This window comes from Brachycentrus maculatus, unplaced genomic scaffold, assembly GCF_059751285.1.
Source record: "Brachycentrus maculatus isolate JH-2025_06_01 unplaced genomic scaffold, ASM5975128v1 h1tg000081l, whole genome shotgun sequence".
In the NCBI taxonomy this organism is placed as follows: domain Eukaryota; kingdom Metazoa; phylum Arthropoda; class Insecta; order Trichoptera; family Brachycentridae; genus Brachycentrus; species Brachycentrus maculatus.
In genome coordinates, this window is record NW_028280835.1 from 5240353 (window position 1) to 5312441 (window position 72089).

The following is a 72089-nucleotide window of genomic DNA, read 5'->3' on the forward strand; positions in this document are numbered from 1 at the left end:
AACTTTTGATATTTACTAATAAATATCAAATAAAAAGAGAATACAATTTTTTTGGGTATAAAAAGTTTTGGTACATGATTTATAAATGAATTTTAATACTGAAATAAAAAAAATAAAATCTAAAACTAAATTAGTTGAAATTAGTCTAAAAAATTGATACAATAATTGAAAACTGATTTGGTCATTTGTCGTCTGCAAGAGATTTTTTGATGTACAATAAAAAAAACAGCAATCATTTTCTAGTTTGACAAATAAATTGTAAGTAACGTTGTCGTGACTCAATTGCGGAATATTTCAAAATGTTTTTTTTTTCATAAACAGAGGTTTTCGAATACTACCGTGAGACTGACACCACTAGGAAACTCCAATACAGAAAGGCTCTGGAAACCGAAATTTTTCCCATCTACCTGACCCGTATGGAGAAAATGGTGGAGTCTAACAGTGGATATTTCTTTGGAAAGGTAAGAGCAAATTAAGATATTTAATTCAATTACACCACTTAAGTTAGAGTGTCCTTCGCTTTCCTGAAGGCCCTGATCTCCCGCAGTAGACGATTGCACATTTTTGAGACGAGAGATTGCATATTTTAAGTCCATCAGAATATCATCCATTTAATTGAGATATTCCCATTCTTTCTCTCTTTTTGTTTGCGTTGTAATACGGGTTTATCATCCCTAATGAATATTCAGACTGATTTAATGAGACAGTTTTCTATGTCTGTTGTTTTTTACAATATTTAACCTTTGTTACATTTTAATGCTCGTGTATTATTTTTCGAACGCCCTAAAGTCTTTTCTGGTTCGAACGACCAACATGAGTTTGTGAATTTAAAACTAAAATCTTACAATCCGTTTCTACTTAGGGTGAATGTTTCCTTCGTTGCACTCCACTCCTTACGGTTTTGGCCTTACTTCAGTCACTCCCTTCCAGTAATATTAGCCATAGCATATCATTTACCAATTGTTTTTTTTAGCGATTTACGTTTCTGTATCAAGTTCTAGTTTTTTCTAATGTTTCTAAAATAAAATATTTTATGCTATGAGTTCTTTGTTTTGCTAGTACAAAACACTAGCATTTCTATTTTTAGGCAGTCTTATTATATACACAAATTCGTTTTTTTTGCTAAACCGTTACCTATTTTGTGTAAAATAATTAAAATATACTTCAAACTTCACTTCATCTTCTTTGGGTGCCATTCCATCAAATTCTTCAGTCAAGGGGTTTATTTTACTGAAGATCTTTGAACTCTTTAGATCATTTCCTGTATTCTTGATTGTACTTTCAACTGCATATGATATGGATGAAACATAAGTGTGTCAAAAAGCTAAGGAGCTTTACTGTCTTTTTTTGACATCGTGGAATCTAAAACTTTCCTTTTCTTCCAGCTTACCTGGATTGACTTCTTTTTCGTTGGCATCGTCGAATCCACCATCGCCATGTGGGGAGTCGACTTCCTCCAGGGCAAGTACGTCCACTTGTACCAGCTCATGCAGAAGATTCAGAGCCTTCCAGCCATCAAGGCCTACATCACCAAGAGGCCAGACTACGACCATTAATTGCTGACGACGAGATTATACAAGGCTTAAAAGACACCGCTTGCCGCCTAAATAAGAACCCAACATAACGACCGACTATCAAATATTAACTTGATCAAATAGACACAAATACGTCAGAACTAAATGTACACAATGTAAAGAACTGTATATATATATATATATATATATATATATATATATATATATATATATATATATATATATATATATATATATATATATATATATATATATATATATATATATATATATATATATATATATATATATATATATATATATATATATATATATATATATATATATATATATATATATATATATATATATATATAGACATAGACGGTTACAAACTCAGTTTTTGTCCAATATTTATATATACTTATGTATATTTTCATATATTTACGTATACCATCAATTATAATACATTTTCTTGTTTATTACATTTGGAGGTTCAAAACATGCATATATACGAATTATTGTGGTTTATATTTCTGAAATGTAAAATACGTCTGCTAGTTTACACAGGAGAGAGAAAAAACTGTTGCCCACGAAAACAAATAATGTATAACATAATTTTACATCACACGTTGTCTCTGATTTTGGTAAAAAGACAGTCTTTTGGTCATGATACAGGTTTCATTTGTTGTTCAATTTCAAATTAGACAAAAAAAATTCGTAATAAATTTCTGGAATTCATTTTTGTGTTTAATTTTTTCAATTATGTTTTTTGTTTGTTTTATCGACATGATTGAAAAGAAAGTCAATCCAACTCATAAACTATTAGCGTCACCTTCAACCGAGAAACGACTGGTCATATGACGTCCATATACCTTTTTCAATAGACTTCTTCAACTTTTTGTTGAGACAATGCTTCAGCCCATTCAGGTTTCGGAACTCCTGAGTTTTTTGGCCAAACGCTCAATCACTGTTCTTCGCCACCCACCCTACTCACCTGATCTCGCTCCTTCTGACTTCTCCTTGTTCTCCAAACTCAAAAAACCTTTGAAAGGAAAAAGATTTGAGACGAGATTAAGGGAAAAGCGTTCCAGGACTGTTTCCAAAAGTGGAAACACTGTTGGGATAACTGTGTGCGCCAGGAAGGTGACCACTTTGAAGTATACCCAGACATGTAATTTCTAAATTAAGTTCATTCTATTTTATGATGTCAGTCTACGTATTAATTGAACAGCCCTCTTACATATTAATATAAAAAAAATAAGGAATACCATTCCAACCGAAGAAGTAACAGTTAGTTAGCTATCAGTCACATAAGTACAAAAAGATTATTAACCTTTCCCTTCCGGTGCAAATAAAACGCAAGTGCCGGTGTTGGGTAGTCACCTCACAACAAAAATTAGTCATTTTAAATCGGAAAAATACGGACATTCATAGCTAATCCCCTTAATTAATTATAAATGAAGTCAAAAATTATAATAATCTAGATTTATTTGCTGAAAACATTAAAAAACCATCTGGCAACGCTCAAAGAACAAGCATAGGTCCACTCTTGTCGAAAGCTCAAGAGCTACTGCCCGCTAAATCGCTAGCTAACCAGAGCCAGAGAACATTGAGCTTTGAGCTCCTCACGCTTGCACAGTGTAAGTATGAAAGAGTGAGATGCGAATATAGTTGCGTTTCCCGTGCACTCTAGTTCCAAATTTGATTTTTCTCAAATTTGTTTCCGACATTCACAAAATACCTACGATGTACCCGATTAATTCTGATTTTTATTAATATTATTTTTTAAATCAATGCGTAAATATGTAATGGAGGAATACCTAAAATCTTAGCCTTGTATTTGCTATGTTTATAAAGTTATTATGGTTATTAGAAGCAATGTGTACCAGCTACACAACACCGGGAAGGGAAGGTTAAATGAAAAAAAAAAGTAACTCTGTATTCATCTAATGAGGCATCCACATTGGACCACTAGCCATAGAGCCAATTATGTGAATTTTTTGGCTGGATGATAAATTCGAAATTCTCACATGGAAAATATGAGCCCTCATAGTATTTCTAATGTCCCCATCACTTCAGCTGTCTCTTAATACAAAGAGCACCCTCCGTTCATCCCTCCGTCCCTGACTGTGCGTCGATTTGTCAACATGGCTGATAACTCGTCCGTCGGTGGAAAGTTGCCACACTCTCCGTGTGATGACTTGATGAGAATGTGTGACGTAACACTTATCTTTCTACAATCTTCCGGGGCCCTTTAACCAGGGCCCGATCTAGTTAATTAAAAAAAAACATATTAAATATTTAATAACATTTTTACTTCGCAAATACCATTATTTCTTAATAATGGTATTTAATAATAAAAATAAATAATAAAACCCTTATTCGAACCCCAATGGTGCATAAGGCACTTCGTCATATAAACGCAGTGTTATCTTGGCCGTTAAACATGAAGGAAAGGTGATCAGCCTTCCGCTTCAGGTACCAGTCCAGGGTAATATTGAATAAATATTTCAGTGAAAAAAATCACTTTTATTTATTTAACCCCCACCCTGGGAATCGAACCCAGGACCTCCAGAACGGTAGCCGAGCGTGCTGACCATTACACTACGGAGGTGGTATTTACTAAGTAAAACTTAAATTAAAAATGTATATATTCAACCACAAAGTTACTGCCGAATCAATTTATGGAACTATATGAGTTTTTTAATTGTTAATATTTATAATTAAAATGTAACTTTGTTTTAAAATCACTATAAATATTTTATTATAACTTAATTTTGATGTCTACCGGTTTCGAAGCTAACCGCTTCTTTATCAAGACTGATTAATACTTAAGTAATTATAAAATATTTATAGTCATTTTAAAACAAAGTTATCTTATAATTGTATTATTTAAATATTAAATTTTGTATATTAAAAGCATTGATAATTTTTTGGTATGGTAATAAAACACTCTCCTTATCATCCATTGTTTACTGTAATGTTATACCACGGTAATCATGAATACGTGTTTATAAAAGTGGTATTACACAAAGTGAACAATGAATGATAAGGAGAGCGTTTTATTTAAATATTTGATTAAATGTAATAGAATTTCTGAAAAGGGACCTGCAGCACAATTTTTTTTTAAATCCAACTTTGCCCTCCCAGATCGGGCCTGTCTTCTCCTGTCTAAAAACGAAAACAAACGAGGGGACGGGTTTCATTTGTTTTCTTTTGGATCTTGGAGGAGATATCAGCAATGAAATATGACGTTTTAAAGGGACCCAACTCAGAAAGTCACGTGGGGCCGTAATGCTATCGGGAGATCTGTCAGGCGAACAGGGGAGACGGGAGAGTGAAGAATAGCCGCAGTTTAGTGGTTAGTTCGGCGTCAGAGACGAACTATTGAGACGGAAAATGAGGATGAAAAACTCGAAGTAACGCCATTTTGAAATAGGCTTGAACACTTTTTGCTTTTATAGAATAAAATAACAACTATGTAATTTTTTCCACATTAATTTTATTTGAGCAGCAACTGGATTTCGTCGTAACCAACTTTCATCATCAACTTTTTTTTTCGTATTTTCAACACCCTCTAAAAAATGTTTTGGGGTTGTTCCTCGTATTATGGACCAGGGCTGCTTCTTTCAGTGACTGAGATGATGAATAGCGAGAAGTATCACCCAATTCTACTGGAAAAGATACTATCAGAGATAAAAAAATGAAAGCCAAATGGTAATGGAATATTTCAGCACGATTTAACCACCCTGCCACAAATCAAAAAAATGAATGAATATTTCACACAAAAACAATGAACTGTGTTGGACTGGTCAAGAATTTTGCCAGTAAACCTAATTGAAAATCTATCAGCAATCTGTATGAATCGACACACCAAAATTGATTGCACTACGGTGGAAAATCTCATTGTGTCCATAATTCAGATATGGTTTCAAGACGAAAAAATGGCATCCACGTGTAAAACCTTATATAATAGATGCCAAAAAGAGTAAAATCTTTTAATCATGTTAAATATTGATCTGTGATATATAACTAAACACGAAAGATTTTACAAAACTTTTTACTAAAATACAACAAAAAAAAGTTTTGTTTAAATTAATCTGTTCGATACTGTACAATATTTTTTGAATTTTTAGTAATATTATTATTTATTTTCCAATAAGTAGTTCATATAAAAACTTTATAAAATAATTATCGTGTTATTGACAATAATATTGGTAGATAAATATAAATGTAGCATTTGACTCTTTGATATTTTTAATCACTAAATACGTGGAAATAACACATTGGTACAATTTAAAAAAAATCAATAACTTGATATGATTCAATATTTTTTCCATAGTTGTCAAGTGAACTACTAACGAAAACAGATTAATTTTGCTATCAATATTTTATTTATTAAACGCAAAGTAAGTTTAAAACCAAAGTTAAATATATTCATGAATCATTGGTTTTTTATCTGACTGAAATGTGCTTATAGTGAAACCTCTCATTACGTTTTCCCATTTAAAGTTGTTTCGATATAAGGAAACTATTGAAGGCTCATACCACAGTTAACATACTTTGTGGTAACGTAGTATAGAATTAAAAGTTCCAAAACGGAAAAACACATCAAACTTAAAATGAAATAAATTCATGAATCATTGAATTTTAATCTGACTGAAGTGTACTTACAGTAAAACCTCTCATTACATTATCCATTAAAAGTTTTTTCGTATAAGGAAAATTTTCTGAATCTTATACTACAATTTATACACTTTGTGGTAACGTACATAAAACTGTAAGATCCAAGACACACTTCAAACACATACCCCATTTGTTCAAAAGAACTTTGATTGTTATGCAATAAAGTTGTACAAACGCTTCAATTACCTATAAAGTCATTAAAACTCTAAACTAGATATAAAAAGAGACAGTCATAAATCGATAATGAAAGTGGGTAGGTCTGAAAAAGATAGCATTATTCGGTATTAATAATTAAAGAAAACACTTTGTTTTTTACCACTTGAGTTTTTATTAAAGACTACATGTTTCAGAAGTTGAACTTCCATCATTCAGGTCTGTATAATAACAGTTATTATACAGACCTGAATGATGGAAGTTTAACTTCTGAAACATGTAGTCTTTAATAAAAACTCAAGTGGTAAAAAACAAAGTGTTTTCTTTAATTATTATAACATGTCTTACCACAAAGTTAATGCCGAAACAATAAATAAAATATTATTCGGTATTGTCGCATGTGATTTCATGTCATAATCAATTTCCTATTATTTTTAAATTTTATTTAGTAAATACAATTTTAAATACGAATTTGAAAGTTTAACTTAGTAATTTCTTAAATATTTTGTCAAATATTTTTTCGTAAATAATGATACTAATCTTCTCTTAAGGGCGTACTCGCAAACATACGCGACCGGCTGTGTGAAGAGCCAGGGGCTTGTCCGCGCACATTTTTTAATAATATAATACCATAAATCTAGGAGTGTATTTGAATTTAGTTATTACAATATGTAGAGAAAACATTTTAATAATTTTTATAACTCCTTACCTTTCAATAACTCTTTTCTTTCAAAACCATATATTTATTTCGAAGAAAAACTTTTTTTTTCAATACAATTTTTTTTTTAAAGCAAAAAATGTAATAACGTTAAATGTTACCTGGGTTTAAAGAAAATTAAGATGGGGCTATCGATTATCCCGCCTTAAAGAAACAATTAATATATTTTGTGTCGTACAATTTTCATACTCATCTTTTTTAAAAATTTTGTTTATTTAAGATGGGAATTGCATTTATTATTAACTTTGCTTATTATGTTCAAGGTTTATATATCATTAAGTAGATTTTTGTTTCTTTTAACCAAAACATTTTTTTTATTGTAATCTGTGTTGGGAACAGGAGGAATAATCTAGTGTGGGCCAATCAGGAACTTTTAAGAATTTGCTCATTCCTAGGAGCAAACCACGTAAAACTTCTCAGGAGAAGGCGGACTGTTGACTATCATCAGCAGACCTTCCGTTCCACTAGAAGAGGGTTCGGCATTTTGTCTCTTAGCTTGGTTTATAGTACCAAAATTCTTGACTATTTTTATCATGTATGATACCATCATGCTCAGATTGCAATCGTCAGAGAATTAAGGAGATTAAACACTACAAATTTATAAGAAAATAAATGACACATATGAGTTTAGATTTGCCATATTTCTTCTTTTAGAAATACGAGCTTATTTGAAATACTTAGGTAGTAGTTTTTAACCTAGTTTTTCTCTATGCTGCTGAAACATGGACTATAAAAGCAGCAGAAAGGAGAAAAATTGATGCCTTCGAAATGTGGTGTTGGAGGCGCATGCTCCGAATTCCATGGACAGCTAGACGCACCAATGAGTCCATTCGCCAGGAACTACGCTTGGATGGCTTGTCTCTGGCCAATATCTGTACCCGACGGATTCTCCAGTTCTTTGGACACGTTGCGCGTGGCAACGAGGATAGCCTGGAACGCCTAGTTGTGATCGGTAGCCTGGAGGGAAAGAGAGGGAGAGGAAGATCCCCCACACGATGGACCGATCAAATTAAGGCAGCAGCAGGCACCTCAGTGGTTGGAGCGCTACGTGCAGCGCAGTCAAGGGATAACTGGAGAAGAGTCATTGCTTCTGCAAGGGTCACAACCCTCAGCAATGAGGATTAAGACGGAGAAGAGAGTTTTTAACCGGAGCTTCGCGAGCTTGTTGCAAGTGTGCAAAACCAAAATTTCATGTTGGCTCATTTACTGTGGGGTTTGAGTTGCAAATATGAAGAAGAACAATTAATTAGTCCATCAACAGGTCGTACTATTAAAATATAATTCTCAGAAATATCCCTAGATGAATTTTGGATTTTTTTCAAGACGAATACCTAGCTCTCTCCACAAGGGCACTGAAAATTTTACTACAGTTTTCAGCCTCATATTTGTGTGACTAGGTTTCTCGACATTAATCAATATTAAAACGAAGAAACGCGAAAGGCTTAGCAATTAAGATGATGAAATGAGAGTAGCTATATAAATACTATACCTAATATCGCTGAAATTTGTAAAAGCTGACAAGCTCAGGTATCACATTAAATAATTTACGACCCAAAAAGTTTCATTGAAGTTTTTATGTATTTTTTTAATGAATGTGATTTTTAACTTGTCTGGTTATCTTTGGATGTTTTTTTGAATCTTTATTATTAATCTTTATTGTTGTACCGCAAATTTTCCTTATGGTCAAAAGTGCTCCCGGACTCTGAAAAGGTTCAGAACTAGTGGTGTAAGGTAATGAATGTGGAATTGTTTAATTGGAGTTTTTTTTATAACGTAACTATTTTTTGTTAATGTAATGTGATGTTTATTATTGTTAATGTAACTATTGTTTATTATATCATTTTTTATAAGTAAGCTGTACACTTCCCGAATAAGTAAAAAAAATATTCCGCAATCAATTACCGGCTACACTCTTATCTTATCAATGTCAACAGAGCTCACCTAAAGTTCTGGTATATTTATTTTACTAAGCAAATATATATGATTAACACGGTAAACCGACAAATAAAGTTTAGTAAAAAATCGACCGTAACGAGGATATCCTTATCGCGATAATCTTGGAAAGATAATTTACATTAAAAGCTTAAATTTACTAAAATAAATATGAATTTTTGTAAAATCCGTTGATTTATACTAATCTTATCACAAAATCTTAATCTCTTTTTATACTTGAAAATTATTTTAACCTCTTTCATTTTCCAATCACGTTATTTTTCAAATGGATCGATATCTTTATTTCAAGTATGTTTACTTTTATGTTTCAATACCAGCCTTCAAAGGGAATTGGGAGTGCGTTTAGGACTCGCAGGGTCCGCATTCGACAGTATGAAGGCTGTCTGGAGATCGGATTTACACTCGTTGAAGACCAAATGTCACCTATACAATGCCTGCATTACACCTATTCTCTTATACGGCTGTATAGGATTTTAGGCGTGCGGTGGGGACTTTATTTGACTTTGTAAGGAATGAAAAGATAAGACGTAGGACGCAGCAAATCTTGGTTACAACTGTCGTCAAGAGAAGGTGATTCAGATGGCTAGGTAGAATTGCATTTGTTATTGGTAGAATTCCACTTTGAATTGTTGGGTAATATATCCAAAAATTAAACACGGTTTTATGATTGAATTCTACTTTTATTTACATATACTTTTATGATAATATGTGCGTTTCGTCTTATTATGACATTATAAAACACTATCAAACACATCATATCTTAATAAGACGAAACGCGTCACATATGAAAATATAAACACGTTTATTGGATTGAATTCTACTTTTATATATATATATATATATATATATATATATATATATATATATATATATATATATATACATATATATATATATATATATATATATATATATATATATATATACACATATATATCTATAAAAATTATGTAAATAAAGTAGAATTCAATCCAATAAACGTGTTTAATTTTAGATATTACCCAACAATGTATAGATAATTTCTGGCACGAACGCACCCTAAAAAAATTGTTTGGATTTCGTAAAAAAATGGAAATAAATTTAACATCATACTTGGTATCTTATCTTCGTAAAAAATATATATATATCTCCTTTATCTATACAAACCTGCCAACTAAATTTATTAGTAAGTCTAGTCTGATCTAGAATTTCGTCCGCCACGGTAGTTCTACCTCCCTAAAGTGTCACCATGCCTACCTACAAGCTCAAGTACTTCAACGTCAAGGGACTCTCCGAGCCCATAAGGTACATTTTCGCATTCGCCGGCGTGGAGTTTGAAGACATCAGGATTTCCAAGGAAGAATGGATGTCGCAGAAGAATGGTAAGCGATTTTATGCCTTATAAAAAAAATTGTGCTAAACATTTGGAAATACCCCGTTTTACGTTACCTCTCGATACGTCGTTTTGCGATGACATTAACTCGGCTGTCCAAACTCAAAACACAGTAAGGGACATTTTTTGTGGTATGTTTTTTTTGTATTTTTGTACTAAGTAGAATCTACTTAATTGAATAATATTTGAATAAACTAACTAAATAACTATCGCGCCGCTTCCGCAGGAGTAGACAGAGAGAATATAAGACCACACCAATCTTTACAAAGTTGAACAATATTTTTTTAGTAAAAAATACGCTATGGATAACTTAACAACGTATGGAAGAATAATAAAATAAAAACTTAATAATGAAGACAGGTAATTTAAGATAAATAAATAAACTTTTAGTAAACCAAGAAGAAGAAAATAAGAGTACGTCAATAAAATTAAAATAATATAAGTTGCTAACGACTAGTAAGGCGTAAGGGCGTTTGTCCACTACACGGAATTAAACGGAATGTTACCATCCAGCTCGTCAGTTAGCGTTTTTAAATGATGATTGGCTTGGATTGGCTTGTGCTTTTGCCCACTTTTCTTCGGATCGGAGCTCTTGATCGGTGCGTGAACACGTTGCGCGTAAATTCCATCACGCTTAACTGCCGTAGTCGTTTTTATTTAAGTAAGTATTTCATAAAAAATATGCCCCTTTTGCTGGGATATAGTACATTTTCTAGGCATTCCGAAAACATGCACAACTGAAAATTGACGATTTTTGATTTATGACGTTCTTGAAAGGAGTGTGCGATTTCTCCATAGATAATTCTGTTAATCCTCTCTTAAAATTGTCATTTTATTTGATACTTAATTTACAAAATAAAAGCATTTTTTCTTAAGAAATGAATTTATAAACACGAATTATTGCTAATCTTAACTTTCACACACTCAACATCAGACTCACCTCTTCAAACATTTGACTTTTTTGTAAGCCCTGGCAGTCTGATAATGTCACTGGAACGACGAAACCGGTGATATGTCAGAAAAAACAAGTGGATTAAAGTATCAATAAGTTTAACTTGTTGTATATACTTGATTTGATAAGATACCAATTTTTGGGACGTAAATAAAAATTGTTGCTAGGGTACTTAAAAATATTAATAAATGTTTTTATCAGTTACCAAGTCTCGTATCATTTGTTTAAATAAGTAATCCACCAGTTTCAAGCACACTTTATCATATGTTGCGAGCAGTGGCGTGCACTGAGTTTTTAATCAGGGTAGGGGGGGTTTTTTCCATGTAAGGGCGTTTGTGCACTATACGGAATTTTCCGTCCGGCACTTCAGTTTGCGTGATAAAACGATGATAAGCTTGGATCGGCTTGTGCTTTTGTCCATCTTTCTTCGGTTCGGTGCTCTTGATCGGTGCGTGAACACGTCGTAGTCTTTTAACGTAACTGACGCTTTTATTTTTCAAAACCGGACTGCCAGACGGTGAAATTCCGTGTAGTGCACAAGCGGCTTTAGAGCGCTCCATATTGTATAAAACATAAAAAATGCAAATATTGATTTTATTAATTTTTTTTATTTTATTCATTAAATTTTAATAATAAGTACTCTATGTATTAATTTTAAATCAAACACAGATTTTTTGAGTCTACTAAGTAGTATTTTATTAACAAAAAACACATAAAAAATTATATTGTGACAATTGTTTCGCCTTGTTAGGGCATTATCAAACGAATGTTTGATTTAAAATGAATACATAAATTAAAATGGAGTTCTACAAATTAAACGCCAAGTCAATAAATAAGTACTCTAGACTGGTACCTGAAACGTAGGACTGATCACCTTGTCTTCGTGAAGTTAAGGATAAAATTAACATTGGGTCGACCTTATGCAGTACCCTATGCACCATTCAGTGGAAATAAGGGTCAGAATTGAAAATCATCAGAAAAAAAAATCAATAAACGTTACATCATAATTTATTACGTAAAACCTTATTTTTGTAAGTAATCAAATAACCATTAGGTGGAATAGGATGATAATAGAATGAAGGACATTTATGTATGTACTCGTGTACACACTACACACGTGAACTCAAGTTTTGTATGTAAAAAATGGATTACCATAGCTACAAAATCGTACACACAACCAAATACCTTGACATTTTTAAGTAATGTCGAATATGACGTGTTACATAGTTACAGTATGATATACATATCGCTCACTCCTTTCAAGAACGTCATAAATAAAAAAACTTGATTTTTCAGGAAAACGTTTTTAAAGTTTAAAAATATAATACAATGCATTAAAAATAAATATCAAGCCACTTATTGAGCTTTTTACTGTGCAACAGATCTTTTTAGGTAAAACCTGAAGGTTTTTTCTCCATTTGAAAAATATATAGTACATTTAAAAAAACAATTAAACAATACCTTTTCTTCAAAATGCAAGAACAACACTTTCTGCCCTGTAGCGGGTAAATATTAAGTTAAAAATATGCCTCTTTTGCTGGGATATAGTACATTTTCTGGGCATTCCGAAAACATGCACAACTGAAAATTGACGAATTTTGATTTATGACGTTCTTGAAAAGGGTGAGCGATATGTAATTTTGAAATCAATCAAAGCAATTTGAGTGAAGAATAACAAATTGCGATAGAAATAACTCATTAAATCGAAATTGGAGCGACCAAATGTCGAAAAATAATTTGATATTTTTTTTTACCAGTTTTTCATCATATTAACTGATGTTTTGTAGGTGATGTTTTCAAAGTAATTTATATATTTTGTTAACAACATGAAAAAGCAGTGACGAGAATGTTTTTGCCAAAATTTTTTACTCATCAATTACAAGAAATTAAAGATTCCTTCAATATAAAGAGTAAATCCACTCACGAGTATAGGCTTTAAAACTTAAGTTGAAGCCTAAGTAGGGCCATGATGAGCAATATTGCATAAGCCGTAGCTAGATTTCAGTCACTTGGACGTTAGGTAATTCAAAAACAGACAAAGCAGTGAATATTTTTTTTTTACCTAGTGCCAAATGCTCATTTGATTTACTAAACATTTTAGATAAAACGGGGGTCTAATATATGTTTTATAATGGAATTTTGTAGTGTGAATTATTATTTATTATTTGAGAAATTACACTATATAATGTCTAGCCAAACTCAACATCGGAGTTGGCGTCAATACGATACCGAGTCACATTTGATATAAGAGTGATAAGTAATTTTTCTATATTTTGTATGAAATATTTCAAGAATAACCAGCAGTATATCTGTGTACTGTTTTTATATCTTTTTTTTTTTAAATTTTATCATTAATATATGTATTAACATTTTTTTTGGTAAAATTTAAGTAATGGTGGCTGTTAGAGGATTGGTTGGAAGATATTGCTTCACAGCAACAACTCTGCCAATGTATGTACATTCTGGAGAAAAGTTTAATAAATAAAAAAATGTATTTGCAAGATTACATTCATACCTTAAGAGTATTTAAAGATAATAAAAATGCCAAAGAGGTCAATAAATACACGGTATTCATAGAACAGGTGGTTTACGGTAATTTAGATTCCATACACAATACAAGCAACTGTTATGGGTCTAGCTGACGTATGTTTGCATCTACAAGACGTTCACTAAAAGATGCATACTTGTTTTGCATCTTGAGTCTTGAGATAAGCATAATTGCGATCAGGTGTTCACATGAGATGCGTCATCATGCAGCGTCAAACATCTGTCGTACAACATTCGTTCTCTTGAGTTACGGAGTTATGGTAAGGAATATAGTCTATTGAATAATTAAAGAGACATAAAAACATGAATAACAAATACCTCAATTGGGAATAAAGTAATTTATTTAGCTTAAAATATTACATACATAAACAGGGTGTCAATTACAAACGCTCAAGTATGTAGTTTATTTGATTTTCGCTTTTATTTTGTACAAAAAGAACATACTTGTGAATCTTCGTTTGATGCCAAAGTCATTTAAAAAATCAGAAATGAAGGTGATCTTACTAACATTAAGTAGTTGACGCATTTGCAATATTACCCTGATAACTGTAAAAATAAATCTCTGCTTTGTGTGTACATAAAAATAAATATTTAATTTATAAGATAATAAAGCAAGAAAATTATAAATATCATGAGTGCAAAGAAAATGCCCGTTTACTTAGTATTTTAGTATTCTCAATTCCATTTGATTACCAGGCACTTTTTTACAAGCAAATTGATATTCCAATTCATCTGACTAAAAGCTGGTCTGAAGACATCTCCAAACGGGTGAAAGTGTCATCTGCCCAGACAAGTACATAAAACTATAGAATTTTTTCATAGTAGCTAGTACGATAGATAGTGCTAAGATTCATCATACAAGCCGTTCCAATATCTCAGATAACTTAGTTCTGATAAAATACAACTTGTTAATGTATTACTGAACTGTATAGATCACCAAAGACAATTATTCTAAAATTGTCAGATATACAATAGTATTTCAGCAGTATGCCTGTTAAAAATTTAACTTTGTAACGAAAGATCCTGAAATCTAGCCTAGATCTTTACCTGCTTAATCCTACCCTAATACATTTAAACTTATCATTTGAGTTAAAAATTCTCATCTTGAGGGCCTTGTTTGTTTATTCATATTAGTACTAATTTATATTTAGGATGAATTATCGAAATATGTAAATTTGATCCATAGATGTGTTTTGTGACATGAGTATAATAATCCTTAATGATAATAAGCGCAGATGATGCAATTAGTTTCCTGGCATCACCGTTTCCGGTCGCTTTTCCAAGTAACTCTTCACGCTGTCTTTACTCTTCACTTTATTGACAAGAGACGTCAGATTGGGGAACGGTTTCAGGAATTCCCCGATAAACGATTCTACCGTGTCGTAAAATCCGGCAAAGTAAACGTCCACCCAGGTTGGCTGAGGAAGAAATATATCAAATTAAAAACGAGGGAAAATACAAAAACACATATTTGTGGGGAGATTTTTAGGACTCCGTAAGTGCTGTACTGATCACCTTGCCTTCATTAACTCATTGCACCACTAATAAAGATGACATAATTTGTTCATACAACACACTATGTATTTAATTTTGACACATGTTTAAATTACCATAAGATTAAGACTAAATTACACACAAATAAAAAATGGTAAAATATAAAAGCATGATTTTGTTGATGTTCGCAAGCTAGATCATTATGGCTCATCCCCAAGTAGTTTTGGAAGAGTGTGTTCAGTTCAGAGTTGTGAAAGTTATTGTCAATCAGTTTTAATTTAAAGAAATTACTTCAAAGACAAAGCCGGCGAATCGCTGGCTTTGTGAGTCAGTGACAATTTGACCTTGGCCAGCGATTCACCGGCTTTGTGTTGCAATGGGTTAATTAATATTAATACGGTGCAATGCCCTTTGTACTATTTGGAGCAGCAAAGGTTAGATTGCAAATAAGATTTTTATTTACACATGAATTAATTAGATTCAATAAGTAGTGTAAAAATTACTAATTTCTTATGGAATGCAAGAGCCAATACAATGCATTCCAAGCAATGCATGCGGCACAACAAAGGATCAACGTAATGTTATGAATTATATCAAGGCAAGGTGAATAGTATGTGCTCCAGATTTTTGGAGAGAAATGGCATATTTTATGGGATACAGAAGATCATTACCCCTTTAAGGACACAATACAGGTGCGTAATTCACACAAAATTGTATGAGTACGGGTATGCAACCTGAAGTATCCTAGCCTATTATCCTAGTACTATTCTCTTTTCCCCACCTACTCTCTTTCCTGCATTAACCTTTTCGTTATAACAGTTATAGTCTTCACCTTATTCTTTACTTACAATTCAATTAAATTAAATTCAAACCCTTATCCGCACTCCAATGGTGCATAGGGCAATGCATTATATAAACACAGTGTTATCTTGATCGTTAACACATGAAGGAAAGGTGATCAGCCCTCCGCTTCAGGTACCAGTCCAGGGTAAATATTACAGTGAAAAAATCACTTTTATTTATTTGACCCCCCCTGGGAATCGAACCCGGGACCTCCAGAATGGTAGCCGAGCGTGCTGACCATTACACTAGGGAGGCGGATTCTTTACTTACATCATCTATATACTATCAAATGTGCATTTTAATCCAAGTGTAAATATTGAGTATATTCAGTACATTTTATAATTGTTTTAAATTTTGGAATCCAAAAATGGGAAAACATCAAATATAAATTGACAATTTTTTATTCAATGACCACCATTCACAAAAAAATTACATGCTTCATTCATACAAATGTGTGAAAAGCAGGTGCAAGTCATAGATCCGTTGTGTAAATATGTAATATATGCCAGTATTTTAAATCTGCGTACAAAATTCAAGTAACAATATGAAAAATATAAATTTCATAATTACATATGGTAAAGTAAACAACCCGCCTCCGTAGTGTAATGGTCAGCACGTTCGGCTACCGTTCTGGAGGTCCCGGGTTCGATTCCCAAGGGGGGTAAAATAAATATAAGTGATTTTTTCACTCTAATATTTATTCAATATTACCATGGACTGGTACGTGAAGCGGAGGGCTGATCACCTTTCCTTCATGTGTAAACGATCAAGATAACACTGCGTTTATATGACACAGTGCCCTATGCACCATTGGGGTACGGATAAGGGTTTTATAATATATATAAAGTAAACAACACCATCAGTCACGAGAATTTGTTAGTTCATATCAACAAAAAAAACAGAGTATATACTCAGTTTCAGAGTATAGTCTCATATGAGAAGGCCTCAATTATACGTTTTTTTTTTTTTTACATATTTTACATTCATTAACTTACTGTGGATCCATAGAAATATCCTTCAGAAGCAACAGGCTCAATTCTATTCAAAAAGAAATCCAGTGCTTCGTCACAGTCTTTCTTAGCCTCTGCAGTCTTCAATTGCATCAAATCACGGAATTCTGAAAACATAGTAATTAGATTATGCTAAATATTGGAATTTGATAGAGTATTCACATTGATATTTATTTATAACTTTTGATTATTTTTTGATGAATGTCTCACTAAGCAATATTTGTGACGAGATATTTATTTACATTGCAAAAAATATTTGTATTTATTTTTTATACACATAATTACAAACTACAATTACATGAATGTGCCCACACTGGGTTTTACTGTGTCGAGGGTACATTTTAAAATACTTATTTATAAAATTTCATGTAAAGAAAATTGTTAATGATATGAAATCAAATACAACACGGGCGAATGATGTGATCTATTTCAGATCTACCCACCTCCATTATCCATTTATGAATATCTCTTTTATACTTAATTTTGTTATTCAATGACTATGGATAATGGAAGTTGTACAGCTTTATCGCATAATAATCAAAAGTTCTTTTGACCAAAAGAAGTACTGTAGAACGGGGCTGCTTGAACTTTGATGTGTTACTTGAGCCCAGTAAGCGCCACCTGTCAGGGAAACAATGAATCATGTCGATACGTTCATTATTGTAGACCAAATACAGATTTTTTTTTTGTACTGGGCTCAAGTAACACATCAAAGTTCAAGTGGCCCCGTAATACGGTACCTACATATGTGTTAGGTTTTGTTTGATGTGTTTCTGCGTTTTGGATTTTGTAGTTCTATATACGTTTCCATAAGGTGTATTAGTATATTTCTCGGAATTACAAATAATACAACATAAATTAAAGTACATAAATGAAACAAGGTGTGTGTATGACGTTTTGAAAAAAAACTTTCATTTCATTTAACTAATTCTTCTGATAAAAAAGGAAATCCGTCACACAATAATTCAACATCAATAATTTTTTATCGATGCTTTGCGTCAAATATCTTTGATCCAAGAATACATACTTCCTTGAAGGTCCCTAAGATTATCAATCAGGGCTTCGAGAAGAGCTTCCTTGAATGGGTCTTCCGTAACCAGCTTGAACTTCTTTCCAAGATATCTGGCAATGGCTACCGACTGGTTGAGGACCTTCCCATCCACTTCCAAAACTGGCAGCTTGTGGAATGGATATGCTGGAAAATTTTTACCCAGTTAAAACTGTCAAATATGTAAAATTTAAAGTATGCTTAGATTATCCCAGGCTATAGTGACAACGTTTAACAGGCGCTATACTAATGTGTAAAGGCAACTAGCTGTAACTAAAGAGGCGGCTGTTTGGCTTAACACGGCCAAAGCATTCTTATAATTGGCCTCTATCATATACAATCACAGATTTTTCTCTATCTCTTTCCTTTAACGAGATATTCATTATCCAAATAGCCGCAAAATTGTATTAATTTGATACATGTTTTGGCAAAAAGCATCATTTTAAGTTGATTATAAACTCGTTTATCTTAAAACGACTGTTTTTAACTTGCGGCTATTTGTCTTTGCACATTAGAGTAGCCGGGTTGGGTAGACGCTTGACAATTGTAAAATGAATTCGAGATTTTTTTGTAAACATCTACATGTTTATGATGTACTTTTTAAATCTATCTTCCCTATCCTTATTATGTCCCCCTCCGTATAGCGATGGTCAGCACGCTTGGCTACCGTACTGGAGGTCTCGGGTTCGATTCCCGGGGGAGGGGGGTCAAATAAATATAAGTGATTTTTTCACTTTAATATTTATTCAATATTACCCTGGACTGGTACCTGAAGCAGAGGGCTGATCACCTTTCCTTAAAAATCAAGATAACACAGCGTATATATGATGCAGTGCCCTATGCACCATCGGGTGTGGATGAGGGATTGAAGATAAGATTGTTATTACCCTACTAGCAGACAGTCTTCTAAAATAGGGCTTTGTGGGTTAATCCTTTAAAAAAGTGTTATTTAAAAAGCCATTGCAATAAATTAATTTTAAAATTCTATTTTTAAATATGTGAAAAAATGTCAATCTACTGATTACCGACACTTGATACACCTACAATAATGGCCAGTTTCCAACAGCGCCATACCTAAGATTCAAACCTCTATTTTTCTGTACCGAGTTTTGATTTTCTAATGATTTTTTGCTAAAAATTGGTTTATCTTCATTCTTTACACTACGACATCAAGAAAATATCTTTTTAAAAAGTTGATGACAAAATAAGATCTTGGTGATCGGGTTAGTTAGACAAATATACCTGCATCTCGCTCAAGCCATGTATCGCCATATGACTTGAGTACTTGTAGGTATCCGAGAGTGAAAGAGACGCACAGTAAAAATGTTTGTTCAATCTTTTTAAAGGTTAAACATATAATGTTTTATGATAATAGTTTGTAATTTAATTACATATTGGTAATTATAATAAATAAAGTCAGTGACAATATTAAAAAATATATTTTTTGTTAATGATTTGTGGCTCATTTTATAAACTTTTATCAAAAGTGGTAAGTTTGTAAAATAATGATTAAAACCTAAAATTTTAAAAATATCGCAACTGATTGGGTTTTTGATGTATTAACAAAAATATTTACTTTATTTAAAAAAATCTTACCAGATTAAAATATACTTTATTTTACTCCTTATTAGTTAGTAGAATAATTCATCTATATTTACTACTAAAAAAAGTACATTCTAAAATATGTATACCTGGCAGTTGTCATAAAAATAAACAAATTATGAAAAATAGCAAACCATGTTTTGAATATTACATTACTAATAATTCGGAACTAATGATGTATTTGGTAATGTGTATTTGGTATCGACTCATTTCATTTTTAAAAACTTTATAAAATAATACTACTTTGTTTTTAACCACTTTTTATTGGTACTTTTCTCCAACCGGTTTCTACAAGTACCTTGTTATCACCAGGGTTAAACAGGAGTACATGTTTGATCCTGATGATGATAAAGTGGTTGGAGAATAGTACCAATAAAAAGTGGTTAAAAACTAAATAGTTTATTTTATTAAGTTTATAAAATGTGCCAAAAAGTATCTGCGAAAAACATTCAGGGAATCATTTTATTTTGATTTATTCTTTTTGTTAGTTTTGACAATACGGTCATAACACATTTATATTTTTTTAACAAATATTTTACTAATAATTTGATGTGCAATGCTTACATTCTTTCAAAGATGGCCAATCAGCTTTTGTAATCCGATTATCTTCGAATTCAACATCTGCGTAGGCAAATATGAACCTAATGGATTCTGCTAGCCCTTTTACGTTGAAATATGTCAGTTTCATTTTGGAGTCGGCCATTTTGAAATGTATCTATAATGCAATATAAATCATAAATTCACACAATGCCTTCACCATTTTATATACAGTAGAACGGGTGTATTTGGTCTTCAATAATGAATGTATCGTGACAAGTCGCTCACTCCTTTCAAGAACGTCATAAATCAAAAATCGTGAATTTTGAGTTGTGCGTGTTTTCGGAATGCCCAGAAAATGTACTATATACCAGAAAAAGCGGCATATTTTTAACTTAATATTTACCCGCTACAGGGCGGAAAATGTTGTTTTTGCATTTTGATGAAAAGGTATTGTTTAATTATTTTTTTAAATATACTAAATATTTTTCAAATGGAGAAAAAACCTTCAGGTTTTACCTAAAAAGATCTGTTGCACAGTAAAAAGTTCAATAAGTGGCTTGATGTTTATTTTTAATACATTGTGATTTCTTTTTAAACTTTAAAAACGTTCTCTTGAAAAATCAAGTTTTTTGATTTATGACGTTCTTGAAAGGAGTGCGCGAAGTGTCACCTGTCAGGGAAACAATGAATCATGTCGATACGTTCATTATTGTAGACCAAATACAGATTTAAATCTCTTTTTTGTACTGGGCTGAAGTAACACATCAAAGTTCAAGCCCCGTTCTATAGTATTGATTTTGATACTTCTAAATTCATGCAACTATTGACTTGCCCCTTATTTAAGAATCTAATAAACCTTGTCACTTAAATTGATGAATATATCTAACTTTTACAAAACACAATGTAAATAGAAGTATGTTTCAAGAAAAATATATTAAAAAGGATGGTTAAACCGGTGTTAATTGCACTTTCAAGTGTATGACAGGAAATACAGAATTAATTCTTAATTATTATTATACTACATACATATATACGATAACACAGCATACAATACTCATTTACAAAATATAACAAGAATAAATCGATATTCTTTTAATAAATATTAGATTAAATCAAAGATGAAGTTTAAAAAAATCATGTAAAAAGAGAATAAGGCTTTTTTTTTAAGTGCTATGTGTTGTTGAGTAGGTAGGTAATTACTTATTTTTATTTTATTTTTTAAAGCAATAATAAAATGAAATGGTTCACATGTTATTTTGGTGCATAATTTTGTCGTAAAAACACCGGTCACAAATTCAAAGTTGGGCAATAAAATAATTCCGACTCCGAGGATGAACCGGTCATTCTTTTTATAGCGTCTGAACATTCCATAATCCATAATCCACCGGATAAACATCCGAATAAGTAAACAAGCTTCGTCGTGTAATCACCTCATACTACCGTGCGAGCCGGCGACGCTCTCATAGTTTATTTGACAAGAAATTAGCGCGAATATGTTAAATTTTCATTCTAATTCTAACATTTATTGATATTCTGATTGTATCCAAATTCTCCGTATCGAATGAGGAAATTCAACTTACCTTATTTTTACTTGTAAAAAACTTCTAGTTTACCCGCCCGAAACAGAAAAATTACGGAACGTCACTCGTAACTAGCAACCAACTTCACGTCAATAGTGTAACTACGGATTGGAGTTATAGAGTATTATGTCCATTATCTATCACTCGGAAATATTTGAAAGGAATAAATATAGATGTACAAATAGATTTTAGTTACGATGTTGGTTTATTGGCAAATAAATTAACATGAAAAATCACAAGACTATCGATAACATTCTTATTAAAATCTGTAGAGAAGAAGAGGCACAAACAGATCCCTAGGATCTACAAAAAGAAGAAGAAGAAGAAGATATTTGAATAAAATAAAAAAGGTGCGTTCGCATACATCATCAAATTTCCGTCATCGAACGTTTTATGACGTCATATGGTTTATTGTCTATGGTTTATAGAACTGTAAAGTAGTAGTGTGGATTGTTCGTTTACCACTACACTACCATTTGTGTTATACAAATATGAGGAAAGGGGGAGGCTGGGTGGGTTTTCCATAGATATCAACAAATAGAGCTGCCAATAATTTAGCAATGTTACCAATATTACAATAAGTCCATCGTTTCTGCGACGTCATTCATTACCAACGTACGAAAACAACGTATTTACGAGGGCAAATTTTCCACAAAAAAAATTGATTATATCGACTGTTATAAACATAAAACGAGTATAATACAATTCTTTATGGGTTGAGTGTGTTAAATTAGATATTCATCACGACTGTTAATGATCCATTATCCTCGTATTTAGAAAACCGTTAACTAATACTTATAACAAGAAGAGGAAAAATGCAATAGTTTTATTTTTTACTTTTCAAAATTTACTTACCTAATTAAAATTCCCAACTTAGACTGCCTACTTACGAGTAAATGTAGTTTTGTGATGAGGGTGCTACCGTTCTGAAGGTCCTGAGATCGATTATTAGGGTGAAAAAAATGTCAAAGCTGGTTTCTTCCCTCAAACATTAAATTAATATCCGTTCTGTAGGTCTCAAGATCGATTCTTAAGGTGAAAAATAGTTATAACGGACTTATTCTCTGAAACATTAATTTAGTATCCTCAACTGGTACCCACTCGAAGCGCAGAGCTGATGACTACGCCTTTATGAGATTAATGATTAAATCAACACCGCATTGATTCGATGTAGCATCTTATGCACTATAAGGTGTGGATTAGTTAGTGTCAGAAGAAAGAATATTTTCAACTTACCTTTATCATGAAGGCGTTTCGATGAACTAATTCCCAAATAAAAGCATGACTTTGTAACGAAAATCCCAAACAAAAATGGATATACGGAACGTTACCGCTAATTTGTACCACAACAAATCAATTCAGACGCAATCCGATCGGTTTGGTTTATAATTGATAAATAAATCAATGATTATTAATGCAAATATTACAAATAATTTTGCAAGTTGTTCTTCTATCTCTGGAATGTGTGAACACTTTAATAATTATACTTGTTAGGAATGAGTTCTGACAACGAATTGTGGACATAGGTTATTATAGTTTTAATGCGATGATAATTAAAATGAGTCATCGCCGACTTAAAAAAATATTTTGTACAGATTGCGAGCTGTTGCTAATGAATTAACCATACAGACGAAAACATGACGATGTAGGCACCTAATTATTTTTTAAAAATATATATCTACCGCCTACTTAGGTATATACTAAATAGGTACCTACTTGTATTTTGTTAACTGATTTATGTGGCAGCGGATTTTAAGTAGGTACTTTTAAGAACCTATTTTCACACTTAGCTGCATATCTTGTGTTGGATTTTTCGCTACAGGTAAAATTTTAACAGAATTAGAGGATAGGTACGTCTAATAAACGGTAAATTAAAATGGGAAATTAGGATGGATTCGGTTGAACCCACATATATTTTTTATTTAACGGTGTGACCATCAAATGATGTCTGCGTCGATATTAAAGTAAATAACTAGGTACCTTTATTATAAACTGTATTTAAAAAAAAACAATCACATCCAAAGCTATTTTAGACATTTATTTAAATGTTTCGATTTAGAAAAATCAACAGGTTACATTCACACGGTTTGTTGATAAATCAATATTTTATTTCTTTGTTTCAAATCATTTAAAATACATCTTCTGGGCGGCTCTCTATCCACTTCTTGACATTGTCGTTGTTCTTAATTCTGTCGACGAGAGAGGTGAGATGAGGATATGGGAGAAGAAACTCTCCAATTTTACTTTCCATGTATTCGGCGGTTCCCAAGAAGATTAGATCCACCCAAGTGATCTGGAAAGAAACAAAAATATGCAGTGATTTGAAAATGGGCTGTCTTGTCTCTCTGGTCCATTTGAAGCATCAACGAGCTGGCAAAGGGAATTTGAAGAAATTCAGATTCTTATGAAGGGTATAACACAAATCACGATAGTATCGATATCGGTACAGCAACGTTAACTTGATGAAAAGAAGTATGGATAATCGATTTTAAATCCCTCAGTAGTTGAAATAAAGTGAGCTTACCAACACGATTTCGATAGTTTTTTTGTCCTTGAAAAATATTGTATATCAAGGAGGATTGATCATAAATAATCAACTAATCATTATTTTAAAAATGTAACAAAATTCACATGAGAACGAGGAAACACTTAACATTTAACCACCTTACAGTCGGATTTTGGCGAGAAAATTCGTCGGTGCAGGAAATCATCACCAAACAACTCAAAACAGGACTACCTTAACACTTCTCGGGTTAGTCAATAAAAACAATCACTAGGACTCATCAATGCAACACAAACTCCTTGCACTTGCCCGAGTCACGTTCGGGATAAACTGGCAGCTGGTTAATAAACAGAGAGAAAAATAACTATTATTATAAAATAACCAATGTTATCCTATGACAGGAAAAAAAATTACTGTTTTGCCCCAGGATTTGAAACACGACACTCTGATGTCTTTAACCTATAAGCTGCGCTTTATTCTCGATTTTATGATTTCAACGTATCGAGATATCGAACAAATTTCGTGCCCCTCTATAGTCGATTTGTAAAGTTTTATCTCGGTAAGAAGGGCGGGTTTCATTAAATTGATGTTAGAGGGTATTACTTCCCTTTGATTGTAAGATTTCGTTAATATTCTTAGTTCATACAAGTGTTTTCTTAGCTTAGGGGTAAAAGTGGACATAGGACATCAAAAGACCCTGGTTAGAATATTGGCGTAGGGCAGTTATATTTTCCTGCGAGATGATGAATTCAAATCGTCAGGAGGATCGATAAAAAACAATAACATTCAATTAATAATTACAATTATAAAACGTCAACATGACAGTACCTTGCATCCGTATATGCATCCTTTCAATGCAGCTTCTTCAGCTTTAACCAAAAAGTACTCCAAAGCTTCTTTCATTTCATTTTTAGCTTCGGTAGTATTTGCTGTCAATGCTGCGGTTACTTCTGTTAAAAAAATAAATATGTATTTTATTTTAAAATCCAAATCCTTTTTGCATTCTTAAAATGTAATTATTATATAGCAGTTTACCAACAAAGATTATGCACCTATGTAGTTTTCTGTGAAATAGCCTGCTAAGTGTGCATTTGACAAAGAGATTAGGAGATTTTTTTTGTATTATATATGTTTTTCTTCTAAATATTAATTTTCAGTTATATCCAGTGTTATCTGATCAAATTTGTTTTTCAATAAATGAAATTTAAATTAGTTCAAAAGCTGAAGAATTATCTGTTGTATTAAATTTTGGGGGTTTGTATACATTTGACAAGAGAAACCATTATTAAAAGAGGTTCATCAATCAATTATCCTGTCGATTAACTACTTTATAGGTTGAAGGAAGATATCATCGATTTTTGTCCGATGAGGTATCCAGCGTATGAGTGATTTTCTTAAAGATATTCATATTGATGTGTGATTTTCTTACCATTTTGCATCTGTTCATTAGTATTTCTGTTTTTTTTTTTTAAAATTCTGTATTATGTTTTTTGTACATATTTATTTGTTGTTTCTATAAATTCTCATGTGTGTGATTATAATCCAGGATTCGGACCTCACATACTAATAAAAGAGTTTCTGCTCAATAAAAAGCTTCTTTTCATCTCACCAATAGATGTCTCTAGTGAAGTTCTAGTAATTCAAGAACAATGTTTCAAAATTGGTTCATATATATAGAACATCCAAGAATTTGAGTTGTGTGTTTGTCAATAATGGGTAGAATTGGTGAATGTTACACGTGTGTAAAGTGATCACTTAAACCAGCCTATGACGGTCGTCAGCCCCGTAAATGCCCAGACTTCCATATTCTTCTTCATCTTTGATGAGATGTCAAAAAATAACACCAAATAATTATAAAAAAGCAATGAAAAACACAAAAGGTTTATTGATGAACTGATTGAACACCCAAAGGTGACATTTAATTATTGAGAAAAAGGTATTAAAATCTGTTTATTATTATTTTCACTTACTGACTTGAACATCCTTGAGATTGTCAACAAAGGCTTCCTGCAGAGCTTCGTTGAAGGGACATTCGGCCACCAGCCCAAACCTCTTACCGAGATATCTGCAGATGGCGACAGATTGGTTCAGCTTCCTTCCATCGACCTCGAGGAGAGGCAATTGATGGAACGGATAAGCTGCGCAAAAAACGTATGATTGGAAAAAATAAGTAATTGAATTATCTGAAATAAATTCGTTAAAAAAAGAAAAAAAAGCACATGGCAATGAAACGTGACGTTATTAACGCTACTACTTCGAGTAATATAACACAAATTTCCAGGAACAAACAGGAAATGGACTTTTCTCGCGCTGAAAATGCTTCCTTAACCCCTAAAATGTTTCAAAATGGTCTTCTATTATGACGTAATCTCTTGGAATTTCAGAATTCAATTTCAATTTCAGACATCGTTTATTTTTCCCACTATTTTTTTTCTAAACACCTTAGAGAACCTTATAAAGTAAAGTAGGAGAGTATATTCGTCAAATGGGAATGGACGAACAGAACGAGGGTGGCCTAAAAGGACTTGACACGGCCAAATCCGAACCTGAAATCTGGTCGTATCAAAGTCCACACATACAGTCATACATGTCTTGATATGTATGACTAGATGTGTGGATATAGAGAACGGTATGAGTGTATTTCAGGATTTTTTAAAATTATCTGACGTCCAGGTGATTCTAAAATCTAGCTACGGCTTATACAGCACCGCTTATCATGGCCCTACTTAGGCTTCAACTTTATAAGTTTCAAAGTTTATTCCTATTTAAAGTTACTTTGATTTCATGTGATTCATGAGTGAAAATTCTAGACAAAAATACTCACCATATAGTTAAAGGTATGATTTTAAGCAATTCAATGATCTTAAGTATTTTTTTTGACATTTCAACATAGTTGAAGAAGAATATGGAAGTCTGGGCATTTACATAAATGCCTAGACTTCTATATTCTTCTTCAACTTTGTTGAGATGTGAAAAAAAAGAGCTCCTATAATCGGAGATAATCCAGATTTGTGAACAAGTATATGGAAATTTCTCACAAAGATTTTAAGTTAGTAATGAAGTATGACGTAGGCGTATGATTTTAGTTCCATGATCTTACTTGTGAGTTTACAAGGGATATGAATTTACGTATTCGTCAGGACATAAGAGAGTGGCGTTCCATCATTTCTGCCTACCCCTGCAGAGTTGCAGAAGTGGCGTGATGGTAGTAATAATAATAATAATAATATATTTGGTTAATTTGTAAATAGCCATTTTCGTAAAATACAACCTCAAGGCGCTTATAAAGATTTTTTATTGTAACTGCAGACAGTTGGTAGAATTCCATTTGAATTGTTGGGTAATATGTCCAAAATTAAACAAGGTTTATTGGCATTTCATCAATGATGAAGAAGAATATGGAAGTCTGGGCATTTCGAGGCTGACGACTGTCATAGGCTGGTTTAAGTGATCACTTTACACACGTGTAACTTTCCTCAATTCTACCCATTATTGACAACCACACTACTCAAATTCTTGGAAGTTCTATATATATGAACCAATTTAGAAACCTGTTCTTGATTCACTAGAACTTCACTAGAGACATCTATTGGTGAGATGTAAAGAAGCTTTTTATTAAGCAGAAACTCTAATATTGTCAAAAAATAATATGAAAATAACTCCTGTAATTGGAGATAATCCAGATTGTGTGAACAAGTATTTGGACACACTCAAAATGTTGTAAGGTTTATTGGATTGAATTCTACATTTATTTATGTACATGTTAATACGTGACGCGTTTCGTCTTATTAGAGTGTTTGATAATATCTTAATAAGACCAAACATATACATTAACATATACATAAATAAATGTAGAATTCAATCCAATAACCTTGTTCAATTTTGGATATATTACCCAACAATTCGCTTATAAAGACTTAGATAATAATAGAATGATAATGATAATGGTAGATAAAAAACAAAAATATTAGTAGTTTTGGTAAATTAGAATCTTACAGTCCTTGAGGGTGGGCCAATCGGCTGAGGATATTCTGACGTCATCGAAATCAACGCCTGCATAGGCGAAAATGTACCGGATGGACTCCGCCCTTCCTTTGATGGAGAAATACGTGAGCCTATATTTGGAGCACGCCATTTTAGCACACGAAGAGTGTTGCAACCGGATTAATAAACAAAATCAGTTGTTTTTCTACTGCTTCTTCCTTACTGAAAGAACGCCGCAGAGGTATTGATTTGAATATGTGCTTCAGTCGGTGTATTTATATAATGTAGTTATAAAGGTATATATGTATTGACATTCTTGGTTCCTAATGACAAATGGCGTCACAAACATTTTGTTGGTATGTTTCAGAATAATTTGTATGCATATATATATTCCTACATTCATTCAAACCCTTATCCGAACCTCAATGGTGCATAGGGCACTGCATCATATAAACGCAGTGTTATCTTGATCATTAACATGAAGGAAAGGTGATCAGCCCTCCGCTTCAGATACCAGTCCAGGGTAGTATTGAATAAATACACATATATATATATATATATATATATACATATCATAGTAAAATAAAATGATTAAGTATAGTGCAGTGCAAACTTATTAGCCAAATAACCAAATATGCACATAACAACTATTTAAAAAAAATGAGAGCAGAATCTCCAAATTTCAAGTCCCAAATATAGAATCCATTTATAAAAAAACCGCAGTTTTTCAAATACTAAAGGGTGACAACTATTTAAATTTAACAAAAAAATTATCATCGAGATTCTCAAACGATTTTTCTACTCCAAAATGCAACACCAAGCAATTTCAGCAAAACTTCAAATATTTGGCAATCAAACATTTCAATAAACTCCCTGAAGAAATAAAAAAATAGATGGTATAAAAATCCTTAAGAAAAAAATTAAAGCTCTATACATTTAAATCTTAAAAAAATATATATAAAAAAAAAACTATTATAAATTTTATTATATAACATTAAACCACGAGTGTAAGTCCCTTTCCAAGCACAAGAGCACAGACTCTTTTATGGAGAGGCACAGCGAATCGAAATATAAAAGTTCTCCATATGTATAAATGAATCAAATGTTATTATGTTAAAAATAAAAATGTAAATATATTAAATGAATAAAAAAAAACTGTTTATAATTCTAATAAACCTTCATTATAATTTAAAGACATTTTTAAATTATGGGTTCACTCAATAAAATTTGATTTCACACATTTTAACATTTTATTCAATGACGAAAAACCTTTTGAAAGTAAGGTTTCCATAAGAACGCCAATGTCCTTGCCTCTCCTTTCAAAGTTTGATGCAGTCGGGTTTGGAAGTCGTTATTTTTTATTTTAAGCACGTTTCCAGGTTGTCATCAATAAGACGATTTCTCAGTTTGCTTTTAATAAGGTTCATGCTTCACAAATATGAATACAGTCGAAGAGCCTTCTCGCGGATATTTGTACCGGAGCCGCACTGATAGATCAAAGAGCCAGAGCGGTTCCGGAGCCATACTTTGCCGACTTATGGTATATGGTATGTAGTTATTTAATAGTAAAACATTAATAAAAGTGTATGAAATTATTAGTCGTAAAATAGTTTGGAACCCATGTCGGTTCTTACCACAATTTGTGACGCATGTCGCTTTGTTGATTTTAATACTCGTCATTAGGGGTGGGTACTAAAATCAATTACTCCGATATTATGTTTGGATATGCAGGGGCAGGGGTATAATTTAACACGATTTTAAATAATGGATGAACTCGGACGATGCCGAATGTTGTTCGACAAATAATATTTCTTTATTAAATATGTAAATTGAATTAACTCTATTATAATGAACTATTATAATAATTGCTACAGCATGCCCGGTAGTAATTATTTATCAATTTAATATTGGATACTTATTGGAAAAAATAATTCGATTGAAATATTATTACGTATAGAAATGTATGATTATACCTTCCGATGGGAAATCAGGGCCTATGAAACTTCTTTAATATATTTATAAATATATGAATTACTGGACACCTTTTATAGCAAACTTTTCGTGAAAAATCACCTCAAGGGTTTCAATCAACCGCTTTATAATATATAATATATATGCAGGGTGTCCCATAATCCAACGTATTCCATTTAAGGATGTTAGGCCAGGTTAAGACTCACCAAAAAATAATAATATGACCTCCATAAAAATGCCTTAATTTTCGAGATATTTCCACTTTTATGAATATCCCGAAAATCTACCCCTTAGATCAGTTATTTAAGTTCTACTTCATCAAAATTTCATATTTTAGGATTCTAATTTATGTTTAACAATAAAACAAACTATTATTCAATTTATCATTAACATTTTCACTTTACTAAACCATCGGAATTTCTAAAAAATAAAATAATCATAAAATCAGCTTAATAAATTTTGCATAAATAAGGCTATATCTTTTTTTTTAAAGAAAAACCTAGTATATTATACTGTTTTTTGAATGACACAAATTGAACTTTTTTTTTAAATAACTTGCCAGGTTAGCGTGATATATTTTTTTTCCGGTTGAAGAGTCAAAGTTACCAGAAGATATATTTTCAATTATTGACCGGGCATTAATATGTATATTTTTTCCGCCAAGGCAAGCCAATTTTATATATATATATATATATATATATATATATATATATATATATATATATATATATATATATATATATATATATATATATATATATATATATATATATATATATATATATATATATTTATATATATATATATATATATATATATATATATATATATATATATATATATATATATATATATATATATATATATATATATATATATATATATATATATATATATATATATATATATAAATATATGTATATAAATATACATGTATATATATATATTTGTGTATATGTATGTGTGTGTATTCAAATAACTTTAATGTTTGAAATTCTCTGAACCTTATTAGGATGGGTTCGGAGAATATTTTAAAGTTTGCATTTAAATGGATTAATTCAACTGATTTTATGAGATTTTGTATGTAACTTGTATATCTCTCCGGATTTTTACGAGCGTTTAACTAAAGATGCCTATCAGTTCATAATGTTTCATTTTTTGATTTGATATGTTCTTTTTAATGATTTTTTTTTGTCAAATTATCAAATCCAGATTTTTCATGTGAGCAATTTCTTTCATCCTTATTTGAGTATGAGTATTATTTGAGGCTTCAGAGTACATGTATTTTTATTATTATTAATATGTTTTGAATAATGAGTTTAATTTTTTAATTTTGAACACACCCGGATAATTTTTTTTATTGGTTTTTACGGTATTTTTAGTTTAATGCTCTTTGTGAGGATATTCAATTGGATATTAAAGACCTTTTTGAAGCATGTAATAGGAAGTCCATTACACAATTATTAAAGGCACAAGTCTAATCTCATTTATTCCGGAGCCATGAGATCTGTCTTCTGCTCACACCTCGTCGACCTTCAATTTTACCTTTTGTGATTAGGTGCAATAGCTCGTACTTGTTTCCTCTAAGCACATGCCTCAGATAGGACACCTTCCAGACCTTGATATCAGTCAGCAACTGTCTCTTTGCTTTTGCTCTTTGGAGCACATTTGCGTTGCTGACCATATCGGTCCATGGAATAAGAATATTCTGCGATGTAAAGATGAATAACTCTAATCGGTTCATAGTGCTGATATTGAGGGTCCATGATTAAACTCCGTATGAAGGTATTGACATAACACGCTGACTATGGATCTTTCTATTATTACCATATCGTAGTCGTACAGGAGAAAGTGACCAACTGACAATACATAAAATATTCAAGAGGGGCCATTTAAGTCACCTTTGCTTGGGAAAATAATAAAAATCAATGCATTTAGTCATTTTTGACTAGTCAATTTATTATACTTCCACGTTTAAAATCCTATGGAATTTTTTCAGGGCAACTTTAAGCTAGCAAGATATCAATTAGTCAATGATCACGTTTTTGTAAAAAAAATGCACTTGGTCACTTTCTCCTGTATGACTACGATATGTATCGTCGGCTGTCGATTATGTTCAAGATTATATGATTAAAATTTCGGCTATTTAATTCGTTACAAGGAAACAATGAGGATTTTAAATAAAAATAATTAATTGTTTAAATTTTAATTTGTTTATTTTTATATTTAATTGACACTTATTGGCAGTACGATGTTACTTCTGGTGGGGTTTGTGGTCATCGGCAGGTCTGGTTTCAATCCACTTCTTGAGACTGTCTTTGCTCATCACCTTCTCAGTAAGAGCGGCCAGTTTGGGATACGGCTTCAGGAAGTCGGTCTTGTTAAGATATGCTGGCAGGACTTCGATCATTGAAGTCAAGTAAATATGCACCCAGGTAACCTGCAAATAAAATCATTAAATCAATAATGAAAAACAATTTTAACTAACTAACTAACTAACCATCACGCCGCTTCCCCGCAGGGGTAGGCAGAGAGAATAGAGCGTTACACCACTCTGTCCTTGCAAACATTCTTCGCCTCTTCCACGTTCATGCATCTCCTCATACATACCCGCCGATTGTTACGACTCCTAACCTGACCACTTTCAAGTATTTGGCATACCTGATCGTGCCATGTTTTTCTCGGTCTTCCTCTGCTTCTTTTCCCGCTAACATTCGCCTCATAAATTTGTTTTACCGTTCTTTCTTCACTCATTCGTTCTATATGTCCAAACCATCTCAACACACCTTTCTTAATTTTATCGATAATGCTTATCTCAGCTTTGCATTCCTTCCTTATTTCACTATTCGCACATCTATCATACATCGTTTTGTTACACATTCTTCTGAGAGATCGCATTTCGACTGCATTCAGTCTACTTTCATCCTTCTTTTGCCAACTCCATGTTTCACTTCCATACATTAGAATTGGAACCAGGACTCCGTTGTGCACTGCCAGTTTAGCTTCCGCTGATAGGTTTTTATTTGCTGTAACTGATTTCAGTGCACCGTTCACTTTGTTCCCAGCATTCACTCTCCTTTCTATATCTTTATCAAAAACAATTTTTGTTTACACATTTAAAAAAGTACTTGCACTCCTTACAAAAGCTAACTGTAAATGTGAAATTCATTGAGCAAATACGCAAAAATTAAACAGTTTATTGAAATCAATAATTATTTTCATGGCAAAATAGGAATAATAATTTGTGTGCAAAGACGGATTGGTGTGATGATCTTTTCTCTCTGCCCACCTCTGCGGGAAAGCAGCGTGATGATAAGTTAGTTAAAAATTAATATAAACCTTTAAAAGGAACAAAACGATAATGACTAAAAATCCTCCCCCCTATTGTCCATCTTACCACTATTAAAAAAACATACATCTCTTATCCCCTCTTCATCCTTCAACGTCCCAACAAAACAACTCTAAAATTCAGACTTAGCTTCACATACGGTGTTTGAAAATGATACGGAATGCATAGAAACACGTGTCACAATAGATTTTAAGAAAAAGCGGTATTTACCAACTGACATTTCAATTCAAAATGGGAAATTCGATAACAGTAACGAAATGAGTTGCAATTGGGATGGTAATTTAAACTAAAATTATAGTTTCAACATGATGAGGGTAGGATATACAGAGTAGCGATCGTCTTAATGTTTTTGTAAGGAAATTTCGTTCCGAGGTCAAAGCTTAACTGGATTTATGAATACGGATTTAAACAATAGACGTTATTTCACGTCTGTGGGGAAGGATATGTATGAATATAACGAACGTGTTTATAACGAAGAAAAATATGTTTCTTTATTATATTTATGTACATACCTTAGATCCATATAAACAACCATCGGTTGCCGCCTTTTCAGCATTCTTGAAATACAAATCTAAACCATCGTTCATTTCTTTCTCGGATTCTGGTGTCTTTAGTGTCATATGTGACTTCATTTCTAAAAAAAACAATTTGAAACCAATAAGCATTAATAAATAAATATATAAATATATATATATATATATATATATATATATATATATATATATATATATATATATATATATATATATATATATATATATATATATATATAAATATATATATATATATATATATATATATATATATATATATATATATATATATATATATATATATATATATATATATATATATATAAATATATATATATATATATATGTATATATGTATATATATATATATATATATATATATATATATATATATATATATATATATATATATATATATATATATATATATATATATATATATATATATATAAATATATACATATATATATGCTCTTATATACAATACAAATAATTTATTATAATATCACAGTGATTTTGTATTTTTTTTTATCAATATTATATTTATTTATAAGAATGTTTAATTCTTCAAATTTTCAAAAATGATTGATTTGAATTCAGATATGGATATAATCAATTAACGCAGTAAAGCAATCTGATAACACAAAAATCAAATCGATCATCTAAATGATTAAAAAATACATTTCAAGTGTTTTGTTTTTCATTTCAAATGGTTTATCTCTTACATAAATTTATATTATAATGATTTTATGAAACAGATTTTTACTTGGCAAACTTGAATTTTTAATTTTTAATTAATGTTTTATTTAGTAAATACCACAATTTCTTAAAATCTGCTGTGACACGTGTTTCAATGCATTCCGCATCACTTAACCGGAAACCGTACCATAAACAATAGTGGTAGTTACTAAGTAAAAAATTAATTAAAAATGGATAGATTTCACCACAAAGCGACTGCCGAATCAATTAATGAAAAAATGGATTTTAAATTTAAATTTAAAAAAAAAATATTTGGCAGTCACTTTATGGTAATATAAATCCATTTCTCATTTAAATTTCACTTGGTTAATATCACCATTTCTTAATATCTATTGTGACACGTGTTTTGATGCATTCTGCATCATTTTGAAATAGCGTAAAGTGTAAATTTTAGAAATGTGTCCTTGGTACGTTAAACAACTGTTTGAAAATGATGCAAAACGCATGGAACATGCGTAATAGATTTTAATAAATAGTGATATTTACCAAGTGATTTTAAAGTTATATTTAAATACGGCTTACTATCGCGGAAGTCCGAAAGATCGTCTACGAGAGCATCCTGAAGGGCTTCTGTGAAGGCATCATCGGCAATCAGGCCGAATCTCTTGCCCAGGAATCGGCAGATAGCCACGGACTGGTTTAGCTTCTTCCCGTCGACTTCCAGGCAGGGAAGCTTTTGGTTTGGATAAGCTGAGAACACATCATATATATGTTAGTCCAACATAACCATAAAAAACGACGGAAAGATTTCACATATCGATTTTCATATATCGCTCACTCATTTTAAGAACGTCATAAATAAAATAAAAACTTGATTTTTTAGGAGAACGTTTTTAAAGTTTAAAATTCAACACAATGTATTATAAATAAATATCAAGCCATTTATGAAACTTGTTATTGTGCAACAGATCTTTTTACGTAAAACCTGGTTGTTTTTTCTCCTTTTGAGAAATATTTAGTAAATAAAAAAAAATATATTAAGCAATACCTTTTCTTCAAAATGCAAAAACAACACTTTCTGCCCTGTAGCGGGTAAATATTATGTTAAAAATATGCCTCTTTTGCTGGGATATAGTATTTTTGGGCATTCCGAAAACATGCACAACTAAAAATTGACGATTTTTGATTTATGACGTTCTCGCAAGGAGTGTGCGATATACGTTTAATAAGACGAAAAAAACATGAGCAAAGAATAAAGATATAAAATATTTAAAGAAATATTACAAAAAATGGTTGAAGAGCCATTCGTAATCGTATAATCTTATTATTTTATAAAATCGCTGACCTTTCAGTGCTTTTGTATTAAAAGTCAGTCAAATAACCAGGTATGTATGCATTTTTTCTTCGAAAGTATTTTTAGAAAATCGGAAATAAAGTAATATCAATTTTCAAACTATGACAGCAACAACAAAAATAAAATAAAAACCAAAAAAAATATTGACTCATCAGTTTACAAAACACAATAATCTAAATCGCGTGCATAGCCTGTTAAAAACTCTAATTAATTTATAAATAATGGCTTTATGATAATGACGCCATATAATTTATCCTTTGTTATTAATTTATTTGATCAAGTTAATTTCAAATAATCAAGAAATCATGAGAGCCTTTGCGCTTGCAAAGTTATAACATATATCTTTATAATAGTACGTTGTCAGTCATATTGCTATAAAGCAAAATATAGCTAACCAAATAGCCAAGTATGAAATAGTTAACAAAAATACTAGACGTATTATTTCGTTGGTGCCATTGAAGAAATAAAATAAAAGAATCAGGTAATAAGTCATATACTTACAATGCTTCAATGCTGGCCAATCGTCGTGAGAAAGACGAACGTCCTCGAATTTCACATTTGCATATGAAAGGACCATCCTGATGGACTCTGCCAAACCCTTCAGTTTGAAGTACGTTAACTTGTATTTTGAATCGGCCATGATTGCAAATTAATTTGACTTCGTGCCTAAAATGGGAATAAAAATGAGAATTTTTACAAAACATTCCGCAAAAAAAATCTTAAAAACGAAATAAATATCAAAGTTATGACAAACATAGTTTTAACTTTGTGGAAAAACATGTTGATTATTTAAAAAAATTAACCCTTGTACAATACCACATAATGAGTTTTATTTCATTACACACAACTAGTTTAGAAAACTATAGATGTTTTCACCTGCAGATAAAAACATCTGTGATTTTCGAAACTTTCGTGTAATTTTCGTGAAAATTTCGTGTAATAAAATAAAACTTTTACAAGTGTTTAATTACATAGTTATAGATACACAGGTATTATAATAATGTTTTAAAACCTTGAAGTTGTATTTTTTCTAGAATTGAGCATCCTGCTTCATTAGCCAAACAACACATCCTTTTAAAACCAAATTAACGAAATTCTCAGGCAATCTTATGACCGGATGTCACCAATTTTATAGCGAAACCGTGAGCAAAATAAAATTATTTGGATCTCATGAATATGATATTCAAACACGTTTGTATTAAACAGCCATGAAAAATAAAATTAATTTCATAGAATAATTGAAATTATTTACTGATCAATTAGTATGCGCAAAATAAAAAATCATGGATTAAAACAGTCGAATGTCCAGTTTAACAAATGAATGATAAAACATGCTTGATGATAAATTTAAAAAAAATTGACGATTTGTCTCTACCGACAAACACATAAGGTGTGGCTTGGTGACAAATGTCTGCAAAAAATGTCAACAATGTTTAGGTTTTTTTAATGAGTGTATATATGTATGTATTATATATGTGTATACAGAGTTAGCAAATAAATGTTTCAATAAAAAAAGTAAGAAAATGCTGAAAATATATTGATTAATTAAAAAATAAATATATATATTTGTGTCTCCTGAATATTTGACGATATGGATTTTTGATTCTTAACCAGGCACCGAATTTTCCGAGCTCTTAAATAAATAAAAAAGTTGAAATGATTGACATTTTAACGGCAAATGATTTAACAGAGCTTCAATCGATTTTACTAAGCAAGAATAACAAATGTTATTTGAAAATGAAAAATAACTCATTCAAAAACATGTTACACAATCATAATAATATAAATGGCCTTGAACCTGAACTCACTGAATAAGTGACACTGAAACGACGTCAACCTGCCACTGACTGCTCTGACAAACTGATTATCGAGTTATTTCGTGCGTTATTATATACCACCGAAATAGCTTAACAAGTCAAGCCAGGGGTGCACAACATTTGGGCAACGTATTTTTAAGAAATAAAATCATAAAGTTATTCATTATCACTAACGTCCTTTTTAATAATTTAATTAATTTGCTAGACATTTCGTTCGCCCCTTTCAAGAACACCATAAATCAAAACAATTGATTTTTCAGGAGAACGCTTTTAAAGTTTAAAAATATAATACAATACATCAAAAATAAATATCAAGAGATTTATTGAACTTTTTACTGTGCATCGTCTGCGAAACTGACATCGCGGACCCGCCAAGTGCAAAATAAATTTAAAAAATATTTATTTTCAATTGGTCTGGGTGTTTGTGATGTATTTTTCACATTTACCTTGCCTATCCTTACTATTCTACCTACAAAGAAGCTTCTAAAAGTAAAGGCTTTGCGGGTTATTCCTTAAAATATTTTTTGTTATCAATTTGAAATAATCACTACGCCACAAACGTTAGACCATACGCTCCAGCTCTCTTTTAGCTTTCTCTCTATTTGACATCATTCTTCTCTTTCGTGTAACGAAATGTGCCATATAAAAGTGACACATCCTTGAAGTTCCACTTAAAAAAACGACAAAAAATATTTCTTTAAAGGTTGAGCTTCTGCGACGACAGTGATAATCAAGATTCTTGATTACCAGTCGTGTGATGTACGTGAGTTCGAGTTGAAAAATTGCACAACATTAACTCAGGACTAGCATGTTTATCTACCTATGAATGTTATATAGAGTGTTTTTTTAGGGGTATGTAAATAATTGATGGTGGCAACCGCCGTGTGGTATGTTGCGCCATCTTGAAACTACAGCACTGTCACATCAATGCCATTTGAATGAGGTACAAAGAAGTCAGTAATCGTGGTTCTGTAGCGCTCTTCATTGACAGTAACATTCTGGCCGGCATCGTCTTTTAAAAAATATGGGCCAATGATTCCAGATGCCCATTAAGCACACCAAAAAGTTACTTTTAATTGATGTAAGGGCATTTCAACAAAGGCTTCTTGATTTTTTCCACTCCAAATTTGGCAATTTTGGTTATTGACAAAGCTATTTAACTAAAAATGTGCCTCATCGGTGAACAACATTATGCGTTGAAAAAGAGGATCCAGTTGAATACTGTTTTCGGCCCATACTGAACCTACGATGCGCATAATGGTCATTCAGTCTATTCATGGTAAAATGGCAAAACGTACTGACTACAAATCAACTGCCAACTGCCGAATTGACAGGGTATGGAAACCAAACCTCTATAAAAAAACACCCTATATAAAAGTTCATGGTGTATGTAGGATATAGGCAGCAGTAGGAACGCTTTGAGGAAAAATTACTGAAGATTGTATGAGTAGAACACGTGAATCATCATCATATGAAATACGTTATTCTGTATTCGCTATTCACCGTGACCGGGCACATTTCTAAATGTTTGTTCGAGAACTTATCATATATTTACCTGTTTGATATACGTATGTATATGTATGCATTACATATTAGATATTTCACAGTCAAACGAGAACGTTATCAAACTTACGATTGATGATAACGAATGATGGACAGGCGCCGTGGCGTAGTTGGGTAGACGCTCGACTGCGAAACTGACATCGCGGATTTGACTCGCGGACCCGCCAAGTGCAAAATTAATTCAAGAAAGATTTAATTTCAATTGGTCTGGGTATTTGCAAATGCATTTTTCACATTTACCTTCACTATCTTTACTATTCTACATGCAGACAAGCATCTAAAATAGAAGCTTTGCGGGTTATTCCTTTAAAAAAATATATAAAATAATCATTCATTGATTTGGCAGTCACTTTGTAGTAAAACCTATCCCTTTTTAATTAAATTTTACTAAGTAAATACCACTATTTCTTAAAATCTACTGTGCATTCCGCGTCATTTTCTAATACCGTATGGCGTTTGAAACCCTTCTCCTTCCTGCAAAATCTATTTTTTTATACCATACCCTTTTTTTTTAAAAATGTCTGAATGTTTTTTAATAGTTATTATAAAATAAATGTGGAATTGTTTATTTGGTTTTATTTGTATTAATGTCACTATTTTTTGCTAGTGTAATGTAAAGTTTATTATTGTTAATGTAAGTATTGTTTATTATATACTTTTTTATATGTAAAGCTGTACAATTCCCGAACAATTAAAATAAAATAAATAAAATAAAATGACGCGACTTCCATTTCGACTGCATTCAGTCTTTCATCCTTCTTTTACCAACTCCGTGTTTCACTTCCATACAATAGAGTTGAAACCAGGACTCCGTTGTGTACTGCCAGTTTAGTTTTTGCTGATAGGTTTTTATTTGTTAAAACTGATTTCAGTGCACGATTCACACTGTTCCCAGTACAGAACTATTGGGTAATTTAAAAACGATTTATTTGGCTTTTATGACAATGAGAATCATTATAATAATGTTATAATATAAAATTTTCATTTCATTTCATGCATGTAGTATTAAATAAACATAAGAGTTAAATATCTAATAATTATTTCGACACCATGGGAATTGAATTCGGGACCTCCAGCACAGTAGCTATACGCGCCAACAACTACGCTGTGGATGGAGGCGGACTATCAAGATAAGACCTAGCATTTTGTTTAAAAACTATATTTGAGTCATATTTTTTCTTCCAGAACAACCCTTCGCCCAGCTCCCAGTACTGGACACCGGAGACGCCTTCCTCCTCACCCAGTCCTCTGCCATCGCTAGGTACCTCGGGAAGACCTTCGGCCTGATGCCTGACGACGACGTCAAGTGTGCCCAGCTGGACGCCCTGGTGGCTCACATGATGGACTTGCACCAAAGTAAAATTAAATCAATACAGATATAAATAAATTTATCAAAAAATTGTGTCAGACAAAATGTAAACTTTGGCGAATTTGAGACAAAGGACCAATTTTATACATATTAGTGACGTGTACACACGTCATTATATTATATTTCCTAATTTCACGATACTTTTAAACACTATTTTTTGTACATTAAAAGCATTGTTAACTTTGTGGTGTGGTAATATAATACCCTCCTTATCATTCATCGTTCACTTTGTGTACGATGAATGATAAGGAGAGTGTTGAATTACACTTTCTTTTATACATTATTTGAGAATATACACATTAAGTTTCACTTGATTTGACACATTCCCATGGCTAATGAACAGATTACTTTCCACATGTGCATTATTCTTTAATAGATTTATATTATCCACTGACACTTCGTGATGGAATTGCATTTTTAATTTATTATTAGATTAAAACCAATATTTTTAGCTTTTCCACTTTTTTATTTGACCAGCGACCGGGTTTCGTCGTTACCGACATCATCAGACTGGACCAGTCTGATGATGTCGGTAACGACGAAACCCGGTCGCTGGTCAAATAAAAAAGTGGAAAAGCTAAAAATATTGGTTTTAATCTAATAATACATTATTCTTTACAAATGAATGAGAAGGTTGCATAGTGTATAAAGTGATCACTAAACTTGCCAATGCCAGGTCGTATATTTCATAAACAAGACACCTAAAAATATATATCCTCCAAAGTTTGTCTTATTTAAAAAAAGATACAATTTGTGTTTTTTTAAATTATTTACAAAAATACTTCAATTTGGTATTTATTTCTGTGAGCCTAAGCGGTTTATTATTAAAAAATAGGTATCAAATTGTAGAGTGGGTTCGAATCGAGAGACTCTGACTCAAGAGTCCGCCACACTAACCAAAGGACCACAATCCGAAACGAATTTAATACGGAGTACCTACTAAAAAATAAAGACTTCATAAAATTTTGAGCCTTTTCATTCAATTATATTCAATTATATGCACTTAGATCCATGATTTTGGTCATCGAAGAATTTAAAAATCATTAAGTAACCCACAAAATGTTGATATTTCGTCACTAAAAACTTAACTTTAAACCACTTAAAGTGTTTGTCCCATCGGTTTCGAGTCAAACAAGTACCATTTCTCTATTAGGATAACCACTACACACCAAAAACATTATTTTATACACCACATCATAGGAGTATCTGGGGTGGTGTTGTTTGACTTAGGTATACCTAAAAACCGGTATACTAAAATTTTGGTGGTTTAACTAAAAAGTGGTTTTTAAACATACTAATAAAACAAACATTTTCAAGATATCATAATACCTACATATATTCTATTTCGATGAAAATATGGATGTTTGGGTAACAGGGTTTTGTCGTGTCATCTGATGTTTTAAGTGATCACTTTATACACGTACAACTTTCACCATTTTAGACATGATTGACCACCACGCTACTCAAGTTTTTGGAACACCTTGATATATTGATCAATCTCAGGATAGTACGTATCAGCTCACAATATTCATCTATGTTGGATTGAGAAAGCTTTTATTTAGCAGAGACCCTTTATTTGGATGTGTATAAGATCCGAGCCCCGGAGTGGGAAAATCCCAGATTTGTGAACAAGTATTTGGACGCAAGTATTAACTAGCATTTTCAAGATATCTCAAAACATATTCTATTGAGATGAAAATATGGAAGTCTGCGTATTTACAGGGCTTTCTCTTGTCATCTGCTAGTTTAAATGATCGCTTTTTACACTGTATAGCTTTCCCATTCTATCCACGATCGACTAACAAAACATAAGTATATAATTTAAACATGATAAAAATCGTTTGCAGAGCTTTACCAGATTACCCAAACTGGAGGATCAACCGACAACTTTGAACACAGCACCCTCGCTTTCTACCTCAATAAGTTCAACATGATCGCTGAGGAAGGTTTCTTCTATGGACCAATGGTATGTAATGCAAAACTCACTTCGTTGTCTTAAACCAATACTAAGTGGCGTTTAAAAATGTAATAAACTTTGCTATTATTATGATCTAAAATATATTTAAATGTAAAACTTGGTATCTAGAGACTGGTTATGTAATTAATGTGAGTAATTCTGTCAATATTCTTCTGTGCATGTCATATTAGGTCCCCCTGACGTCGATAATGACTTGAGAGTAATTTTCCTAGTCTTGTGCAACTCTAACAGTTAGTTAAGCACTAGTTCTTCTTAATCGTTTACTAAAGATGCCTCTATAGATCCTTTGATGCGGCGAAAACATTGAAAAACTCGTCAATGACATATGACGGAGAGCAAGGACTTCCAACTTGTTAAAAAATTTATACATTTTTCTATAATTGTTTCTTGATGAGTAGGTTAAATAAAATCAATGGCACCTAAATCAAATGCCCACAATCTTATATTTAATTGTGAAAAACAATTTAATTTTTTGTATTCTAGCCAACATGGGCCGACGCGTACTTTGCTGGGTTCATCGACACCATGGAGACCAGGATGAAGAAGGAAGTTCTTGACAACTACCCCAACCTGAACAACATCAAGATGACCATCAACTCCAGGCCCTCCATCCAGAACTACTTGGAGAAGCGCCCATTCTGCGACCAGTGAAGATACCATTTCATCACGATTGAGTCAAATACATAATGTTATTTTGAATTGATTAAAATAAATTCAACTAAAACTGCCTTTTTATTTTTTTGAATGATAAAAAAGTTCAGTCATCCAAAAGATAAAAACCAATTTTCGATCATCATTGCCACATATAGGCATTTCTGGTAGAACTTTGGGTTCATTGATTCCACTCACTTCAGGTAAGTACTATAAATTTTTTACATAGGACAAGCCTTTAGAACCTATCTGTAAGAAAACCTGTTTTTAAAAAAATTATTTACTAAACCATAAAACGCAAATAAAAAATAACGTTAATATAACACTTTAAAAGTAAAAGTTTATTAAATATTCAATATTTTATTATGAAATGGCAAAGCAGTAACTTTTTATTTAGACATGGTTGAAATAACTTAGATTTTTTTATTGATTGATTCGGAGTTCCCTATTTGTAGATCAATTTGAAAAATTAAATTTATTTTGTAAATAAATTTAAATGATAGTTGCTTATGCTTTTGTCTTTTAACAATTAGTGTCATTTACACGTATGTGCCACTAGTTATTCCCTAACCGTATAATTGAAAGCAATCTCACGTACAATAGTAAAGACTTTAACAACTTTAGAAAGTAGGTAACTTTAAACAATTTTAACATTTTCTTTCCTTTTAACTGGAACACATTGCTTCTTAAATATTAAAATAAATATAATTTATACTTGAAGCACTTACATTGTGATTTCCATTTTATAATTAAAATATAACTTTCTTTTAAAATCACTTTAAATAATTTAATATAACTTAATTATAATGTCTACCGGTTTCGAAGCTAACCGCTTCTTTATCAAGTATTATCATAAGTATTTATCAGTCAAGCGGTTAGCTTCAAAACCGGTAGACATTATAATTAAGTTATAATAAAATATTTATAGTGATTTTAAAACAAAGTTACATTTTAATTATAAAATTAAAATAAATACTGCATCCATATTTTAGGCATTCCTCCAGAATGTATGGAATGATTAAAAAAAATATCACTTATCTGCTACACCAAATATATTTTGTGAAAATCAGGAATAAAGTCACAAATAAAAATCAACTTTTATATTTGCCAGTGTGTGACGTAGGTATATCCATAAAAAAAAACGCTATAGGTGAGGAAGCGATGGTATTCACATATCATTCCCACTCTCCTTCGGTATATGGGAACGCAAGGAATAGAATCCCGTCTCATGACTTGATCCACTAGAGGAGGGTTCGGCATTTTGTGTCCTAGCTTGGTTTATGTGCTTAACTATTTTTGTGCTTTGGTATTAATTTTCCTTCAATATTATAATATGTTTGGTGTCTGGTGTCTTCGAAGAAAAAATCGTATAAGAAAAAAAAAACAAACAGTGCATTGCTATATATCCATTTTATATTACGGTTATTATTAATTATTTAAATTAAACAGTCTAGGTAACCCAAACATCAGGTTTTGGTCTATTTGCTATGTATTTCTGGAGACTCTCCTTGCTTCTAACATTTTCCACGAGGGCACAGAGGTTTGGATATGGCCGAAGAATGTCACCAGACATGGAATCCACCAAATCTATAAATCCTGCGAAGTAAATGTCCACCCAAGTTACCTGTGGGAAAAAATATTATTACTTCATGATACATCTATATAGAGTTTTCCTTAAAAATGTATTAAAAGCAAAGAGAGTAATAAAGTTTTCTAAGAGTAATAAAGTGGATTCTCGTTAACTAGGTACTTTCATTTACACACATGGCGTCAAACATTATTTATTTTTTGTATATTTTAAAAGCATTGTTAATTTTGTGGTATGGTAATATAACACTCTCCTTATCAATCATCGTTCACTTTGTATTGATTAAAATGGTATTACACAAAGTGAACGATGAATGTTCGATTCATTCTGTATCAAACTGTCTAAAAAAATACAATGATGACGAAATCTTGATAGATATTTTACAATAATTATGTTTATATTGTCCAATGTAAAACAGTTTTTTAGAATAAAAAAAATAAGTTTTTCAAATCTTGAATACGTCTCAATCTTTTAGCGCAAATGCTGGATTTAACCCTCGAGGGGTTGTAATTTTTTTTGGGGTTTTAACAATGTTGTGATATATATTAAAGTCTTGGGAAAAATGCAGTGGTTACGAGCTGTCACTGGTTAGTATAGTAACTAATTTAAACACTGTTCAGCATTTCATCCGAAAGAGAACATATCGCTCACTCCTTTCAAGAACGTCATAAATCAAAAATCGTCAATTTTGAGTTATGCATGTTTTCAGAATGCCTAGAAAATGTACTATACCCCAGAAAAAGAATAATATTTTTAACTTAATATTTACCCGCTACAGGGCAGAAAATGTTGTTTTTTTCATTTTGAAGAAAAGGTATTGTTTAATTATTTTTTTAAATAAACTAAATATTTTTCAAATGGAGAAAAAACCTTCAGGTTTTACCTAAAAATATCTGTTGCACAGAAAAAAGTTCAATAAGTGGCTTGATATTTATTTTTAATACATTGTGTTATATTTTTAAACTTTAAAAACATTCTCCTGAAGAATCAAGGTTTTTGATTTATGACGTTCTTGAAAGGAGTGAGCGATATATGCTACTAATTTTCTGAAATATTCTATCAAACCATATTATTTGGGGTCTTTTTGTAAGCGAGTAAACTTTTTGACGCCATCTGTGAAATTTTTCATAAAGCAATTAGATCTATGTATGTAAAACCCCTTTCCATTAGTTAGGTGCGATTCTTAACTGAATAAAATAACAAAAAAGGCAGAAAAATCCTTTTTGCAATTTTCATGCTATAGAACTGTGAATGTGATTACTATGCACAGTAATCACTTTAATTAGTCAATGATAGGTGGTAAATAAATGTATCTACAGGTTTTTTTTTGTTTCTGTTGAGATATCAATTAATATACTTGATATATTTTAACACTGTAAGCTGTTTTTAAGCACTTAAGATATTTTTGAGTAAATCCGCATATTCTTTGTTTTCCGTGATTTGGAGATCGAAAAACTAACACGGAAATACTTAGAAGTTAAAAGTGATTTAAATGTGGATTGATTAGAAAAATTGGCCTATTTATAACCTTAGATCCATAGAAACATCCTTCCGAAGCAATTTCTTCAAATCTAGACATGACGAATTTAACAGCTTCTTCCCTGTCCTTCAGAGCTGTTGGAGTATTCAGTCTCCAGGATTCTCGTAAAACTAAAAAAAGCACAAACAAGAATATACATATGTATGTACATATATTGAAGGTATCCTAACTGAGAACAATCATCTATCTATTTTTTATACGAAGGAAAATGGAAGTCTGAACATTCCAGGGCCGCAAACCTGTCAATAAGCTGGCTACAGTGATCACTTTATATATTTCTGTAACTTTTATGATATTGCCCATTGTAGAATGTTCATGATACATTATTTAAAAAAAAATGTTTACTGGTATTTTTACTTTTGTTCGATTCCTTTCGTTTATTAGTTCAAAATTTTTAAACATTTGTGTTGTATAAAGCTTTTTTCAATTCGATAAAGCTGAGATACATTCTGAATTAAGTAATATATTTTTTAGCAGTATAAGTGAGGATGGTAAATGTAATAATATTTATTATAACCAAAGAATGCCTTTGAAAAAATGCGCATTTAAACTATGATACGCAACAAAGCTATCTATCCAAAAACATATTTTTTTCACGATTCTAATTATGTTACTAAAAATAAATATATGCAGTTCTCGTTTTCATTGAAAATTATCTGTTTTTAAAAATAAAGAAAAAACAAAGAGCATAGGTTGGGAAAACGACGACACAATCATCGTCTTTGTGGTTTTCTCCTTCTCGCCCTATATTGAGACTTGTATAACTGAAAGAGACAGTTAGTTCCTTCTACAAAAAGGGCGCATATGTATTGGTGCTGATTGTATGAAGTTTTGTGAATAAAATACTACGAATGCTTCGTCACGGGATGCATAGCGCCAGAAAATATCATTTTGTAGGCAATTTTAAATTCCCATAACTAAGTTGTTTTGTTTTAGTTGCATTAAGCGTCTCCTATTGTAAACGCTAGTTTTCTTCATTACTTTTTGTAATACTGGATTTTCTTTTGATAATAAGAGATATAAAATGAGATATAAAAACTTGATAAATTGTTCAGTACACACTTACTTCCATATATGTCTTTAAGATTGTCAATTAAAGCTTCTAAAAGAGCTTCTTTGAAGGGATCGTCTGAGACCAATCCGAACCTTTTCCCCAGGTACCTTGCAATAGCTGTGGATTGGTTTAGAATTTTTCCATCTACTTCAAGTACCGGTAATTGATGATATGGAAATGCTGAAAACATAATTATTTAAGTTTAGAAGTTAGTTTAAAACAAAGTGGAGGTAGGTGCCTCTACGATAAATGACTTTTGATCCAATTTTTCATATCTTATGTAATATTCTAAGTAAACAGAATTTTTCATAAAAAAATCATGTACAAATTTCGTATGTTTCAGAAATAACAGAATTCAACATATTAATGAATGATATTTTTTTTTTGACATCTTGTATTAAAAGTTTGGGTATTTACAGGGCTTATGATCTGTCATTGGCTGGTTAAGTGATCACAATGCACACGTGCAACATTCACCATTCTACGTATCATTGAAACTACTAAAATTTTCGGGACTCCTAGATATATGTTTTTATTTATTTTTCATTTTAGATGACAGAGAAATATTTATGTTTTTATTATTTACAAAAAAACTTCAATTTCATACTTTTTCTGTCTACCTGAGCGGCTCATTTTGAAAAGTAGGTATCTAATTGTAGTAGAGTGGGTTCGAACCCAGAAACTCTGACTCAAGAGTCTGCGACTATAACCACGGGACCACAACCCGACTGATCAATCTCATTACACAATACATTTGAGTCCACAGCAGTCATCTATGTTAGATTGACAAAAATTTTAATGTGGCAGAGATCCTTTTATTTGTATGCAAGGTGTCAAGATAATATAATAGGCCACTCACTTTTCTTGACAGCAAGCCACTCGTGTTGGCATATCCGCACATCTTCAAACTCAACTCCGGCGTATGCAAAAATGTAGCGAATTGACTCCGCCCAACCCTTCATACTGAAGTACGTCAACTTAAATTTTGATTTATTATTCGCCATTTTCTCTCCTTTAAGATCTAAGGACGATAATAAAATCGGTATGAGAAAATAAACAAGTGATTTTGATAATAATGCTGGTAGTATGTAATAAAAATAATCCTACCAGTGATTAAAAAAAGTAAAAAAAGTTTAAATTCACTTCTCTTATTCAATTACCAATATCATATATGTATTTAAAAAAAATATATTAAAACCATTGTGTATATTTTCTTACATCGAACGACATTTAAACATATTATATATCCAACGAAAATGCTTTAATTTCATTAATTGATTTGGCAGTCACTTTGTGGTAAAATCTATCCATTTTTAAGTTATGTTTTACTTGGTATATACTACTTTTTCTTAAAATCTATTGTGAAACATATTTCGATACATTTCGCATCATATAATCATGCATGGAAACTAGTGTCATCATAAAAATATGAGAGATAGTGATATTTACCAAGGAAAACTTCAATTTATAATGAAAATTATTTAATATTTTTTACTATCGCTTCACCATTATATATGAAACAATTGAATCACTATTACATTGGTGATGTAGTGCCTTATACACCATTGAGTGCGGATATGGGTTATAAGATGTGAATATAAATATTAGAAAAAAACAACCAAAAAAAGTAACTTTATTCAGTAACGTTTTAAATTGGGAAACCACAATGTTAGTAGTTCAAAATATTAAGATTTCAACATGAATATAAAACACTTGTGTAAGAGCAATTTTATTTTTATTAATACATACACACGACTAGTTTCGAGAACTATAGATGTTCTTCTTCATCAACAGGTGAAAATACAAACTGTACTTAATAAATACTACACAAGTGTTTTATTTTTACATTGAAATAATCATGTCAAATTTAAGTCAGATCACATTAAAATTACTTGACTTATAGAACAAAATGATGATTTAAATGTAAAAATAATACAATTGTAAAGTGTTTGTAAAGTTCAGTTTGTATTTTTATCTGTTGATTAGAACATCTAAAGTTCTAACTAGTCTCGAAAATAATCATGTCAAATTTAAGTCAGATCACATTAAAATTACTTGACTTATAGAACAAAATGATGATTTAAATGTAAAAATAATCAAATTGTTAAGTGTTTGTAAAGTACAGTTTGTATTTTTATCTGTTGATTAGAACACCTAAAGTTCTAACTAGTCTCGAAAATAATCATGTCAAATTTAAGTCAGATCACATCAAAATTACTTGACTTATAGAACAAAATGATGATTTAAATGTAAAAATAATACAATTGTAAAGTGTTTGTAAAGTTCAGTTTGTATTTTTATCTGTTGATTAGAACACCTAAAGTTCTAACTAGTCTCGAAAATAATCATGTCAAATTTAAGTCAGATCACATCAAAATTACTTGACTTATAGAACAAAATGATGATTTAAATGTAAAAATAATACAATTGTAAAGTGTTTGTAAAGTTCAGTTTGTATTTTTATCTGTTGATTAGAACACCTAAAGTTCTAACTAGTCTCGAAAATAATCATGTCAAATTTAAGTCAGATCACATCAAAATTACTTGACTTATAGAACAAAATGATGATTTAAATGTAAAAATAATACAATTGTAAAGTGTTTGTAAAGTTCAGTTTGTATTTTTATCTGTTGATTAGAACATATGTAGTTCTCGAAACTAGTCGTGTTTACATTAATAAACCCATAAGTAGTCTCTTACACAGGTATTTTTTTTTGTATTATTATTTTAATTTGAGCCATTTAACCACATTGCGATTTCTTATTTTACGAGTATAAGTTATTATTATTTCATTGAGTTTTTATGTGTTTTCTTTTTCTTATGTTTATAAATAACACTTCTCTTAAAGCATACTCGTATCCGAAAAATTAAAAACATTTATTTTTCAATTGACATTATTAATTTATAAAACTTACAATAAAATAAAATAAATGTTAAAATAAAACAATATGGTAACTTACCAATTTAGTAAATGAATATTATTTTTAATATTTCAAGCCAGATCAACATCAGCATGAAGGATTGTTTCGTACATACGTGATATACTACTATTTTTCCGCCACGAAATTTTCTAAGTGAATTAAATACAGATATTAATGCTATCTCTAACGATATTATTCCATTAATTGATTATATTATAACATCTGTAGATAAGTTTTGCAGAGATAAAAAAGGTAATAAAGAACGCTTAAATCAATACTCATAAAATTATAATTAAGATAGTAAATAATATTATCTATTTTCCTAATGTACTAGATAGTACAATTTTCAATATAGTGGGGCTATCCTCAATCTTTTCCATCGTTAAATTAAATTAAAATTTTATATGTTATTCGGCATTCACTTTGTGGTAAGACATGACGAAATTTTAAAAGAAAAACTTATTTTTTACCAGCTGAGTTAATTTTATTATAACGACTAATTTCGGAAGCTCTGCTTCCATCTTCAGGTGTAAATATTAACTGTGTTAAAAAACAAGTGTTAATCATTTCAAAAATTCAATTTATTTCAATAAAAAAATAAAATTTAGATTTTTTTATTGAATTTAAACTATAAATTGGTTTCTTGAACGTTTTTTGCAGATACTTTGTGACTTGTGACACATTTTATAAAACTTAATAAAATAAAACTAAAACATTATTTTTAACCACTTTTGTTTTTTGTTCATTTCATCAAATGATTTCGGCAGAAACCTTGTCATCTTCAGGAATGGATATGTACTAAACTTGAAACAGTGAGAAATTCTTAGTAAGGTGAATAAGAAAAATAGGAAGCTGTTTGAATTCTTGGATGTAGGGGCGTGTTCTCCATATAAGTGAAAAAGGAGCTAGACGTACTAGAACGCCACACCAATCTGTCTATACGAATTTTTTTCACCTCTTCCACATTCATGCATCACCTCATAAATACCTGACCACTTTCAAAATTTTGGAATACTTAATCATGCCAAGTTTACTCGGTTTCCTCTGCTTCTATTAACAACCGAAATCGCCTCATAAATTTGTTCTCTATTCATTCTTCACTCATTCTATGCACATGTTATAAATTATACTGTTTTGAAAGATAATACTCAAATTATATTTCAATACCATTCACGTAGGTACAATATATATTGGTTTGTATAAAACAGTTATTGGTCCTACCGATAAGCATACAGTATGCACATATACACTCATATATGTTTATATAACGTACTCTTTCATTTTGCCCATTGACGTTTTTGTGTTAAATGGAGTAAAGAGGCATCACTATGAACAAAGTTGTCGAGTGTATTTTTTCAACAATATCATTTAAGGTTCCAAACAAAGTAAATAATTAGAATATACAAAAGTAAAGAGGTATCATCCAGAAACAAAGTTGTAGAAATGTATATTTCCAACAATATCATTTAAGGTTTGAACTAGGTCAATAATTAGAATTCAAAAAGTGCAGAGGTATCATTCATAAACAATGTTGAATAAATGTATATTTCCAACAATGTCATTTATGGTTTCAAACAAGATCAATAATTAGAATATAAAAAGTACAGAGGTATCATTCATGAACAATGTTGTAGAAATGTATATTGCCAACAATAAAATTCAAGGTTCAAAGTCAATAACTAGAACAAAAAGTATAGCGGTATCATTTATGAACAAAGTTGTAGAAACGTATATTTCCAACGATATCATTTAAGGTTTAAACTGGGTCAATAATTAGAATATAGAAAGTGCAGAGGTATCATCAATAAACAATGTTGAATAAATGTATATTTCCAACAATGTCATTTATGGTTTCAAACACGGTCAATAATTAGAATATAAAAAGTACAGAGGTATCATTCATGAACAATGTTGTAGAAATGTACATTGCCAACAATAAAATTCAAGGTTCAAAGTCAATAACTAGAACAAAAAGTATAGCGGTATCATTTATGAACAAAGTTGTAGAAATGTATATTTCCAACAATTTCGTTTAAGGTTTCAAACAAGGTCGATAATTAGGAAAAAAGTACGGAGCTATCATTAATGAATAATTTTGTAGAAATGTATATTTCCAAATATATAATCCAAGGTTCAAAGTCAATAACTAGAATAAAAAAAATTTACAGAGGTATTCTTTATGAACAAAGTTGTAGAAATGTATATTTCCAACAATTTCGTTTAAGGTTTCAAACAAGGTCAATAATTATAAAAAAAAGTATAGACGTATCATTTATGAACAAAGTTAATGTTTATTTCCAACAATATCATTTAAGGTTTCAAACACCGTCAATAATTAGAATATGAAATGGATAAATCTCTTCTGTGATTTAATAATACCGTTTGAAAGGGCAGGGTCACCCAAAGTACTAACCTTCCAGGGAAACTATCATTCTACTTAATTTACAGGAAAACATCCCCCTAGGGTGGTCGGCCGGGTATGGGGCGAGTGCCGCCAATTATACAATTTATTTAGAGCGAGTCTAAATAGGATAAATATCTTTCTAAGTATTCGTTTGAATTTGAAATGTTTGAATACGAGATTAATTGAAACACGTCCTGTTATTTGTCTGATTGATTCAAACGGTCATCCCTTGGTGAGTTTTCAAGGAATAATTTGACGTAGTTTTAATTTAAGTAAACTATGCTACATTCTGATAATTGAATATTTTTATGAATAAAGCTATTAAGATCGCCTGATCTTTAAAGAGATTTAAACCGCGTCGATATAAACTTTATAAAATTAAACAACTTTGTTTTAACTACTTTTTTATTAATAAGATTTAACCTACCGGTTTCGACAAAAACCTTGTCATCACCAGGGTGTATTAAATGCTAAATCATAAAAAAACATTAAATATAAAGTTGTTTAATTTTATAAAGTTTATAAAATGTGCCACAAAGTATCTACGGAAAACATTCAAGAAACATGTCGATATAATTTGTAATAGAGGTGACTCAATTTGAGATAAAAGATCTATCATTTTTATATAAAAGAAGATGGAAGTATGAGCATTTTAGGACAAACGACCTGGTATGTGGTTAGCTTAAGTGATCATTTTATGCACTTGTATAATTTTCACCATTATTGAGCATCTATTGTATAAAGAAGCATTTGTTTTTAAAATTTGTATACGAGTATATGTAATTATCCGGATCCCATTCACATGTGCGTAATAATTCAATAGATTCATCTCAAGTTGGGACACGTTTAATATCAAGATGTCGGATGAATAATCCAATGTCTAGTTAGATATAGTGGTAAGGTAAACGGAGCAAAACAAAAGGACCTGGCTTAACAGTTTAGGAGAGTCGTTCCACTGTAGTACTAGTCTCATACATAGTTACACGAAGAAACACGATGTTTGATAATAACGCTAAATGCATCAAAACACGCCTTGTTATATTGTTATAGTAAAATGTTTATAAAAAATGGAAAGATGAAAAAAGCTAAATCAATGAATAAAAAACGGGTGCTTCAAATTTGTATTTGGTTTGATGTATTTTCTTAATTTAATATAAGCTAAATGTAAATTGTCTTGTATACCCAGTCAATCAATGTTCTGATTTCATTGAATTGATCACAATTGAAGAAATTTATTAGGAAGTTGAATAGAAACCCAGTAAATATTGGTGAGGGGAAAGTTTCCTATTGATTTGCTTTCTTCGAAAATTCATTTTAAACTTTCGCCCCTGTAAGCAATAAGTCACTTTTAAACTTGCGAATATTTCGCGAGAGATGAAATTAGATTCGAAAACATGGCAGTACCAATTTCGTGGATATCTAATGATGTTTTTCAGGCATTTTCCATCACTCTCGCGACTTGATAAGGAATTTCAGTAAATCTTTTTGATAATTCGGATAAATATTTATCGAAGGCACATCGTTATAAAGGAGAATTTTTACTGAACATAAATTTTCTTTTTACATGTACATATATATATATATATATATATATATATATATATATATATATATATATATATATATATATATATATATATATATATATATATATATATATATATATATATATATATATATATATATATATATATATATATATATATATATATATATATATATATATATATATATATATATATATATATATATATATATATATATATATATATATATATTTATATATATATATTTATATATATATATAAATATATATATATATATAAATATATATAAAAATTTTTTGTATTTTTTTTATAACGTGGTAATATTTTCCTTTTGAAAATTAAGTGTAAATAATATGTAAAGTGGGTGTATAATAATAAAATAAACAATGTGTTGCTTTGTAATTAAAGTTTATTCTTAATTTATCTTTATAATAATTTTTATATCTATCTATCTATCTATCTATCTGATTCTGACAGTTATTTTTTCCTATCGGATCTCTTTTGTTTAATTCTGTGCGACGCATGCGGCATCTGGTGGTAGAACTGTTTTATGTAGGTACTTTTTGTAAGTACTTAATAAAATGTATAGGTAGGTACCTAGTTATTTTATTACATCTCCCCCCTTGGGGATGAAAATTCATAGTAAAATTTTCACTCGTCCTCCGGATCATCTTCTTGTAGTGAAGGGACTGGTATAAGTTTAGTGATATGATAAAGTTTTTTTTTTTTTTCTTTCTTTCTTTTTTTTCCTTCTTTTTTTTTTTTTTTTTTTTCTTTCTTGTTTTTTTTTTCTTTCTTTCTTTTTTTCCGTTCTTTTTTCTTTCTTTCTTTTTTTGTATTTTTTTTTTCTTGACCCTTTTAAAGTAGACACAGTTTTTCTCAATCCATTTGTTTTTTTCTTTTGAATTCCTTCATTTTTATTCAGATCTCTTAAAGTATCTTCTAATATAACCAAATGTACAACTTTTAATTGTTCATCTGCATTTTTATTCGATTCTAAAACTGGATTCCGGCTTAGACAATCTACTTCTAAATTCTTCTTTCCTGGAGTATATTTTATTTCATCTTTCGTAGAAGTTTTTTCTACTTTATTTTTATTTTCATTTTTCAAGCACTGTTTCTGTGTTATTTGTATGTCTTCATTTTTATTCTGATCTTTTGAAATATCTTCTAATTTAACCAAATTTACAACTTTTAATTGTTCATCTGCATTTTCATTCGATTTTAATACTGGATTCCTGCTTAGACAATCTACTTCTAAATTCTTCTTTCCTGGAGTATATTTTATTTTATCTTTCGTAGAAGTTTTTTCTACTTTATTTTTATTTTCATTTTTCAAGCACTGTTTTTGTGTTATTTGTATGTCTTCATTTTTATTCTGATCTTTTAAAATATCTTCTAATTTAACCAAATTTACAACTTTTAATTGTTCATTTGCATTTTCCTTCGATTCTAATACTGGATTCCTGCTCATAAAATCTGCTTCGAAATTCTTCTTTTCTGGAGTATATTTTATTTTATATTTTGTAGAAATTTTTTTCACATGATTTTTATTTTTAATTTTATCACTAGTTCTTAAATTTCCATGTCTTCTTTGATTATCTTCTAATCGTTTTCTTTGATCATCTTCTGATTTTTCTCTCTCACTTCGAACATATTGTAGTAATTGTTTTAATACATCTAATGTTTCATAATCCATTTCCAATTAACAAAATTGTCGTTTTATAACGTGGTAATATTTTCCTTTTGAAAATTAAGTGTAAATAATATGTAAAGTGGGTGTATAATAATAAAATAAACAATGTGTTGCTTTGTAATTAAAGTTTATTCTTAATTTATCTTTATAATAATTTTTATATCTATCTATCTATCTATCTATCTGATTCTGACAGTTATTTTTTCCTATCGGATCTCTTTTGTTTAATTCTGTGCGACGCATGCGGCATCTGGTGGTAGAACTGTTTTATGTAGGTACTTTTTGTAAGTACTTAATAAAATGTATAGGTAGGTACCTAGTTATTTTATTACATATATATATATATATATATATATATATATATATATATATATATATATATATATATATATATATATATATATATATATATATATAACGGAGAAAAATGAATGAAGTCGTGCATAATAAACGTCATCTCTATGGCATAATATATGATGAAGTGAAATTCCAAAAAGGCCACGAATCCTCGAAAGCTGTGTTTGAAACATTTATCAAGGAGTTCGTCTTTCTGGCGCCAGCTTCGGAGGCCATTAACTTCGTGAGACATCAACAGGACAACAACACATTAAATATTCAAATGAAGAATCCTTACGAGCACGTGGGGTCTCGTGACATTATTCTTTATAATATTTCTACTCAAATTTATGGCCCAGAATTTTGAAAAAGTATACAAAATACAGTAATCCCCCCTAAAACTTTGAGATAGGTACCGCGGTTTCGGAGGGCACGTTAAAAGGAGGATTTTTTTTTTTACATTTTGACTATTTTCACCAAAAACGAGTCCCTTATAATTAAAATACAATTTTAAAATAACAAACCCCTGTAGCATCACTTTGATAACACGGTACCTATGTCAACGTTATAAGGAGGTTCACTGTACACACATCGTCGCTTATTTTCCAAACAAGCCCATGAGGCATTTTCCAAACAAGCCTAGGTGTGTCAACTTGAGATGAAACATTACATATATATTCAATATAAGCACAAAAAATCATTTTACACTTGTAATATTCAATTTTTTCAATCGTTTGTACGGATTCGTGTAAAGCTCTGCAGACAACAAAAAGAGGATTGCAGGCTGTAAAGTCGAGTGTGTGATGAGAATAATGCCGCAAGTAAGCGGTGGGAGTACTGCGAGGGTTGCACCGCCACCGTGAGCGGTGAGTAGCCCGAGGCAGGGGATGAAAAAACTCATTTGCGATTATTTGCGCACCAATTCACTTTATAGGTCTAACAGTGAGGGCCGAGGGGATGGATTATTCAGGGGCATTTTCAGATTTCAGGAGACATGAATTCAACTTTACAAGGTACACAATGTATCGACATTGAGATTTACACTTTAAATGAAACTTATTTTAATTTTAAACTGATATATATGTATTATTTTCTTACATCTTATCAAAGATGAACAAGAATATGGAAGTCTGGGCATTTACGAGGCTGACGACGTCATAGGCTGGTTAAAGTGATCAATTTACACACGTGTAACATTCACCAATTCTACTTATTATTGACAACCACACCACTCAAATTCTTGGAAGTTCTATATATATGAGCCAATTTTACAACATTATTATTCTTGAATCACTAGAACTTCACTAGAGACATTTATTGGTTAGATGGAAAGAAGCTTTTTATTGAGCAGAAACTCTTTAATTAGTATGTGAGGTCCGAATCCTGGATTGTAATCACACACATGAGAAACACCAGAAAATATCATTTTCATTTTTATTATTCAAGCTTATTATTTGACCAGATTATTTATTTACAACATTTTGAGTGTGTCCAAATACTTGTTCACAAATTCTGGATTATCTCCGATTACAAGAGTTATTTTTAAAATATTTTTTTGACATCTCATCAAAGATAAAGAAGAATATGGTCTGTCTAATAAATAATCTGTCTGTCTAACGAATAAGTCTGAATTCCATATTCTTCTTCATCTTTGATGAAATGTCAAAAAATAAAATGAAAATAACTCCTGTAATTGGAGATAATCCAGATTTTGTGAACAAGTATCTGGACATACTCAAAATGTTGATATATATGTATTTTAAAACATTTTTTACAAATTTTTCTTTCTTTTTACCGCGTTAGTAGAGAAGTGCTAAACCACTTTCTGGGTGAATGTTTCGGGCTCGATTCTCAAAGCGTTAATCTTTATTGAATTCATTTTTTTTTATATCTCAACATACATGAAGAAGTATATGGAACATTTATCATTCCAAGACTTCGGAGCAAAGAACTAATCAACTCTTCTTAAGCAATTTAATATCCTGTCGACTAAATGCGATGCACAATCCAATATTTGAGGGGGACAATACGCAAAATTCATAATATTTTTTCAGTCACATTTTCTTCACAATAATCGATAAGGCAAGAGCATAAACACATAAAGTCAAGTATTTATGAGTTCAAAAGAAAGCATATTTAAATGTTATACTTCTTGGGTGCGGATCTGTCAAAAAACTGTTCACATAATACGCCATCTATGGTCTAAAAAACTAACGATATTTCTTTCAAACAACATTATGTTGTATTATGCTTGTCGTTTTCAGCGAAGAAATTCCAGCAACTTGACAGCTACTGTCAAATGTGGTGAGTACGATATATTATGATGGGCTTTGAAATATTTGAAAGTACTGAAGGGTGAATTGAATATAATGTCATTCTAGATTACTCGGCTCTTAATAATATAAGAAATCAGTCTGAAAGCAACCAATACATTATTTATTGTAACTGCAGACAGTTGGTAGAATTTCATGTTGAATTTTTTGGGTAATATATCCAAAATTAAACAAGGTTTATTGGATTGAATTCTACATTTATTTATGTATATATTATTACGTGACGCGTTTCGTCTTATTAAGACATTTTCAAACACTCAATGTGTGTGTTTGATAATGTATTCATAAGGCGAAACGCGTCACGTATTAACATATCGTAGTCGTATACGAGAAAATGACCAACTACCAAAACGTATAATGTTCAGGAGGGCCATTTAAGTCACTATTGCTAGGCAAGAAAATAAACACCAATGCAGTTAGTCATTTTTAACTAGTCAATATATTATACTTCCAAGTTTAAAATCCTTTGGGATTTTTTCAGGGTAATATTTAGCTAGTAAGATATCAAATAGTCAATGATCAAGTTTTTGTAAAACAATGCACTTGGTCACTTTCTTCTGTATGACTACGATATACATAAATATGTGTAGAATTCAATCCAATTAACCTTGTTTAATTTTGGATAAATTACCCAACAAAAATCAATACATTTTTTTATATTGATTCAAAAATGTCACAGACCTATTTTTCTCCCAACTTTCACCCTCGGGCTACACACCCCCATCCCCTTTCCGACTCATCTGACAACATGTTTTGGTTTTCTTGTCATGTGCCGAAATTCCCTGGGGTTTGTCGGCTCTACAGCCTCCCAAAATTCATTAATCAAAATAATGACGAAGAAGTAAGTACTGGCGTTTAATTATTTGTATAGTTTGCTTTTTGATTACGGAGGGTCAGAATGCTTTGTCATTGAAAGGTCCCTGAATTTGATCCGTTCTCAAAGAAGGATGGTGACCAAATATGCGATCCGATTTGTTTTGACTTTTTTGATGTAGAAATAACGTCAAAGATCTCTCTAAAAGTACATGTAAACAAAAATTTTAAAACAATCGTTTGAATACAGCACATTTTTGAGATTCAAATTTTATAATTCATATTTGAAGCATTAATTTTGTGATTTTTCCATGTCGAAATAATATCAAAGATCTCCCTAAAAGTACATGTAAACAAAAATTTTCACACATTTGTTTTAGTAAAACACATTTGTGAGATTTTAATTTTATAATTTATATTTGAAACATTAATTTTGTGATTTTCCATTTTATAATTAAAATGTAACTTTGTTTCAAAATCACAACAAATATTTTATTATAACTTAATAATGTCTACCAGTATCGAAGCTAACCGCTTCTTTATCAAGACTGATTAATGCTAATAATAGTATTAATCAGTCAAATTTTTGAGAATTACATAACCATACCACCGTTCTTTGATTTTCAATACAGATTCTCAATATGTATGACTTGCTAATAACATTGTTATTACAAGATTTTGTAATAAGTGGAAATTCGATAATAACCCAATATCTGATATCTCAATTAAAAATCTCCAATAACGCTTCAATAGTTGGGAAAGTCGGATATCCGATTTGCGAGATATAATTTCCCCACTCAATTAAACATTCCAATTTCATTTTTTACTGATCTCCGTCCTCCCTCATCCAACACACCTGACCTCACCACTAATCCTATTTCCGGGACGTAGCGGAAATTGAAAAAAAGCCCGGAATCGCGTTTCATACATTAAAGTCAGCTATGAAAGCTCCACAAATAAAGCTTGCCATAGAGTACATGAACGCTAAACGCGTTAAAAAAATCACAATATTTTTATTGTATCCTAATTTTTGTTCACAAAATCTGAGTAAAGCTCCATTGAGTAGTTATATTTATCAAGACATTTATTAAGATCTCAACACAGATAAAGATATCGGTAGTGTAAAGGCAAAGGGGTATATCTGTCAAATTTTTCATTTTCTAAGTTTGTTCCACAAAATGTCTTAAATAGTGCATTCCATAATCTGGCAAAAGGATATAGCTGTAGTTGCAATACTTATTTAGTTTTATTAAGATATGCACATATAAAAATACATAAAACAAATGAGTTATTTAATTTCACAAGTTTGTTTTCGCTCTCCTGTAAAATTTTGTCTGAAACAAATATACCCCTTTGCTTTTACACTACCGATATATAGTGAAGTATGCGCATTTACAGGGATAACGTAGAAGGCTGGTGTAAGTGGATACTTTATACAAATGAAACATTCACTATTCTACCAATGATTGACAACCACACTACTCGAATTTCGAAAGTGGTATTTATTGTTTCTATGCAATGTATGGAAGCGAAACAGAGAGTCGGCAAAAGAAAGATAAAAGTAGACTGAATAGAGTCAAAATGCGATCCCTTAGACTTATGCGCGGCAAAACGATTTATGATAGATGTTCGAATTGTGAAATTAGGAAAGAATGCAAGGCTGAGATAAGCATTATCTATAAAATTAAGATGTATGGATATGGTGTACAAATGAGTGAGGAAATAACGATAAAACAAATTCATGAGGAGAATATAGTAAAAAAAGGAGCAGAGGATGACCGAGAAAAACTAGGTATGATCAGGAATGCCAAATTAGATACATGAAACCGGTCAGCCAGGAGTAATAATAGGTAGTTATGTATTATCCGCCTCCGTAGTGTAATGGTCAGCACGCTCGGCTACCGTTCTGGAGGTCCCGGGTTCGATTCCCAAGGGGGGTAAAATAAATAAAAGTGATTTTTTCACTGTAATATTTATTCAATATTACCATGGACTGGTACCTGAAGCGGAGGGCTGATCACCTTTCCTTCATGAGTAAACGATCAAGATAACACTGCGTTTATATGACACAGTGCCCTATGCACCATTGGGGTGCAGATAAGGGTTTAAAAAAAATGTATGAAACGATTTTTGTATGTGGAAGAGGCGAAGAATGTTTGAAAAGACTGAGTGATGGTTAGTTAGTAAGTTAAAAGTTATTGTTTAATTAAAAAATAGCTCATACTATTCAAGTTTTGTAATTTTTAAGGGAGATGCTCATTGTCATTGTAATTTAATTCATAAAATCGAAAGGACTAACACCAGATACGTCAATCGAATAAAACGTAACGAGTTATTTGTCATTTTGTCATTTTGGTTCGGAATTTCTACACCAAACGGTCAAGTCAAAATTTTGTTTTCTCTCTCATTTAAAAATTAAGTATGACATCTTTACAGTTCTTGACTGAATTCAAGAAACTTTCAGAGCTTTTTTCTTGTCGCAAGTGAAACAATCTTTCAGTATCTAAAAACCAGTTTCAGCATGCCTGAAAACATTCGAAACTTTTTAATTAAAAATAATCCTGATGGAATCGTATTTTACTTTCGCATAAGCTAGAAAGTCAGCTGTCGTAGACACATAATTGCTGTATTAAAAAATATACGTGTGCCAAAAAGAAATTTTGCTTTACGAATAAATGAGCTTTTTAAATTGTGAAATTTGAACTTGCAATGAAATTATTAAATGGAGATTTCAAGGATGAAACAACAACAAAATGAATTTTTCCGTGTCTGTTTTATTTTGGTTTCATTATCTCATTTAAAAATAAAGTTTTATGTAATCTTATGTCCGCCTCCGTAGTGTAATGGTCAGCACGCTCGGCTACCGTTCTGGAGGTTCCGGGTTCGATTCCCAAGGGGGGTAAAATAAATATTAGTGATTTTTTCACTGTAATATTTATTCAAAATTACCATGGACTGGTACCTGAAGCGGAAGGCTGATCATCTTTCCTTCATGTATAAACGATCAAGATAACACTACGTTTATATGACAGTGCCCTATGCGCCATTTGGGTGCAGATAAGGGTTTTATATATATATATATATATATATATATATATATATATATATATATATATATATATATATATATATATATATATATATATATATATATATATATATATATATATATATATATATATATATATATAATCTTATTACTTTCACAATGTTTAGTAAGTCAAAATACTTTTACACGATATGGATTTCAATTAAACTATTTAAAAGCTTTCTAATTCCAATCATAGATGGCTGTTTTTTTTAATTAAAAAAAAAGAAAGAGAAAAATTTGTGTTTTTATTATTTGTACAAATATTTCAATTTCATACTATTTCTGTGAGGCTAAGCAACTCATTATTAGAAATAGGTATCAAATTGTGGTAGAGGGGTTCGAACCGGGTAACTCTGATTGAAAGAGTCCGCGACACTAACCCGGGACCACAACTGTTGTGAATCTAATCAAGGAAAGTCATAAGATAGATCTCGTTTATATGACTATCAAAATTTGAGTAGTGCGCTTGTCAATCATGAGTAGAATAGTGAATGTTACAAGTACGTTAAGTGATCACTCAACCAACCATGACAGGTCTTAACTCGATTTTTTTTACTCCTGAACTGATGACATTCAAGTATTTTAAATTCTTGATAAAGTTAAGTATTCCCCGATCTTCCTTTGCTTCTAACCAACCACATTCACCACATAAACTTGTTTTACTATTCTTTCTTCACTCATTCGATTTACATGCCTAAACCATCTCAATACACCTTTCTTAATTTAATCGATAATCAAACATTATCCTTATCATTCATCGTTCACTTTATGTAATACCATTTCACAAAGTGAACGATGAATGATAAGGAGAGTGTTATATTACCATACCACAAAGGCAACAATGCTTTTAATATTCAAAATGAAATTGGTAATGCTTATTTTAGTCTAGCATTATTTTCTTATATCACCACTCGAACATCTATAATACAACGTTTAAAATTAGTTTTTTTTAGTTTGAACTTCTGATTAAAAACAATCAATTGAAAGTTTTAATTGTAGTCTTGAATTAATCATGAAGTTTATAAATTAATAACTTTCATCCTCGTGCTATAAGAAATTCTCATACTTTGGATTTTGAGGGCCTCCTAAAGAAGCGTAGGTGGTTGTTTTACGGGAATCGCTTAGATATACAGATGAACAACCCTAAACAAAAAATAGAATAGGCACCAACCCCTTTCAATCTAACTACAAACGAAAACAACAACAAACCCCGCTAGAGGGCTGGGGATGGAAAGTTCCTCAGATATTTAATTGAAATTTAAGCAAGCGATAATTAGTTTGCTGGCTTCAGAGCACCCGCAGATCCCTCCAACTGTCGACGGAAACAAATTAAATACGGAAATACACAACGAATTTTCACTTCAGGTAATTGAATAAAAAAAAACAACTTAATTTTAATTAAAATAAAACTTTGTTTTAAAATCACTATAAATATTTTATTAGAACATAATTATAATGTCTACCGGTTTCGAAGTTCGCCGCTTCTTTTTCCAGACTGATTCATACTAAAACACTATCTACTAAACAAATTTCAAAATATTTTGGCCGCTATGCAAAAGTGCTTAGATAGATTTCATGGGGATTAAGGCTGGTTTAAGTGATCACTTTACACACGTGCAAAAAATAATATGAAAATAACTCCTGTAATTGGAGATAATCCAGATTTTGTGAACAAGTATTTGGACACAGTCAAAATGTTGTCAATATAAGTTTGTAAACAATCTTTGCCTCTTCTACATGCATTCATTCATACATACCTGCCGATTATTTCGACCCCTGACCTGACCATTTCAGGTAAGTATTTGACCATTTCAGGTGAGTTTTTCAAATACTTTATCATGTCAAGTTTTCTTCGGTCTTCCTCTACTTATATTATAAACCACATTCGCCTCATAAATTTGTTTTACTATTCTTTCTTTAAAGTATGAAATAGAGGCTTAAATTTTCAACCTAAATCTTGTATCTTAGCTTAAATTCGCTTTATATTTTTACCTCAAATCTTTTTACATAATTTTTTGTTGTTATTACTATTTTTTTACGATCAAATTTTATTCTTTCGTTATGTATGTATTACATCTGTGATTAAAATTGTTTGTGTTATCTTCTAATTGATGAAAAACATTTATACGTATTATATTACAATGTATTTCATTTCATGTTATGTGTTTTTCATTGTTTGCGAATCACAAATAAATTAGCTCAACCTACTACAATATTTTCCAATAAGAAATGCTTTGTGAAATGTAAATTATTTAATATTTTTGAAACACTTCTGGAAATTAGATATTCTACCAGGCGATCATAACAAGAGGCTGGGGCATAAATAGTAAGTATTTAACCCTACATAGTTTAGAAGGCAATGGAGTCGGCCGGTGTCAGCATTAATGACCACTAAATAAGCTCAGTCTGGAAAGGTCATCTGGTCTGACCTTACACTGGCTGGGTCCAAGGGGCACAGAGGTACCAGGAAAGCATGTGTTGGATAAGGCTAATAAATTCCATCCGACCAAGTCTTAATTTAATGAATGTGTTCTCGGGGTAGAAATTTAAGTTGTATGTTGAAAATTTTTAATCTGATTCAAGTATAATAATTGTTTTGTGTATTCTCAGTGTGTTAAGTGTATTAAGGGTTATTTTACTTTCATAAATACTTTGTCGGCCATATAGAATGCAAAATCAAAACAGTTTACACAGTTTAAAGTATTTTGGGTGTATCAAAATACTTGTTCACAAATCAGGATCATCTCCAATTATAGTAGTTATTTTTCATATTATTTTTTTGACATCTCATCAAAGATGAAGAAGAGTATGGAATATAATACTAACAACATAATACCAATAAAAGAGTTTTTGCTCAATTAAAAGTTTCTTTCCATCTCACCAATAGATGTGTCTAGTGAAGTTCTAGTGATTCAAGAACAATGTTTCGAAATTGGTTCATACCTATATAAAGAGCTTCCAAGAATTTGAGTAATGTGGTTGTCAATCACGCGTAGAGTTGGTGAATGTCAAACGTGTGTAAAGTGATCACTTAAATAAGCCTATTACGGTCGTTAGCCCCGTAAATGCCCAGACTTCCATATTCTTCTTCAGTTAACACAGTATTTTTATTATTATAGAATTATCAAAAGAATTCTCAAATAAAAGAAATTCAGCAATTTTAAATGAATATTTGGACCCACACGAAATATGGTGTCTATTATTTCGGTATTATATAAACGTTATCATACTTCTATCTACGTAACGTCATACATTTGAAGAATTAAAAAAATATTGGGACATGATTTACTGAAAAACGCCTTTTCACAATAAGTGCTGTATCAAAAATTATCAAATTTAAATATTGAATATTGAGGATCAAAAAAAACATACACGGCAAAGATTTATAAGAAAATATAACAAATGAGAAAATATAAAAAACATAAGGTAAAAACAAAATAACAAAATATGACTAATAACTTCATATATATATTTCCATAAAGAATTTTTTCAGATAATTTATTTTGGATCCCCGATTGGGTTCCATTTTATAGGTCAAGCAGCTGGTTAATTTGGGTATAGGCAATATATTTTAAGGACCTTACTCGAAATTTTGTAGTGTACACTCCTCATGTATTTTGTCATGACCTTGTGTATTGTGATTATGAATTTCTTTGTTAAAAATCGGTATGGTGTTGCTGTGAGTCGTTTTAAATATTATAAGAATATCAAAAGGTTTTATGTTAGTGCTCAAATAAATGTCTTTTCCATGAGTGATGTACGGTTGACGAAATATAGCTCTATTTTGTATAACTTGTATATCGGAAATTCTATTCCTTGCTGTGAAACCCCAGATACAGCAAAGGTATGACAGGTGGGAATGTATAATGATAAAATATATTGATCGGAGCATCGATAAAAAGAGAGTACCCTGCAATCGATATAATACTCCTGTTATTGGGACAATTTTTCTTTTAATATGATTAATGTGTTCCGACCATGATAGCTGATTTTGATGTTTTTAAAATAACCGACATTTTGAGAGTAATATGATTAAAATAAAGAAAATAAGAAAATCAAAGCTCATTTTTGAGTATCTACAACATAATAATTAAATATATAACGTTTTGTGGGAATCAAAAAAGAAATATAAAGGTGTTTCGATCATTTCCATCGGTTAAACTCGTCAAAAACTTTTACAAATATGGGTATGTAACTTCGAGTGTTCTAGCAACGACAATAAAAAACACTACGCGAAACTCAATACAAAAGCTTGAACGAAAGTTTGTATGATTCTCGCGTGATTGAAATAAATGTCTATATGTACTTACAAGTGTAAGCTGCCGCGAAAAGCGAATCCTAATCGGATTAGTCGGAACTACATACCGCCTTCCAGCTCCATCCTTTACGCTTACACCGCGCAGGTACTACATAGACTAACCATTAGCGAGAGAGGTCGAGTGGACCTGCAGAAAGCTCAGTCTATAGTTTCTTTGAAAGCTCTTCTGGATATTACAATTAATAAATAAGTACATAATGCAGCGAATTACGAGGTTGATGACTACAGCGGCTGAGCATTGAACATTTACACGTAAATACTGGTAGTACTAAATGACGTACTCAATGAAACCTTTTTCACAACATATAATTTATATTTGAAGAATTAACTTTCCATTTTATTTTCCATTTTATGATAAAAAACTTAACTTTGTTTTAAAATCACTATATTTATAATGATTTGAAAACAAAGTTACATTTTAATTACTTTTTCACAACGTTTTGGGTAATTGAAACATGTTTCAAGGGGTAAAAAATTTGTAATACTATTTTTACAATGTAAGTACCACTATTTATTAAAAACTTTATATTATTTACTGATTTGGGATTGACTTTGTGGAAAAACATGAGTATGTAAAAATTTAATATAAAACACTTAAATAAGAGCATTTTTTTATTTTGTTAATGTAAACTGTATTTTCAACTGTTGATAAGAACATCAGTTGTTCTCGAAACTAGTCGTGTTTACATTTTTATAAATAAATAAAGTCAAATCTTTTATTTTTATATTTAAAATTTAAATGACACATGCTTAAATGCACTCAATACCAATATGCACTCAATACCAATACTTAAATGCACTCAATACCAATATCGTGCATAAAATTTAACCCTTGAATTGTACCTTGGGATATTGAAGGATAGGGAGAAGAAAAGAGCAGTTTTAAATTTTTAATTATTTCAGTTTACGCTTCAAGAATTGTTAATGTAATTTTGTAGGTATTCTGTTTTTTGAGCTGTTAATGGACTCTTTGAATAAGATATCTGAAATTGAAAATAACTGAATTGAGAAAAGTTTAAAATAAATAAAGAAAGTTAGGATGCGTATCCCAAAGTAAACAGTCGACTGGTACGACATCAGTCAGCCGAGCACACAATGATCAGATTAATGTTTTATTGACATTTCTTGATGGAATTCCATTGTATTGATATTTATTTGTACTGTTGTATAAATAAACCTATCAAAGTAATACGAGAACACGCGTTTTGCGCCACGCTCTTTATAATAATTCAGTTTATATTTTAGAAAAATAAAACCTTGAATAAGCTTATTTAAATTGAAATTAAATTGATTCACGCATAAATTTACAAACGTAAAGTTAATTATTGTAGCTGCAGACAGTTGGCAGAATTCCACATTAAGTTTATTAGAGTGTTTGAGTATTTGATAATATCCTAATAAGACGGAACGCGTCACATATCATTTATAATATGTAAATAAAGTAGAATTCAATCCAATAACCGTGTTTAATTTTGGATATGTAAAGTTATTATTCATATATTTTTCGCATCTTAACGTTGATAAAGAAAAATAAGGAAGTCTGGGCATTTTCAATGCTTTTTATCTCACCAATAGATGTCTTAAGTGAAATTTTAGTGATTTGAATAGTATGTTTCGTAATTGAACCAAATATATAGAATTATCAAGAAATTTAGTAGTGTGGTTGTCAATCATGAGTAGAATTGGTAAATGTTACACGTGTGTAAAGTGATCGCTTTAACCAGCCTATGATGCCCAGTAAATACCCAGACTTCTATATTCTTTTTATCTATGTAACTAACTAACTAACTAACCATCACGCCGCTTCCCCGCAGGGGTAGGCAGAGAGAATCGAACGCCACACCACTCTGTCTTTGCAAACATTCTTCGCCTCTTCTACATTCATGCATCTTCTCATACATACCCGACGATTATTACGACTCCTGACCCGGCCGCTTTCAAGTATTTGACATACCTGATTGTGCCAGGTTTTCCTCGGTCTTCCTCTGCTTCTTTTTCCAACTACATTCACCTCATAAATTTGTTTAACCGTTCTTTCCTCACTCATAGGTTCCACGTGTCTAAACCATCTCAACACCTTTCTTAATTTTATCGATAGTACTTATCTCAGCCTTGCATTCTTTCCTTCATTCATCATTCGAACATCTATCAAACATTGTTTTGCCACACATTCGTCTGAGAGAGCATTCAGTCTGCTTTCATCCTTCTTTTGCCTGAAAACTGATTTTAGTGCACCATTCACTCTGTTATCTATGTTGAGATATAAAAATAAATCTTTACTGTATTTGGCTGGACTATTAGTAGAAATGAGTGTAAATGCAAACATAGGTGATACAGTAAATCCCGACCTAAATAGGGTAGACGGGGCAAGTTTGCAAACGGGGTGAATTGGAGCGTTTAGAGCTAGACCGGTAAAAAGAGAAAATGGCACAATATTCAGGTAAGCCCCGCGTGAAACGGCATTACTCGTAACGACACAATATGTCGCTATTACAAACTTGCGCTCCCGGGAAATCTCGGTAACCACTTTCATTTATTCACCTACGTACTTACATCTATTATTCCCGTGTTTAGGTACTTATTGTGGCCATTGTGCGATAATGGTACTCTCACAAATGAATAACGATTATTCATTTTGTAAGGGTATCTGAAATTACTTATTATTAAGAATTAAAAACACGTATCACACCACTAATTGAGTTTTATTTCACACGACTAGTTTTGAAAATTACAGATGTTTTCGAAACTAGTCGTGTGAAAAAAAACTCATTAGTGATCTAATACAAGTGTTCATTTTTTTTATATTCAACGTGTTATTCCACAAAATCAATGCCAAATCAATTAGCAAACAAAAATACTTATATTGTGTCCCCTTGAGGAAAAATCTCAAAAGTAAAAATAATCACAAGTTAATTACCTGTTGATGATTTGGTATTTACTGGTGCCGTGGCGTGGTTGGGTAGACGCTCGACTGCGAAACTGGCGTCGCGGGTTCGATTCCAGTGAAAAATGAATTAATAATAAGACCCTTATCCGCACCTCAATGGTGCATAGGGCACTGCGTCATATAAATGCAGTGCTATCTTGATCGTTTATACATGCAGGAAAAGTGATCAGCCCTCCGCTACCAGTCCAGTACCAGTCCAGGGTAATATTGAATAAATATTACAGTGAAAAAATTACTCATTTTTAATGAGTAATTTTTTCATACCTTAATTCAAAATGAATTAAGGAAAGATTTATTTTCAAATGGTCTGTGTGTTTGTGATGTTTTTTTTTCACATTTACCTTCCCAATTCTTACTATCCTACCTGCAGACAAGCATCTAAAATAATCGCTTTGTTTGTTACTTATTACGAAAAAAACCTATTTCATTGTGATAAAATGTTCTTAAATAAAAATCTTAAATATATAAAGCTTAAGTGTTTTATTTTGAAAAACTCTCCTTATTATTCATCGTTTACTTTGTGGAATACCATTTTAAAGTGGTATTACACAATGTGAACGATGAATGATAAGGAGAGTGTTATATTACCATACCACAAAGATAACAATGCTTTTGAAATACAAAATAAACGTTTTATTTTGAATTAATTCATGTCCAATCACAAAGTGAATACCAAAACAGTTATTTAAATAATATCTTTAAACTTCTATTTTAATCGACCAGTGATCGGATTTCATCGTTATCGATATCACTAGTCACCCATTCACTGGTCAAATAAAAAAAAGTGGAAAAAAATGGTTGTTTTATTCTATTATATTAAATGCAGTTCCAACAAGAAATTTCAGTACAAAACTTTAAAAAATATATCCTCGTAAAACAAATTTAGGAATTGATTCTCGAGAGATTTTCACAAACTCGCTTCGATTCCATTGATTTATAAGTGATATATCTTGATACATATCCTGGCAAGAAAACCATTCTGCTACATAATGTTAAAGCATCCTAAGACATAAAAACAACGAAAATGATCCCTCATTTATAAAATTAGAATTTCGTCCGAGTCCGGCTGACTTAAGGACGAATTCCCAAGAATTAAATCGGAACTCCTTTTAGATTTGAAATTAATTATTCTGAATTGAACGAATTTATTTAAATGGTCCTTTTAAATTGACGCCACTTCCAAACGTTTACTCGAGGCGGGGTCGGATTAGGGCAGATTTATTGCGCCCTCTAGGGCCGCCTTCCTCCGCCCCAGCAACCCTTATTTATTTTGAAATGGTTTGATATTACTTAAATCCAGCCATTGTAACTGCCTCTGTTTACATTATTTCCGTCGAAACCATCACGGAAGCTGTACATTATGAATTTTGTCAGACTTTTTGATCTCGAAGCCCTTGGAATTTGCAGGAAATTAGATGGAACATAGTTACATTACAAAGCATCCCTTGTTGGAATTATATTTTCGCCTTTTTATTTAGATGAAGACTCAGATGATCACTCAAGGAGCATATCTGGCAAGAGTCTAAGCATCTCTCTTTGGAATGATTATTTTTGTTTTTTTTTATAATTAAAACGAAGACTTTTAGAAGCATGTCTGGCAATAGTCTAACCATCTCTCTTTGGAATGGTTATTTTCGTCATTTTCATTTACATGAAGACTCTAAGGAGAATATCTGGCAAGAATTTAACCATCTCTCTTTGGAATTGTTATTTTC

General features: G+C 31.1%; 6 protein-coding genes across 6 annotated transcripts in view; 2 read left to right on the forward strand and 4 right to left on the reverse strand.

The window, feature by feature from the left end:
• The window catches only part of LOC148311015 (glutathione S-transferase-like), a 3671-nt gene extending 1416 nt beyond the window's left edge, over nucleotides 1-2255 (forward strand). The window contains exons 3-4 of the mRNA XM_088257539.1: nucleotides 322-461; nucleotides 1386-2255. Of these exons, the coding sequence (XP_088113665.1) occupies nucleotides 322-461; nucleotides 1386-1556 (311 nt within the window). The 3' untranslated portion in view covers nucleotides 1557-2255. The remainder of the gene's footprint in view (nucleotides 1-321; nucleotides 462-1385) is intronic.
• A 7967-nt stretch (nucleotides 2256-10222) lies between these two features.
• LOC148311016 (glutathione S-transferase-like) lies at nucleotides 10223-43859 on the forward strand. The gene is made up of 4 exons (XM_088257545.1): nucleotides 10223-10388; nucleotides 40974-41144; nucleotides 43005-43123; nucleotides 43619-43859. The coding sequence occupies exons 1-4, from the start codon at nucleotides 10256-10258 to the stop codon at nucleotides 43784-43786; spliced, it is 591 nt and encodes a 196-aa protein (XP_088113671.1). The 5' UTR covers nucleotides 10223-10255; the 3' UTR covers nucleotides 43787-43859.
• Nucleotides 14424-22155, reverse strand: LOC148311017 (glutathione S-transferase-like). Its single transcript, XM_088257542.1, has 5 exons — nucleotides 22016-22155; nucleotides 20460-20610; nucleotides 18273-18440; nucleotides 17231-17352; nucleotides 14424-15316 (listed from the first exon to the last, which is right to left on the reverse strand). Exons 2-5 carry the CDS (start codon nucleotides 20596-20598, stop codon nucleotides 15143-15145), a joined length of 603 nt encoding a protein of 200 aa, XP_088113668.1. The 5' UTR covers nucleotides 20599-20610; nucleotides 22016-22155; the 3' UTR covers nucleotides 14424-15142.
• Nucleotides 24033-28748, reverse strand: LOC148311018 (glutathione S-transferase 1-like). Its single transcript, XM_088257544.1, has 4 exons — nucleotides 28515-28748; nucleotides 26489-26656; nucleotides 25347-25468; nucleotides 24033-24308 (listed from the first exon to the last, which is right to left on the reverse strand). The coding sequence occupies exons 1-4, from the start codon at nucleotides 28651-28653 to the stop codon at nucleotides 24144-24146; spliced, it is 594 nt and encodes a 197-aa protein (XP_088113670.1). The 5' UTR covers nucleotides 28654-28748; the 3' UTR covers nucleotides 24033-24143.
• On the reverse strand, nucleotides 32668-38274 carry LOC148311019 (glutathione S-transferase-like). The gene is made up of 5 exons (XM_088257540.1): nucleotides 38217-38274; nucleotides 36910-37074; nucleotides 35637-35804; nucleotides 34335-34456; nucleotides 32668-32913 (listed from the first exon to the last, which is right to left on the reverse strand). The coding sequence occupies exons 2-5, from the start codon at nucleotides 37046-37048 to the stop codon at nucleotides 32728-32730; spliced, it is 615 nt and encodes a 204-aa protein (XP_088113666.1). The 5' UTR covers nucleotides 37049-37074; nucleotides 38217-38274; the 3' UTR covers nucleotides 32668-32727.
• Nucleotides 43860-45185: 1326 nt separating the features above from the next.
• On the reverse strand, nucleotides 45186-51026 carry LOC148311020 (glutathione S-transferase-like). The gene is made up of 5 exons (XM_088257541.1): nucleotides 50929-51026; nucleotides 48828-48989; nucleotides 47981-48148; nucleotides 46903-47024; nucleotides 45186-45410 (listed from the first exon to the last, which is right to left on the reverse strand). The coding sequence occupies exons 2-5, from the start codon at nucleotides 48970-48972 to the stop codon at nucleotides 45237-45239; spliced, it is 609 nt and encodes a 202-aa protein (XP_088113667.1). The 5' UTR covers nucleotides 48973-48989; nucleotides 50929-51026; the 3' UTR covers nucleotides 45186-45236.
• Nucleotides 51027-72089: the final 21063 nt, after the last annotated feature.

Coding starts and splice junctions, on each gene's coding strand:
- LOC148311016 (XM_088257545.1), top strand. CDS start 10,256: ATGCCTACCTACAAGCTCAAGTACTTCAACGTCAAGGGACTCTCCGAG. Junction 10,389..40,973: donor ATGGATGTCGCAGAAGAATG/GTAAGCGATTTT, acceptor TTTTTCTTCCAG/AACAACCCTTCGCCCAGCTC. Junction 43,124..43,618: donor GTTTCTTCTATGGACCAATG/GTATGTAATGCA, acceptor TTTGTATTCTAG/CCAACATGGGCCGACGCGTA.
- LOC148311017 (XM_088257542.1), bottom strand. CDS start 20,598: ATGGCCGACTCCAAAATGAAACTGACATATTTCAACGTAAAAGGGCTA. Junction 18,441..20,459: donor TTGGCCATCTTTGAAAGAAT/GTAAGCATTGCA, acceptor AAAATTTTCCAG/CATATCCATTCCACAAGCTG. Junction 15,317..17,230: donor GATATTTCTATGGATCCACA/GTAAGTTAATGA, acceptor TTTCTTCCTCAG/CCAACCTGGGTGGACGTTTA.
- LOC148311018 (XM_088257544.1), bottom strand. CDS start 28,653: ATGGCGTGCTCCAAATATAGGCTCACGTATTTCTCCATCAAAGGAAGG. Junction 26,657..28,514: donor TTGGCCCACCCTCAAGGACT/GTAAGATTCTAA, acceptor TTTTTTGCGCAG/CTTATCCGTTCCATCAATTG. Junction 24,309..25,346: donor GATGCATATACGGATGCAAG/GTACTGTCATGT, acceptor GTTTCTTTCCAG/ATCACTTGGGTGGATCTAAT.
- LOC148311019 (XM_088257540.1), bottom strand. CDS start 37,048: ATGGCCGATTCAAAATACAAGTTAACGTACTTCAAACTGAAGGGTTTG. Junction 34,457..35,636: donor TCTTTCGGACTTCCGCGATA/GTAAGCCGTATT, acceptor TGTTTTTTTTAG/AAATGAAGTCACATATGACA. Junction 32,914..34,334: donor GTTGTTTATATGGATCTAAG/GTATGTACATAA, acceptor TTTTATTTGCAG/GTTACCTGGGTGCATATTTA.
- LOC148311020 (XM_088257541.1), bottom strand. CDS start 48,972: ATGGCGAATAATAAATCAAAATTTAAGTTGACGTACTTCAGTATGAAG. Junction 48,149..48,827: donor GTGGCTTGCTGTCAAGAAAA/GTGAGTGGCCTA, acceptor TTATGTTTTCAG/CATTTCCATATCATCAATTA. Junction 45,411..46,902: donor GATGTTTCTATGGATCTAAG/GTTATAAATAGG, acceptor TTTTTCCCACAG/GTAACTTGGGTGGACATTTA.